The sequence below is a fragment of the Parasteatoda tepidariorum genome, chromosome 10 (assembly GCF_982258835.1).
Source record: "Parasteatoda tepidariorum strain Cologne lab strain chromosome 10, Ptep-v5.0, whole genome shotgun sequence".
In the NCBI taxonomy this organism is placed as follows: Eukaryota; Metazoa; Arthropoda; class Arachnida; order Araneae; family Theridiidae; genus Parasteatoda; species Parasteatoda tepidariorum.
The window spans coordinates 21,725,983-21,798,071 of record NC_141764.1 but is presented as its reverse complement, the minus strand read 5'-3'; the positions used below and the strand labels follow the sequence as shown (position 1 = coordinate 21,798,071).

Sequence of the window (72,089 nt, the reverse complement as noted above, 5' to 3'; positions counted from 1 at the left end):
ATATAATATATTATTATGATGTATCTACTCATAATAAATTAAAGGGAAAACAACATACATACAAGTTACATAGAAATGAATCTACTCAGTATACATTTAAAATTAAGTAATAATGCTAACAAGGAAATCATACAAGAGCATGAAAATGTATTCAATAATAATCACTTAAATATTCCAAGCATTAAATGAACCTTGTCGCGTAATGACATTTGTAATGACGTCATCGTTCATAATCTGTAATATTTTATTCATTAGTTTAATACTTATACGAATTCGAATGGCAACAGTTTATCAGTTTATGTTTCATGGGGAATGTTAAGAATAGAAGTGGATCACTTTTTATAACTTGTAAATATTGTAATAAAGGTTTATAGAAAATTAGTAAGAGTTTTTCGATGCATCTGACAAACCTATTATCAATATACTGTATACATTTTAAATTAATTATAAATTTAGTTTCGTCTCATCACTTACATAAGACCATGGAAAGGAATGTTATCCATTCATAACACGGGCGAACAAATTTTTTTAGTGCATTTATAGAAATGCGTGATCTTGCCTAATACGAGTGTAAGGATTTCAAATCTGAAATCAATTTTTCTCGTAAAGCAAGAGATCTTTTTAAGGAAATTTATCTACTTTTTTGACGAAATGTTCGAGCCTAAAAATGTTACATAAATATTGCAACAAGCTTCTAAGAGAGGTAAGACTCTTTCAGAAATGCTGTCTACGAGTGCGTTCTTATTATGATTCTAGGAAAAAAAGGTACCGGAAGAAAAGGTACGGAAAAAGGTCTCGGAAACAAGGTCCCCGGAAAAAAAGGTCCCGGAAAAAAAGGTCCCCGGAAAAAAAGGTCCCGGTAAAAAAGGTCCCGGTAAAAAAGGTACCTGTGTTGGGAAAATTCTGTAGGGGAAAATATTTGAAATGAGAAGATTATTAGATTGAAGTGCTTTTTGCTGTTCCGTGTTTTTTTTTTTTTTTTTTTTTTTTTTTTCGTGTCGCGCGTTTTCAACTAATTAAAAAGGACCAATACTTTCACCTCCAATCACGAATAAACATCCAACACATAAATCCTCCCAACTTCCCCGATTGGCTACTTTAAGCCTCACATTAGCAACTTCTTCACAAAACATAATTTAAAATAGAAAATAATACATTTTTCACTTTAAAAAATTGCAAAAAAAAAAGTTAAACATTATTAAAAAATTTAAATAGTATCTTCCCGCTTTAAGAAAATAATCAAAGAAGAATAAATAAATGAAATAAAATTTTTAAAAGAAAGCGTAATACAACCAGCCCATAAGTCCCCCCCCCCTTACCCTTCTCCTTACCTCAATGATCTAATCTGAATTATTACAGATAAAAAGAATATTCATTGAAACAGCGAGAAGCATTCATGCTGCCCAGAAAGGGAGAGGGGAAATATCCCTACAGATTTTCCCTATGAAGGTACCTTTTTTACCGGGACCTTTTTTTCCAGGGACCGTACCCTTTTTTCCGTACCTTTTCTTCCAGGGACCTTTTGTTCCGTCTACCCCTATTATGACCTATTCAGAATGAAACAATTAATTATAGGGAAAGCATCCCTAGCGGTGTATGAGTTCATTTTCAGGCATTGGTTCTTTTGATCATGATGATGCGCCCTAACTCTCCAAAAAATTAGCTTATTATATATATATATATATATATATATATATATATATATATATATATATATATATATATATATATATATATATATATATATATATACAGTAGAGTCCCGATTATCCGAGCCCCGGTTATCCGAGTTTGCGCTTTAACCGAGCTATCAAATATTTCAAGGATTTTTTTTGTTCTAGTTTATTTTTAAAAAAACAGCTGAAAAATAAATCTGAATTTTATCTTCCAAACACTCAGAAAAACAAAATCCAACAACTTGGTCTGATGAAATTATCGTTAATATCGTCAATAATGATAATGAATCTAGCGAAGATGATGAAGACAGCGATTATTAAAATCAGCATACAAAAATCTCTCATACAGATGGACTAAAAGCTATCGAATGTACTATTGAATATATAGAACAACAAAAAGAGGCGACACCAGCCTTCCTCTTATCCCTGAAAAAGGCGAAACATTAACTACAGAAAAGTGCCAAAGTTACGTAGAACGAAAAACAATTAAGGACTTTTTTTAAGTAAAAACTGTTTAATTCTCGTAAAGTATGCTTTTTAAATGTTTTTAAGTAAGCTTTTTAATTATAATATGAATTGTATGTGGTATACTCGTATACATTTTGTATTTCTTAAATATATTACATTTATACCTTCTCTTTTTCTTTCCGTTTTTATACTCTTCGCTTTAACCGAGTTTTTCAGTTATCCGAGTTTGTTGCGGTCCCCAATAACTAGGATAATCGGGACTGTATATATTATATATATATATATATATATATATATATATATATATATATATATATATATATATATATATATATATATATATATATATATATATATATATATATTACTAGAGGGCTCCGCCCCCTGCCGCTCGCCAACCCCTGATAATTGTTACGCAATTACATTTTTGTTTGCTTCGCGAACAAAATTAAAGACGTCTTCCTGGAGATTAGCTCGCAATTTTTCTGCACCTACATCACATAGAGAGAATATGATAGGATTGTAAAATGTCGGAAGTGCTTATTATCAGCATATATAAGGCAATTAACGTAACTTATATAAAGCAATTTTAATACTACAAACAATATTATAAACTTATATAAAGCGAGGAAGCAATATTATTTAACACATTATTATAGGACATTAGCCGGAGATTAATCTCCGTATCCGAAGCACGCGTGTTAGTGCCTAACTCAAATCATTGATGATCTTATAGGATGCCGGAAGCTCCCTATATGGTGACATCTAAGACATTTCTAAGAAAGATATTTCTATCCAAGACATTTATCTGAAATTCTACTCGACAATGCTGAATCACTGCCCTGGATATAAATTTGAGCAAATTTGTGATTTTGATTATTAGGAGGGATCAAGCTTGTTGTCACAGTAACATTGACATCACCTTTAAAAGTATGACAACTGATCCCTTTAAAAGAAATTTCATGAGATGGGCAAAAAGCTGACATCGCAAATGCAGAGTTGTACGATCGAACATTTTGTTTAAAGTTAATTGCATCAGAATGGCTGCCAAGTAAAAGATCTTTTAATACTTCTGGATATTCCAGATTGGCGAGCTCAACTTTGCCATGATGGCAGCAATTAAATTTCGTTCTGCCATGTTCTGCTGGAAACGAAAGAGCACCACAGTTTACACATTCATCACTGAATGTTCCAACGAAAAAAGGGGGTATAATGTCTGATAAAGAATTACCAAGGTATTCGTTTTCATTTAAACGTCTTGACTCTTCAACGTTTCTTCGCCGCGCATTCCGCCGTCGCGTGTTGATAGCACTACGATTATTTTCCAGCTGCTAAATTTTGCTCAGCCCTATGTCGCAGTTGATATCGCCCAAGATATTCACGGTGATCCATTTTTTATAAAAGATACGAGTTTTTTAAAATTAAATCTATTCAATATATTTTGATAATTTGGAATGTAAATAGTTTCTTTAGAGAAAGTTGATTCTGGCTTCCAACAACTCTACAAGATTTATCAAAGCTATTAAAATATATTGGAACTCTAAAATAAATAACTGCTTTCTATCAAAACAAACATTCTATTATAAACTTTTAGAACAACTATCTTTTTACATTGCCACTCAAAATTATCAATAAACACTGGATAATATTGCGTTAATGACACTTTTATCTAATGACGTCATAAACAATCGTTTGCATAAAGTTTAGTTCATAATAATCATATATAATCGCTTGCCTAAATAATCGTTCGGTCTTTTTATAGCTTTACGTAACAAGTGAGAGAATTTTTTTTTTTTTTTCTGAATGGCGATGTTATAATTTTGTTGTTGAGTTAATAAATCTTCCTTTTTATAAACGTAATTGGGTATAATATGAAAAAAGCACAACTACTTCCACTTACTAGGAATAACATTTACCTTTTAGTTTAATTAATAAACTGAGTTTTAAATATGCTTACTAAATTCATAAACTTCGGTAAAACAACAATATAAATTATTTCCAAAGGAACTAGACTAATACAATTCCAACCTGGCGAGTAGCGACTTATAACAAGGCACTTCGTTTGATGCTTTTACTTGTTGCTAGAAATCAGGTTCTCAGAAATGCTGTTTACTAGTTAAATTTAGTAGGAATAACACGATCTGTGGCGTAGGCTATAGTATACCCAATAGTAGAGTTTTCTTAATTATTTGATTCGAAGTCCTCTGAGTTTTATTTGAGGTCAGTTTGTATTTTGTATTTTTTGACAGCATTATTAAAAATTATCACCTTTTCACACACATGCGTTCTCAATTTTGATTGGCTGTATTGTGCGTTACTAACCAGAACTCTTCTGTGATTGGCTATGTGTTATCATTCCACTCTCTTCATATATATATATATATATATATATATATATATATATATATATATATATATATATATATATATATATATATATATATATATATATACGTTAAAAAATGCAATATAGTTTTCTAAGTTACATGATCATGATAAAATAACCAGTTTCTGACAAAGAAAATTTTCCGTGATTATATTAGCCACCATAAAAACAATTTCACAATTTTAAATACATTCATTATTGAGTGAATGATTCAGTTTTTTAAATTCATAATTACTTTACACAGTTATGTAAAAAAAATTATTCAAAATTTTAAATAATTAATTTAACAATTATTAAGAAAGACTACTTTTCTTACAAAATGCCGCAGAGTTGCTCATGAGAATGCATGAATACTTCCCACCGAATCCAGCTCAGTATTCGAACCCACAAGTATTTCATAAAAACGAATGGCGCTTTCATACGCTACAGACCAATGGTTTGTCGCAACTTATTCGCTCACGTTATTGTCCGTCACGAACCTTTTCTCATTTCTCTGACAACATACTGTCAGAGACCAAGCATTCATATATTGAAGTCAAATATTCTACATTGGATTAGAATATTATTACGCCATGATCAAAAATTTTGATTTTTTTTCCTTCTTTTTTCCATAGGAATACTATTATTTATTATACAATTATGTCTTATACTACTATATCTTATTCTATTATACATATTATACTATTATGTATTATACTATTATGCATGCTACACTATTATACATTATACTATTATATATTAGGAATATTATACAATAGCATAACAATTAAAAATTTATAGAGTAATAAAAACACCTACCAGTCAACTTCAAATTAAACATTGTATACCGATTATTTTTTTAAACTTCTTTAATTACATTCGAATAAATTTTTTATTGCATTATACTCGGGTTCAAGGTCTCGAATCGAATCGATCGTTAACTTAAAATAATAGTCAATAAGATGATTTTTTCCGGTGTTTCTTTTTTTTTTCTCTCCCTAATTTGCGTCTGCTAATGCGATTTTTGAAGTATGTTATAAAAATAATTAAAACAATTCATTTAAGCTTTTCTTGGATTAATAAGAAATAAAAGTCTGCTTTGCAATACGTTCACAAGTTTTTCTTTTGGTTAGCAGAAAAATTTTTACCTGCAGTCATTTAATAAGAAATATTGTATAAGTAAGTGTACGTCACTAAAAATGTTTAGAAAATTTATCATACTATTGTTTATAATTACATAATTCCATATGAAATATTTGTCCCGCAGAGGACTGATCGTTAAGACACGGTTCCCAGCAGATCACCGAAGTCAAGCATCACTGGCTATGGTCAGTGTGCGGGTCTGTGACCACTTGGATCAGTCTGCGTAGGGACCGAGGGTGTGAGGTATTGGTCCTCGTTAAGCTGTTCTACTGTAAAGTGCTCGACTTCGCGTGCAGATCGTCGGGCTACCGAAGCGGGGGTGCCATCCCCTCTTCAGAGGATCAGAATTGTGATGGCATGTTTTCGGATCATCCTCAGGGGTGTTTCTCAGACCGTCGCCAATAGCCCATAGAGCAGCTCTAGTGCGACGTAAATTAACTACAACAACAACTATATAAAATATTTACTTTACTTTTATATGTGTACATTACAATAGGAGCATTATGTTTAAAAAAATTTAATTTAATATTTGCACACCGGATAATATCCTACCAGTTTATCTGACTCTTTAAAGTTTCCAACAAATCCCATATTATTCCGGATAATCGAGAATCTACTCTATTTCAATAATGGGAAGAACAATGGGAATTTAAATGTGACGATCTCCCATTACTTCCCCCTCCCGTAGCTCATGGAATAAAAATATTCCACGTATTTTCCGAACATTATTTTTGTTCCGAGAAATTTATTTCCTACACACAAAACTCACTATTTAGAATATTTATTGTACCCCATAATAAACTCGAATAAAGAATGCTGCCCCTTATAAAATTCTCCACATTTTTCCAGTTCTTCCTTCGTAGGTACAGGAGAGGAAAAAAACGGGAGAAAAAACGTATTTATTTGAGTCCCATATTTCCTCAAATCTAAATACATTGTTTCAAAATAAGAGGTTGAAACAGCAATTTCGATAATTTACGAGACTATCCCTTCTGGCTCCTTAGATTTTAGAAACGAGCCGACCATTTATAAGAAAATTTATAGCCCAGCTCAGCCCCAGGCATATGTATTATGAAAAAACAAAATAATAACGGGAAAAAAATGAAGCCCCTTTTTTTTCCCTTCCATCTGTGCGCCCCAGTGTGAGGGCGGGCAAGAAGAATGCGGCCTTCGTAATCCTAAATCACAAAAATATTGATAGGCTGGGCGAGAAAGGCGACAAGCAACACGATGCTAGGCTACATCAAAAGCACCGCCTAATCCACTATAAATAAAAGGCTCAAAGGGAAAGGGGGCTAAACTGCGTAACCGTAAAAATGTACCCCCCTCTTACTTTAGAACCAATGACTGTGCACAGAGCACTTTTATGGAGAGCCATAACTGCATATCATTCTTGAAAACGCCGCCGACAGCTTCCTGTCTTATTTGGCTATTTATCCCAAATATTGGCTACTAAATATTTTATTAGTGGCATGGTTGCAAACTATAAATGCTTCCCAGATACAATATAACATAATACATGTAATGTAATATAATATAACTCTCGTAGTTAACATGCTTTGATGCTTTAAAATAATTAATAATTACTATAAATAATGCAATAATGTTGCAATTTATTGAAAAAGGAATAATTATATAATACTTTTAATTACTATTTAAGTTTACAAACTCACGCACACACATTATGTATATATATATATATATAATATAGTACAATGTTTAATTTTTGACAGACAGGATTTAATATCACATAATAGGGAAAAAACGAAAAGAAAATAAAGGAAAAAGTAGAACTTAAAAAAATCAGTAAATAAAAAAAAATATTCTTAGAAAGTACAAAAAGTTAAAAATAATGCTAAAAAAGCAATAACCTACAAAATAACAGATATATACTTAAAAAAAGCAGTAAACTGTTGAAAAGAAAGTATTAAAAATTCATTTCAATTTAAAATAGGGTATGTTTAAAATTTATTAGGTAAGTAACAAATTTTGGAATTGATTATACTAATAAATATTGTTAATCGAGGAAAATATTTCTAGCTAATGTCAAAATTTCAAAAAAGTTAAATTTTTAGAAATACAAATTTTTTTGAAAAAGAATTTACGCAATTAGTTCAAAAATCATTGGTCTACCACTTTTTTGCACTTTAATAAAAGAAGAAATTTTAATTAGATAAAAAACAATGGGTTTCAAGTTGGGAAACAATGATTGAGAGTGACGGAAATTATGCAAGTAAAAGCAGTTGGCAAAAATAATAAACAAATGTCGAACTTAGTTCATCATGAATCACATAACCAAAGATTCAAATAATATTTATTGGATACTTGCAAGCGATATCATCCTTGGGAAAATCGTGGCATTTGTTTATACCACGATTAAGCAGCCAATCAAGTTTGACAAAAACGCGTGATGTCGCTTGTAAATATCCAATTAAATATGATCAAAAATTGTTTCAGCGTGATACTAAACCTAGTATATTGGTTGTAACGCAACACGCCAAGCACAACCACGTGATTAAATCCAACCATGTGATTACAGTGGTATTCTTCTAGAGAAGCAAATACGCAGTTGTAAAAAGAATTTAATGAACAAGTATAGTTTCCTTAACAATGAAAAAAAATTTAAAAAATGATTTTTAATAGCAGCAACATTGAATAGGTTTTTAAATGTTTTAAATAACAAGAGCATCTTTACGTTAGAATAGAAATATAATTTTAATAAAAGTTGTGTAGTATCTATTATTTTTTTATTTGTTAGTTCGTTTCATTTGAAGTTGTGCTGCATTAATTAATTTTTATTAGTTATTTTATTTGAAGTAGTGCTGTATCAATTAATTATTATTAGTATATTTCATTTGAATTTGTGCTCTATTAATTATGTTTTGTTCATTGGTTAGAATATTTCATTTGAAGAATATTTCATTTACAAAGTTTACTAATGTGGACGATATCTCATATCGAACATATAGATGATGCACCAGAAATATTCAAATCTGCTGAAAATTATTTACTTTATATTATTTAATTTTATTTTATCAAATACTAAAATAGCATTGATAGATATTGATATCTATCAATCTATCAATGCTAGATTGATAGATATATCAATCTATCATTGATAGATAGATGGATATATAGCATTGATAGATGATGCACCCGAAATATTCAAATTTGCTGAAAATTATTTACTTTATATTATTTAATTTTATTTTATTAATTACTAAACTACATTTAAGCTGCAAAAGTTGGTTAACCTTCTTTTTCAGATACTCTATAAAACTAACGTCCAATTATTAACGATGCTTCATTAAAAACAATCCATGAAAAAATTTATAATAAACATTTATGAATTCAATATTGATTTTAATAATGATTTCTATAAACAAATATGCTCTATCATCTCGTAAAGTTGTTTTTTCTGCCTCTCTTGATGGCGGTGTTTGGCGACAAAAACTCTACCAGAGAGATAGAGAATAGAGCAACCCTGTAAATTACGAGAGGCAATACTGTGGAGAGATTGGCGACAGTTTGTCTCCACTCTTTAACAGCGAAACTTGTTAAGAAAAAAAAAAGTGTTGAATGTCCCTTTCAAAATCTCTCTCCTTTCTGAAATGTCCTGATGTATGCAAGCAAAATTACTTTCCGAACTTCATGAATGTCCACATTCGCAGGTACTACATTCGATATTTTATGAGGGTAATTTGTCGAATGTTTTGGAATGAGATAATCCTGATAGATCTTGGAGACATTTTGAAAAATCATCTCATAAATTTCGAAGATCGAATTAAATTAATTGTTAGCAACATTACTTTTTTCGCGATCGGGAAATTTTTGTTATTTTAGGTTTTTAAAAAAGTAGAATTCTTTTAAGCAATAAAACTTACTGGGGGGGGGGGACTTGAAGAATTTATTTAAATCTTCTATTTTGTAATTTATATTTAAAATAAAATTTTTCGGAAAGTCATTCAAACTAGAGCGCAATTAACGGAAATGTGCTACACAATTATCGACAATAAAATCTAAATTTTCCAAAATTTGACTTTTTTGGGGGTTTTAATTTTTCAAAAACTGTTAACCGATTTCACCCAAATCTTAGATCTTGTCATTTAAAAACATATAGTTTAAGAAGTTGTCAAAATTGTTCTCTGCACAAAATAAATATAAATCGTTTCGAATTTTGATAAAACAATGTCGTCAGGTTCCATTTTATTTTATTTTATAACCAGCTTTGAACCTCTATCTGGATTTCCGATCATCATTGTTTAATGCCGTAGCATTGAATCCAACCCAGAAGACAGCGAACTCCTGTATCAAACATTGGAACAAACTAGCCTTAGTTGAAGGCTTTTTGATGGAACTAACACTCATTTACATTGTATGGAAAGGAGTTCTAACCCTTGATATGCCTATCACTGAAGATATTTTAAGTCAACACTGTGATCAGTGCGAGCTAGGAACAAAATTCATATCGCCCAACCATGGCTGAGATTCGAACCTGGGTCACCTCATTGGAATGCCAGATAGCGTTTTATTCCCTTAGCCCCCGAAGCTTTCATCAATGTTCTATCATCAAGTAAAAACTAATTCTAAAATAATCATGCTTGCTTTTTAAAAAAAAATTATAGAAAAAAAGGTTTAATAATTTCGTCCAAAAAAATTCGAATCATATTTGTTTTTGTCCCCCCCCCCAACTCCTTTTTTTCGAAGTCTGGCCTCTCCCGTAATTTAAAATTTGCAGCCTCAGTTGTGTATCCGTCCTCTCTGGAGTATCTTCTGCCTTCGTTAGGCATGCAAAATTAAATTGGCATAACACCCTTTTACTCAAAAACAGTTTTTTAAAAAAAAGCATACATTTTAAAATTCCTTAAAATTTCTCTTTATTTATGATAATTATTTAAATATTTATGCTGATATTTTACTCCAATGTTTTTAAATTATAAACTGTAATTATAATTTCTTTACTTTATTCATTTTTGTCAAAATAATTAAGGATTAATTATCGAAAAGCGTATCAGTCTTTTAAGAAGCTGTGGTTTAAAAAAAAGTAATAATTCCGAGGCAGCATCTTTTCGTAAGGAAGTTGAATTCAGATCATTATGTTTCACAAAACCGAAATTAATTCATTTAATTATTAAAACAAATTATAATTACTCAGAAACTATTATTTACTTCAGCAAAGGCAATGTTATGCACTTAAAATTTCTGCACATCAAACTTTGAGTTTGTTATTGTAATTTAACGTAATTTATATGTAAAGGAAAGGAATAAAAATAAATAAAAAAAAATTTTGTATCTGACTATAATTTAATAAGAAATTTGTATCTCACCGACTTCAAGGAGTTTTTTTTCTTCCTTTTTTCAGGTTTCATTTTAATATTATACGAATATTAAAATAAAATACCCTTTAATGTACCCATCCTTTACTGTAAATATTTTTTTCAATTATCAAATTATTTTTTTTTCAAAAATTTCCTCTCTTAAATATCAGTAGTCTGTGCCGTTCTAAACAAGGCTACGGAGTTGAACATTAGTAGTCGTGAACCTAAAAAATTAGAACGACTGTTCAACGACGGTTATAAAATAAAATAATAACGTTTAAAGTTAAGGTGTACTGTAGATAAAAATTGCGCTAAATAATTAGCTAATAAACATTTTTAATTAATTAGTGTACTTTAATCGAGTAATAGAAACGATTACAATATCAAAATTGTTAGTCACGGACAAAACACCGGAAGTGAATTGGTGTATTACTTCCGGGCATTCAAGACTGCTCAACTCCTTGTTTTAGCTTCCTAAAAAAAATTAAAAATAAAATCGAAACTTCAGAGGAAAAAAGAGTAATAATCACCCGCGGAAACAAAGAGGGTTTTTTTTTCGACAATAAATTCCCCCCACCCGTAAAAGTGCTTTAGTGAGAGGATTGATATGAAGTTATTTTTTGATCCAGAAGTCTGGCATAAGCTATGCCCCGACAGCTGATGTCTCTGACAAGAGATCTAAATGCGGTCTAATAGACCACAAATCTGTCACATAGCTTCTTAGAGAGGAAAGAATTTACGCTCACTTGTCCCATACTTCACTTCTGCCTAAAGGGTCAAAGGGATTCCGCTGAAAAGACGAGCTGCGTTTTTGTCCCTGCGTATTGTTTATGGGATGGTTTTTCCTCGCAACCCACACGTTTTCGGAATGGATTTGATTTTACGCTATCTCTTCTCCTCTACCACCCCCCTCTCTTTTCTTTTCTTTTATCGCTTAGAATTCACCAGAATATTAGTACTTGCTGTCTTCTAAAATAAAAATAAAAAACAAAGAGATATTTTTTTTAAAAAAATGTCTTTAACAATCATTTAAAATAATGTTTCAGTCTGCAGTTTTTTCCCCTTATGTTGAATGGATCGAAAAAAAATTTTTTTATTAATACAGTCGAACCTCGCTAACTCGAACCTCGATTTCACAAATTTTTCGATATCTCGAAGGAAAAAAAATTCCCTTCAAATTTCCTATACACTCAATGTTAAAAAAGCCTTGATTTCTCGAATTTTTTTTCTAATCCCTCGATAACTTGAATTTTTTTCCATAAATAGTGTAGATTTTTTTTCTCCTGAAAATAAAGAAATATTCCAAAAAAGATTTCAGGAATACAAAACTAATTCTCATAATCATCAATTCTCAAACAAGTATTTCTGCAGTGGACACTGTAAGGAGATTTATTGAGAGGCAGCCGAATGTTAAAAAAGCCTCGATTTCTCGAATTTTTTTTCTAATACCTCGATAACTTGAATTTTTTTCCATAAATAGTGTAGATTATTTTTCTGAAAATAAAAAAATATTCCAAAAAAAATTTCAGGAGTACAAAACTAATTCTCATAATCATAAACAATTCTCAAACAAGTATTTCTGCAGTGGACACTGTAAGGAGATTTATTGAGAGGCAGCCGAATATGTCAAAGGAAACATTTAAAGCTATAGTCCACTTAGAAAGTGTTACAGACAAACTTTCTTACACATCTCTAAAGCGAACAACAATTGAATCTTTTTTTAAATGAAAGTGTAAGAAGTGTTTTTAGAATAAATATGGAATAGTAAATAAGGTATGTAAAGAGCATTTTCCTTTATTCTACCATCAATAGCATGCGATTTTCGATAATTCGAATTTTCGGTATCTCGAATTTTTTCTGCTTTCCCTTCAAGTTCGAGATATCGAGGTTTGACTGTAATTTTAAATTACTTAAAACAATTTTTTTTTTTTTTGGTATACCGAAAAAACAATTTAAAATAAAATTGAAAAAATATTTTAAGGTCGAATACTGTTGCAAGGGGAATAAAGTTTAAGAATTTAAATTGAATTACAAAATTTTTTCTAAAATGTATCATCATTTTACTGATCGTATCTTCTGGCTGGCTGTTAAATTGTAAACGAACAGTTATGGATCATAAACAATTTTACTCGACTAATGTATTTAAAAAAACAATTTCTAAAATTAAACTAATTTGTTGCAGGATTAAAATCTAAAATTATTTATTTTTAGTATTAGTTATTAACTTTATCTCCGTAAAGCAAAATATATTTTCCGCATAGATAATAGCTTGAGTCTAAAATAATCTTAGGAAAATTCAGTCTTCTTTATTTAATTTTCATTTTTTAAAAATTTATTTATTTTAAAAATTCAATTCTTCATTGTAAAAGTTTTACATTTGTTTGTTTTCATTAACGAAATTTTTTTTATATTTTTTTACTTCATCTTTTTCGTGGATTCTGAATAATATGCAATTTAACCCCGATTTACCCAAATTTACAGTTAAGAATTAAAATAAAAAATTTGGAATAGCTTTATTTTATTTATTTTAGATTTTCATCCAATTGCTGTTAACTTTTTATCTCGAAATCTGAGTTTATTGTTCATTCAATCAAAAACCATAAGCATAAAGAAAAAAAAGTCCTTTGCGCTGAAGAACGTAAATATACAAAGTATCCCAAATTAGAAACGGATGGTTTTCAAAAATTTAAAACAAAAAATATGATTATGGTTAAAAAAAATTTCTGCAGCAATTTTATCTGACTGACAAGAATTTTTTCACCCATAGTTCTAAATTTTATTTCAAAACTTTTCGACAGATGTCGCTGCGGTGAATATCAAAGAAAAATGATTAAAAATCACAATGCAGCATCTTACATTGCGACATGTGATTGCTGATAACGGTTAATGTTTCGAAAATATTGCTATGGGATTATTGCTCTGTTTCAAGACACAACTTGAACACAAAAGTAGTTACTCTCATTTATCTAAGTTTAGTTTGAACTAATTTAATTCATTACCAAAATGCTTCACATAGGTGAAACTTCATTTAATTTACAACAATTATAATAATCATCAAAATAACTTTCATATAGTTTCATTTTGATATTTAATTTTCATTCTTATGCAGCTTGCAGTCGTAACATTTCATACCTAATTCAGTAAAAATTCTAAAATTAAAATAAAATTGAATAAGAGCGCCATTTAGTGTTTTTATAACTCACACGTTTTTTTGTCCTGTCATAGCTATCGTATCACTCTTAAAAATAAGAAAAAGCTACATGTTCAAACAAAAATAAATTGCGTGCTTCCGTTGTTAATGAAGTTAAAAAATAGTTTTAAAATATGCATAAAAATACAAGGGAGCTTTTGAGCTTTTTAGAACGTCCTTAAAAAGAGACACCAAGCTTTATTGGATTAATAATTATCCAAAGATAATCTTACTTAATTTGATTAATGGTTTATTCTTAACATGCGAAATACATTTGTAATTTATTGTAAAAAGTAACCCGTGAGTTTATGATGCCTTTTTTGAACGTCCCTAAAATGGGACTGCTTGCGTTAAGGGGTTCAAGATGGAAGGAGAACCTTACTTCTCTTAGTTACTGGCTTGCTATTAACATTGGCTATTGTTATCTTCACGTAATTTTTAATACTTCTTGAACTTAGGATATTTTTCAAAAACTCTGAAAGAAAAGGATGCTAATAATAATGTAAATAGTTAATCTAAATAATGTAATGTAAAGGAGATAATAATGTAAAGAGAACATTACGCTATAACTTATTAGTTTATTAATTTTTACTTATTAACTAATTAGCTATAAAAAAGTATCTCCGTAATACCCTTTCAGTTTGGACATCATCAGGCAAATAAGCAAAGAATGCGCTATTTCCATTAGTTACTCATTTGTTTTTTATAATTTTGTTATTTACTGAGTTCGACGCAAAAAATTCAAAATCCACGAGATTGAGTTGCCTTTTAAAGACATCCCTAAACAGTGACTTAAGGCATTAGTGGAATAGTTGTTATCCAAGAAATTATTTATTTTGGATATTTTCTTGCTCTCAGTTTTATCGTATTTACTCGTAAATAGTTGCAAAATGCAAAAATCATTTATACTTTATTAATCAAAACACATAGTTAACTAATTAAAGCAAAAAGAGCATTTATTAATTTCGTTATTCAATCGAATATCAGAAAAGCATTCAAATTGTTAATTAGTTTGTGTGAAAATTTTATTTGTACACAACCCCTCAAAGTCAGAAATCGTCCGCACAGAAACAGATTACCCTGTTTTGAGTTGCTTCCCATTTCTCACGCCGCTGTCTGTCATTTTTGACCATAGGTGACGCCCCAGGACGTCACTGCGGTTGTCAGGCGCTCGAGGGGGTCCTTTGTCCGCATCTCGGAAGGGGGCCCAGCCGCAAAGGGCCTTCAAAGCGATTGAGCCCCCAGCGTGACGTCCGACACATGGACAAGAGATTGACTTTCCTTCGAATGGGCGGACAGGTTCTTGTGATCAACGGGTTTTCTAGTAACAATGGTGGATGCCGTAAAACGTCTTTTGTGTACTAATGTACCTCATGCACTCATACAAATTGTGATTTTAAATCATTTAATGTAACTTTCACTTGACTTCATTAGAAAAGGGAAAATATTCTTGGCTACGATGACAAATTTAGAAATGTTTCTTCACCCCATTTTCAAAATTTATCTTTTTGTTTCTTCTGCCTCGCAAATTTCTTAGCTGATGAAAAATTAATCTAAAACTTCTTTTTTGTGACTTCTCTTCTGTGTATATTCTTTGATATTTCTTCTATATTTTCAAAATCATTATTTTATTTTTTCTGCCCCACATCTTACTATGGTTGCGCAAAATTATTATAAAACTTCTTTTTTGTGACAAAAATTTATTAGATGTTTCTTCTATACTTTCAAAATCATTATTTTATTTCTTCTGCAACGCATCTTACTACGGTTGTGCAAGATTAATATAAAACTTCTTGTCTGTGATATGTTTTTAGATAGTTCAAAATTAATATGCAACTTCTTGTAAGCGATAATATGTTTTTAGATGTTTCTTCCACATTTTTAAAATCCTTCGCTTGTTTCCTCTGTCCCACAAATTTCTAAGCTAATGCAAAATTAACAAAGCGGCAATTAGGATCTTATTTTAAAAACTCATTAATTACTACTCAAGATTTTGATGTAATAATTAACCCCTTATTTTGAGACTGAATTGTGAAATAATTACCATCTTATTTTTACAACATCTATTTCTTTTTTCACTTGAGACCGTCGTGGGTGTTATGAACTCATTAAAACTTTGCTCACTCTCACATTCGACCCGAAATGAGTTTACAAAAACAGGCATCTTCCAAACAAAACTCATTATTTTCTACTCACTGCACATTAGCGATTTTCCAAGCAACAGCACACCCTCCCTCCTCACCTGACTTGATACCGTGAAATGTCTGTCAGGGAAGGAGTGATGATCACCGCATGCTTTTTCCTCAACACAGATGTCGTCTTCTTATGGCATTGCTCACTGCATAACTTAAGGACTGTGTCTTCTGTGTGTCTCCTTCATACATATTTCATTAAGTGACGACCTGGTGGTTGACTCTAAGTGCCACTGCGACAGCTTCAGGTGGGTAGGTTGGCACAGTTGGCGACATTGCTTCGTAGTGAAAGCCCAGCGATTGTCACCGAAATTTTACAATTCGAGGTTGTTAACGAAACAGTGTGATAAATAACCATCTTACTGGTCTTCTCCAACACCCCTTCCTAACCTTTTTGACAATGGTCAAGTCGCAATAAATAAAAATTCTAAAATACACTAGCATAAGAATTTTAAAGACTAGGTTTTTCTCTTAGCCTCTTGACTCATATGACACCGGTCTCCCTTTATATATATATATATATATATATATATATATATATATATATATATATATATATATATATATATATATATATATATATATATACTGTTTATATATATATATATATATATATATATATACTGTTTATATATATATATATATATATATATATATATATATACTGTTTATATATATATATATATATATATATATATATATATATATATATACTGTTTATATATATATATATATATATATATATATATATATATATATATATATATATATATATATATATATATATACTGTTTGTTTAACTGTTTTGCGGATATAATCGTGTGGGCTGATGAAAAGATTATATCTTTCTTTTTCCGGTTTTTTCATCCTTTAAAATTTCATCCTTTTTCTTTTTTTTTTTTTTTTTTTTTAAGCTGTTGTTTGTTATAATTTTACTTATTATCCCCCCCCTTTTTTTCAAATGTCTATAATTTTTCTTTGTTTTATTCTACATTTTGAACTTATCTATTGAGTTCTGTTTACTTGCAGCTTAAGCGCAATAAATGAAACTTATTGTTTTTCTTAACTTTCTTCGAGTTTTCTTGTATTTATTTATTTATATATGTATATATATATATATACATATATATGTGTATGTATTATGGTGGTATTTTTTAATTACAAAAAATCAGTCAAAATACCTACTGAGATAAATCTATTGGACTATCAGAATTATATTTGTACTAAAACATCAAATATTAAAAAGGAAGTTCGAATTTCTTTTATTTTCATTCCTATTCATAACATTTATTAAAAAATTTATTTTGTAAATTAAAATGATTTCAATGATGAATAACTGTTTCTTTTAGATCTAAATGAATGGTAATAAATGAATAGTTTGGAAAATGAATGTTTGGAAGTATGCCGTATTTGGAAGATTTTACCTTTAACGCAGAAAAAGACAATGGTATTTTATGCTGTATTTTATGAATTATTAAAATGTTAAATATAATATTTTTCTTTTATTTTGACCTAAATTGAAACATAAAGAGTATGAAAAATATGTTTTATAAAATTTCTGCGACACAGGGTTATATGGTAAACAGGAAATGCTTTTGTTTTTGGCTGACATAAAACAAAATACTTAGGGCGCATCATTTTCGTATGAACTTCGATCACCTTCAAAAACTCTCACTACGAGTTTCAAAACTAGCAATAAATGTAACATTGGTATTTAATTTTATTGTCCTTAATCTACAGTGCACAGTGAGCAAAAAATAATAAAAATTAAAGCAAACACAGTAGTAACTTTTGATCTCGGATTTTCATGTGCCAGAATTCATGCTCAATGGTTTAAGGGCCTATACTGAGCGATTCCGGATAAAATTACAGAAAAAAGTACTCAGGGTAGCAGTACTTTTTATTCCAATAAACATTATTAACATAGGGTTTACAGAACAAAAAATTCTGATAAACCCAATTTTTACAGTAAAATCACTGAACTGCATTTGAAAAAATACAGTTCAGTGTATGTAAATAAATATTACTGTAAAAGTTACGGTATAAAATTTTGTGATGATTTTTTTGTTTTTTCACTTCTGCTGCACTCAGCACTTTTTACATTAATTTGCTTCAGGATTTTTTTTTTTTCCCCTGAGCTACCATGGCACGATTAAGAATTATTGAAGTTCAGTTTTATTTTTTCCTTTGCATTGTTTGTGAAGGTATTTACTCCTTTCGTCTACACAGGCATCATTAAATATACAATTAATTCAACTGTTTTCTTTCTGTCTTAATTTATTTATTTTGAATAAATAACGTAAAAAATAAAAAAAAAAATCTTGCTCCGGTGAATTGCATAAGTACCTTTATAGCATTACAAATGATTTCTAAGAGAAAATTTAAAAACAGACATTTTGTTTAGACGTTTCATTGTTTTTATAGTTATTTATTTTTCACTTAAAGGATCATTTACGTCGTCTAATATGATAAACTAGTATTGATTGTTGATGCGTTCGTGAGAAAAATTTTCAATATATATGTCACCGTTAAAGTATGAAATTCGTTATTTTGTAGAATACCTAGTTATTCCATGAAATAACTGATCGTGTCCGTTAAAGCGTGTAATATGTTATTAATTTGACACTTTAAATAGTTATTCTATGAAATAACTACCCTATAAATTAACTAATGAGAGACAGTTAAAGTGCAAAATAAACAATTTATCTAAAATGAAATAACTAGCTATTCTATAAATAAACTACTGATAGACAATTAAAATGAAAAAGAAGCAATTTATCAGATCGTGAATCTATGTAATAACTAGTTAAACCATGAAACACAAGAGAGTTTTACACTTTAACGGACACGATCAGTTATTTCATGGAATAACTAGGTATTCTACAAAATAACGGATTTCATACTTTAACGGTAACATATACACTGGAATGATGGATAGCAAAAGAAACGAGTATTCTCGCAGTGAAGAAACGGAAATAGAGACGGCGGAAGCGAGGGGGTTGTGTATCAAAATTACGAACCCAATCATCCGTAAGATATTTAAAAAAAAAAGTATCGCCAAGTGCTGACAGATTTGGCGACACTAAGTGATGTGTAAGAACAACCCTTGAAGATGGATCTGATGAGGAGGAAGGTGTCAGGAAAAAATATTTTTTTCATCTTTTATTCGTGGGGGTTGTTAGAGCTAAATGGAGTGTCTGTAGACGCCAAAAATCGGAAGATACTGTACCGCAAATTGTCATACCAGCTGCTACCCCTCTCTGCAGGAGTACCGCTTTTTTCTATCTCTTTCTCTATTTTTTTTTTTTCCAGTAAAAAAAGAGATGATTCTTTTTGTTAGATGCGCCAATACTAAAAGTGCTTTAGAGAGAGCGATATAAAATGAAGATGTGTAATGAGTAAAGAGCGGAATTGATTCTGAGAAATATTTGAACTTGTGTAGTTTATGAACGCAAGTAATGAAAACTTAACGCGTTTTGTTGAAGTATCGGAATTGAAGAGCATAATGGATGAAGGTTTTAAGTGACCCATTAGAAAAAAGATGGAAATTCTCAGAAAAGGGTTTTACTTAAATCTTATTTTACTATACCACTTTAATTAATTTGTGCACTTTAAATAATATAGCACTTTTAATAAGTCAAGAAATTTTGAAGATAGTATCAGTAGAATCAAGGTACTAAAAGTGTTTGGAGTGGAAGATGGCTCCAAATGAATTTTCGAGTAGCCTTATGAAATCTTGTCTTTTGACAGCAAATTAAAACGGCAAAATTGCAATTTTTTTGTCGCGAACATTTAAATGAGGGTTAAAGATTCATTAATTTCGCTAATCAAAAGCTTACAGCATAGTCATTTTTTCTTGCTGAAAATGTTGATATTATAAATTAAGTCATGCGTATTTCAGAGTTCCTCCTAGAAATAAAAAAGGGCAGGGCAATTCCACACAGAAAAAGGCACTTTTGAGCAAAGGCACTTGCTCAAAAGGCAAAATTTTTTAAATTAATTCCCTCTTATACTATTTTGTGTGTATATTTCAGAAAAGTAATTCTCACTCATTGCAAAAAATAAGAGAAAAATTTGTACATATTTTACAAAAAAATTATTAAAGACATCCTAAAAGACAATCACTATACACAATTTTCTTCAAAAAAAGTAAACTAAACTAAAAATTATTAATGAATAAAAGACCTGAAAGCCTTTTTTTTCTATAATTAAAACAGAAAATTATTAGAAAATGAACATTTAAAGGTGAATTTTTTTTTAAAAAAATGTATTTATGAAATGCATTCATTTAAAAAATATTTTTGAAATTTAAAATCATTCTAGAAATTAATTCATATACCACCCTCTCGAAAAAAGAGAAACTTAGAAAACGAAACTGGTTGAGAATAATCATAACAAAATAAATATTTGCAATAGTAAACAGAATCACACCTATAAACACAGATAATTTTACCACTGTGTAATTATTATTTAAACAGTGAAGAAGTTTTTTTAAAATGGAATATGAATGAGAAAAAAGTTTTTAAGATGGCGTTGATTCTTACAAAGAGGACAAAGAAGGCGCATCTAAGGGGGGAGGGCGCCATCCTAAAAACGTGTAGAGAACACTGCGTATTTTCTAAAATGTCTTAACTTTCATCAGCTCTGACCTTCAATTCCAAAAAAAGTGATATCTTTATTTCGATTTATGTATACAAAGTAATTTGTAAACACGGTAGCCCAGTGGTTAGAGCATCAGACCACTGTCCGAAGGAACCGGGATGCGATCCCCAAAGCCGATAAAGACCCAAAAAGTACGCGTGATACATGCGCTCGTAAAATCTGTGGAGTAGAATGCCCCGTGGTCTGTCGCTGAGCAGTACCGAAGGTACAGAGGTCTGGAGAAAATTTCCTTCCCCTTCAGATCTATGACCAAATAGTGTAAGTGATCTCACGAATGAGTGTTGCTGCAATTTATCGAGAGATTCTGAGCTAAGTTGCACTTTCACCCTAGCGGTGCTCTCTTGTCAAACAAAAGGTGTTCCTTCCAGACTTAATTCGCAAGGTCAATGACTGGCGAACTTGGCTTATCCAAGTGTCATTAGAAACAGCAACATAGTATTAAGTTCTATCAACTTGTGCCTGGATTACTTTAAAAGGATATTATAAAGGAAAAAAAAAAATATTAACTACATTCTTATACTCATCGATTGGGATGAATTTTTCTTTAATGAAAAAAACTTCCCATTCCCCCCCATTTTGGAGATTTTCGGTCAAAATTTGAAAGAGGCTTAATCGAGTATGGTATTTTTGATTAAATATTTGCATACCTGACTGGGCATGTAAAGATAAAAAATGCATGACGATTGGAATTTTTACATGCCCTGGGCATATAATTTTCAGACAATATAAATTTCGCGCCTGCTTATGTAGCATTCACAATGAAGATAAAAGTTCAAATTTGAATAAAAATAAATTATGTTTAAATTAAAACTTAGTGAAAATTTTTTAAAATTTATAGTAAGTTTATTTTACTTATTGTGTTTCAAAATTTCGCTCGAAGAGAACGCCTAATTTAACCCTTGTAGAAAATCGAGCCTTAACATGAGTGCCGCAAATAATCACTTCCTCCTTTAGAATAAATCAGGAAATCTTATTTCCTATGAGAAATAAAGTTGTCTCTACAATTCTTAATTTGACAGGGTGTTTGTGTTTTCGGCGATCTTTTTGAGTTCAACCATATCGAATGGACATCTGTTTGGAATACTCACATGCCTACTCAAATGATGAATGAAATCTTTAAAAATATGGATCACCGTACTTATGATTAGCCATGGGTAATTTTAAAATCAGCATGACTTTGTGGAGTTCGTGGGAAAGTGTCCATGTTTTCGTTATTCGGCTCTATCTGTTCTGTACTTTACGAGTTCAGTCTAAAAATTCATAATTCTTTCGACACATGGCACAATTTCAATTAAAATGTATTTATAGATTGTGCGGTTTTTTTAATTGATTAATTAATATTGTTTATTTTAATCAGGTATCAGAGGATTGTTGAAAAAATCATAATTTTTCAATCATAATTCTGTCTAAAAATTCATAATTCTTTCGACACATGGCACAATTTTAATTAAAATGTATTTATACATTGTGCCTGTTTTTTTAATCAGGTGATTAATTAATATTGTTTTTTTTAATCAGGTATCAGGGGATTGTTCATATTGTTGTCTTGTTTTCTCCTTAATAGTTTTCACCGTCTCAAAAATAGGTTTTCGCAATGTCAAAAGTAAATGTTTTTATTTAATGATTAACATAGTGTGATTAGTAACTAGTTAATCATTTACTCAATAAAAAATTCTATCGTAGGAATACTCTGTTTTTTGAAATTTCCCCTAATTTTAGATTTTATGGTTTTTTAAGCACGTTGCATTATGGTCCTAAATTTAAAAAATAACCAAATATTTTTGTCTTTTCCTCGAAAAAATATTTATACAAAAAAAATTTGTAATATTCAGATATTCAGAAATTAAAACTTGGTTAATAATAATTAAATTTAATTAGTAAATAATTAATAATTTGATTAATAACCAATAACTAAATTAATAATTTTATAATTAATAATTTGATTAATAAACAATAATTAAATTAATAATTAATAATGCAATTAATAATTAAAACTTAATTTTGAATTAATTAAAGAGGGGTAGACCTATAATTTCATGGCCCAGAACAATTATAAATGAAATGAAGACGATAAAAAAAATAGGGAAAAAGTGCTTGGTCACCAATAGGGTGAGACGGAGAGTCATGACAAAGGCCCTAAGTTACCTACGGAGAGAAGATTTATAAATAAGTTCAATGAGTAAAAAAGAAAAGAAAGAAAAGAAAAACTTTACTGAAATATTCCATAAAAATAAAAACAAAACTTTCTTTTACATTGCATTTCAAATCTAGCATTAAAGTTTTAGACTATAAATTTGTATATTCCATATTCTAATAATTTATGAAATTACTTTTGATTAATATATATTTAAAAATAAAAGCGACATAAATAAGTAAATATATGTCATTAAAAATTACTACAAAACGCAACAATCTGAATCGATATAAGAAGAAAGAAACTTCTACGTTTTAAAAAAACAACATAAATGTATGAAAAATTAGTGAAAAAATTAATAATTAGTATTAATAACACATAACGATATCGTATAGAAAAAAATCGACAAATTTAAGAACAGAAATTATCTAGATAGAACGTTCCGTACTTACACGTAATTATCAACATCCACCAACACGTACGAATGTAAATAGTTTAAAATATAAAGAAAAATTACAAATATTAGCATACATAAGATTATATAATTGAAAAGAACTTTCATGGCAAGAATCTTTGATGAAAAGTTCATATTTAAATTTCTCTATAATTATAAACTTGCTATTTTTTTCCATAAATATAGAAAAATTTATAATAATGTAGGAAAATAAAATTGTAAAGAGCTTTTATAACAATTTTTTTTTATTCTTTTAAGAAAAAAGGGGGGACATTAACTCCAAAATTTACAACTCTTATTAAATCGAATTTCTTTAATTAACAAAACTATAAAGAAAATTTCATTATAATGTAAAATTTCGTTTTAAAAAATAAGCAAAATTAACTTTTTTTAATGGATTGATTCTTTTTTTTTAATTTTACTCTTTTTATGATAAAGAATTTAGATATAAAATAAAATAATCATGTATTTTTTTTAAATTGCAAAAATACAAGAAATTTTTTTAAAAAAAAATTAAATTGAAAAGTACTTCTATCACAAAAATCTTAAGAAAACTGTTGAATATTTGATTCAAAATTCACTATTTTTATTTGATGGATTTTTTTTAACAATCGAGAAAATTGTAAAGAAAAATTGAATATAATGTGAGAAAATAAAATTAGGAAACTTTCATTACAAAAAGAATAATTTTTAAGGGATATATTCGCTTCTAATTTCAATAACGAATTTATTTATTCCTTTATCTTTTAAATTGCAAAAATATTAAAAAAAAATTTTTAAAAATTTTAAAAAATATACAAAAATAAAATTGAAGAGTACTTCTATCATAAAAATCTTAAGAAAAAAGGTGCCGGGTGAATATTGCTTCAGAATTCATCATCTCCATTTTAACTGAGTTACGTTTTTAGACGAAAAGATAGGACTTCCTGCTGATATTCTAAAGAACTACTCATAAAAGATCTTTAAATATGGAACTTAAATCCGAAATAAATGCCCAAATATCTCAGAAGATCTGATAAAAAATTTTCTTATATGGAGGGAGGCACGATAAAATCGGATTCTAAAAAGGAGTTTGACACGCGGAACAGATCAAACGATGAGGCCATTTGGTAAAAGGTTGACAGCAGATTATCTTATTTATGTCTCCGTTTTTTTGATCACGTTTCTTTGATAAGTTATGCCTTTCCTCTTTCATGGAAGCAGACAGGAATCAATTGTCAGCCTCTTAGCTTGGCGAAATTTGAAAATACAATGCCAAAAGGCAGCCTAAATGTGATGTAGTTTAAACTGGAATGTACATTAGAGACAAGTGTATATGAACCTTTAAGATTCTGGCTACCATTAGGGATGCACTGAAAAAAAGCCCCCCCCCCAAAAAAAAAAGCACAGAAAAGAAACATCGTAAAAAGTACCTTATTAACTATTATTTAAATTAAACATTCAGTTAGCTTCGGGCAGTTGAACCTGAATTCGATGTAGTTAAATATATACTTATTTAAACGTATATTCGATATTTTAAAAAAAAATTTTAAGATAAGGAGTTAAATAAAAATTGAACAAACCTTTTAATTTTGCATCATAAAAATTAGTTAGCTTTGAAAATGAGAAGAGGTTTGTTTCTTTGAGATGCTTTGTTTTCTCTGAAGTAACTTTTTTTTCTAATTGAACTTTCAACTCTTAAAATAATCTTAAAATAAACTTTAATCTACTTATTAATTTTGATAATAATTTTCGTTTTGATATTTTTTCGTGCTTTCTTACTTGACCTTTTCCGCATTTATTGCAGAGATTTGCCTGGTCGCTGGGAAAGGTTTTGATGGTTTTTCCCAAAGGTTTTCTTCATCACAAAGTCTATGTGAAAACTTACGTGCCTTTCAGAAGTGGTTACGGAGGTCACTACATAGAGGTGGTCTTTACTGGAGGTTTCACAGAATAATATAAATTTTTTTTTAAATGAATGAATTATATTTCCTACCAAATTGATTAATTTTTAAATTGCGATAGGAAATTATATACTCACCCATAATTTGCGCCGCCATCTTTTAATAATTTCAGAAAATATTCAAGGAAAACACAAAAGAAAGACTGTGATCCTAAATGAATGTAACAGTAAGAATAAGAAACATAAATGAATGTAACAGTAAAAATAAGCAACATAAATGAATGTAACAGTAAAAATTAGCAACATAAATTAATGTAACAGTAAGAATAAGCAACATAAATGAATTTAACAGTAAGAATAAGCAACAAATCAAGAAGAACCAACCCTGGGGAGCTATTTTCTCTTGTGCGTTGTACTTTCGTTCTTTTGATTGCATCAAATTTTTTTTTCTCTTTTTTTTTCTAGTTATAAAAACAGAATGTATAAATTCGGCAATTTATAAGCACAGAAGCTCAAGCTTAAGAGCATAACTTTACAGTAGGAAATATTTTTGAAATCTCATACACCTTCCCACCGAAAATAAATAAATAAAAATAATAAATTTTAAAAAAAAGATAAAGAAAAAAACATTTCCTGAAAAATCTGGTAGTAAGCTGAACGAATTTCTTTTAATAAATCAAGCTTAATCCCAAAAATATTTTAATGTAACATTAATTGAATAAATTACCATATAAAGGGTTAAAAACTTTTCTGTGGTTCTAATTGTGCTTAAAAAAATTTAAACATATAGGGGAGAGTTGGACAAAACGGGATACCATTATTGTTTTTATTTAGTACGGAATATCTGTTAAGGAAAACCATACATTATTTTTTTTGTAGCTACAGCATTTATTGAAGCACACAAAAAACATATTTTAAACTAATTTTAATGACTGTGAAATAGAAAAAAAAATTAATTTCCAAACTCTTACATATCCCGTTTTAGCATACCTGGGTTGGATAAAACGGGATAGGGTTTACAATGTTTAATTTTTTGCATAAAACTGAGGGAAAAGCATAATTAACTTTCAGAGAACTGCAAAGCAAAATTTCTATAAATTATATTCATGGTATTTTACTGTTCTAACACTTTTATATAGATTGTTGTTTTATAAGTAAGTACACAAAAAAATATGATGCTACATTTGTTTTTAAAGACTATGAGTTTTCAAACATGAAGGCTTATTTTCACATTTTTCGTTGTCGAGATGTGCCTTGTGCTCTTAGCAGCCTTTTCTTCAATTCTCTTGGTTCTTTTTTTTGTAGTTTAATAATCCTTTCCTTTTCTTCCATTTCTAATTCACTCCATTGATGTCGTAACATCCCTGAAAGACTCTTTAATAATCAAGCATTTAAATTCTTCAGTTACAAAGAGAAGAATTCGTTTTAGAATTGAATGCAGATTCAATTGAGCAATCCAGAAAATTAAGAAGTTTATATATAAAAAAGCTCAAGTCTTTATCAGAGAAATACATTACAATTAGTTCTAAAGAAAGGTGTGAAATCCTAGAGTCAAAAATAAAATGCTTAATAATGAACGTTAATAAACAAATTTTGCATTACTATATAAAGAGACTAAATTTTTCAAATATATATATAGCTAATATAAATAAGCTGTTCAAAAAGCCTATGCCTACATTAATATATGACTATTTTAAAATGTAATAATCCAACAAATAAATAGGTGGATAAAACGGGACATAAAAAACTCTATCCCGTTTTGTCCAACTCATAAGTGTCCCGTTTTGTCCGACTCCGACCCTTTTTGAAACAAACATGGCTGCTGCCTAAATGTGCAAAGAAAATTAGATAGACTGCACATAAAAGTATTGGTAAATAAATGGTTAATCAAATTTAATATTCACCGGAATTTTATTCCCATATATAGGGGCAGTACAATGTAAAAAACAACGTACGTAAATGTAGAAAATGGCAAGAAAATAGAATAAAAAAGTTCTGAGACCTACAACTTTCTATCGAATAGTGATCTCGAGACGGGACGCACCGAGAATAATATAATCACGGTCGAATAACACGTTTCTGTCGTTGTCCACTAGATAGTTGTAATAGTCTGGTCCCTAGGCGACGTATCCCGTTTTGTCCGACTATCCCGTTTTATCCGACTTTCCCCTAATTTGAAATTAACATTCAGCCACTAATGGTATTAATATTTTCTGGGATTTATTTAAATTTAAGAAAAAAGTGAAGAATTCGGAATCGAACATTCGATCAACAGATTCCTTCACTTTAGCATTAAAAAAATTACTTTTTTTATAAACTAATTCAACGTTGATACATTTTAACTTTACATATTCCGTAATGAATATTAACTGTACAAAATATTTTTTATAAACCGAAATTTAATTTTTATGAAACTTTACAGTTCTTTCAAATGTTTTACATTAACCCCGTTATTTTCAATATCTTTTATTAGACAACTGAACTTTCATTTATTCAACCTCTTCCAGATCCGTTACAAAGATCGCCAATTTTTTGAATTTGGCGATCGCCACATTTTTTAAAAGGCTCACAGGACAGTAACCCTACTTGAAAAGTCAAAAGCCCTGCAAGAAATATAACCCATTACGGCTTGCTCGCGAAGGATTAAAGGCTCATAATTTATTGTTTGCGTGTGCATATATCAGTTTGAAGACATGAATTAGACTAATTCTCCTAGATTTATATCTCGGATACCAAGATTTCATATTATACGAACGACAACGGGCAAATCCGAATCCACAGTTTTCACGGTACGAAAACTTGTTATTTGTGGCGTTCTTTCTCGGAAAAAGAGGAATTTTTTATATTTGCTTTTCATTTCTTTTATTCCTTTTTTAGAATGAATGGTGTTTAAACATGCTCTCTGCCACATTCGTGCAGTTAGTCGCCTGTCGCGGATAGTCATAACTTTAGTCTATGATATGAATTTGTTGTAAATTTGTCATCAATGACTATTCTCAGAATGTTGGGATTGAATTTTTTTTCGTACGTTTTAAGTTCATATTTGTCGCAAAAATTATAGTTTATGGAGTTACCATGAATTTATCTTTCTGGTTACAAAAAAAAAATATTCAACAGTTGTGAATATTGTGATGAGAAGCAAGAAAAATTTAGGGCAGAGATTCGAGAACAAATGGTTTCTTTGTGTGCATCAGAAAAATAAGTATTCTACACCGTTTTCATTTCTAAGAACATAGTATGATGAGATTACTGCATAGATCTGAAATTTACATAAGAAAAAAAAACCCAGCTGAAATTTTTTTTTATTTAAAAAGCAACGCAAGATTTCAAAAAAGAAAACTCTCAAAATCTAAAATTACGTATGATTTAAAGATTTTTTTCAATTGTATTCACTTAATAATTCTACAAAGCAAATAAATTAATTTACAAATAAAAATTATAAAAACTATACATTCGTTTTCTTTTTATCGAGAGTATACATATATTTTTTTGACTTAGTGTCAGGTTTTAAAATAAAATTAAGTCCACATTACCAAGTGAACACTTAATTCGTATTACGATTAAAAAATTAGAATTCTAGAATTTCTAAAAAATTGGCTTATATTAAGCATGAAAAAGTTTTTAGATATATTTATTCATGTTTACAAGAGCCAGTTTGCTATTCTAAAACATTTTTTTTCTCAAATTTGTTAATTTGATCTTCAACTTCTTATGCCCTTCTCGAAAGTGAATATTTTTGGAATTTGTTAATTTGATCTTCAACTTCTTGTGCCCTTCTGGAAAGTGAATATTTTTGGAATTTGTTAATTTGATCTTCAACTTCTTGTGCCCTTCTCGAAAGTGAATATTTTTGGAATTTGTTAATTTGATCTTCAACTTCTTGTGCCCTCCTCGAAAGTGAATATTTTTGGAATTTGTTGATTTGATCTTCAACTTCTTGTGCCCTTCTCGAAAGTGAATATTTTTGGAATTTGTTAATTTGATCTTCAACTTCTTGTGCCCTTCTCGAAAGTGAATATTTTTGCAATTTGTTAATTTGATCTTCAATTTCTTACGCCCTTCTCGAAAGTGAATATTTAATTTTGGAAATGCTAGGGATATTATTAAATACTTGCAATTTTGTGTTGTTGTTTAATGCTCTTTCATTTCCTCTAAGAAATTAAGTACATCGAAAATATGTTCCCCTTCTTTGAAGTAACATCAATCTGTCGATATTCACTGCCACGTGAAAATGCGACCAAAATGATAAATTATCAATTATTTGTAATTGCTTGCTTAATTATCAACGTTACGTGATTCCTAAGTACGTAATTCCTATTGAGTCACAGGAGCATTTTAAATTGTATCCATTTAAGGACCCGCGAGGATTTGTACCCAGCCATTTCGAAAAATTAGTTTTATTTCATTTTATAACCATCGTTGAACAGCCGACCCAATTTCAGGCTTACGATTACTAATGTTCAATTCCGTAGCCTTGTAATTTTGAACCCAATCCAGGAGACAAGGGAACTCCTGGATCAAGTATTTTGACAAATTTTGTCTTCGTGGAGGGCTTTTTGATGGAACTAACCCGCATTTGCGCTATATGGAGAGGAAACCGCGAGAACCTCCCACAGTTACCCATGTGGCAAGGGGACTCTAACCCATGATCCATCTACCACTGAGGATATTTTTACTTCAGCACTGTGGTCGGTGCGAGTAGGGTGCGGGATTCTGGTAAAATTAGTTGCGTTGGAACCCAGTTTCTTTACTAAACTATACGTAAAAAGTAGTTGCATTAATCACTACTGAAAAAAAAATTTTTTATCGCACTACTCGCTGCACTACTTTAAAAAAAAAAAAAAAAGCAGCACACTACACAACAAACTACGAAAAAACGTAGTGATTACAGTAGTTTCGCTGCATGTAGTGCCCTTCTTCAGACCACTTATCTGAAGCCAGCATATTCTAATTTTTTAATTAGAAAACAATGATTGGAATAATTGGATAACATTAACAATGATTGGATTAATTGGAAAACATTATCGAATGCTTTAGTTACGCCAAGAAAAATAGTTACAATTTTCTTATTTCTGTCAATACAGTTTATAAATTTTGAAAATTCCTAGATTTTTTTTTTCTTTTGTACACTTCCTTTAATAAATCTATACTGATTATCAGATTTAAAAAAAAATTGTATGTTTTAAATAATTGAAAATTTTATTAGTTCAAGATTTTCCTATTATTTTTTAAAATATCTGGCAATATTGAAATTGGTTTAAATTTTGATATGCAGTTTTTGTCACCAGATTTGATAATTGGAGTTATTGTTGCTCTTTCTAAAGAATTTGGAAATACAGATGCTTATGAAATCATTAATAAAATTGACTTTATTCTTGTTCTTGTTAATTTACGTTGCACTAGAGCTGCACAATGGGCTATTGGCGACGGTCTGGGAAACATCCCGGAGGATGATCCGAAGACATGCCATCACAATTTTGATCCTCTGCGGAGGGGATGGCACCCCCGCTTCAGTAGCCCGACGACCTGCGCGCGAAGTCGAGCGCTTTACGATAGCACAGTTTAACGAGGACCAATACCGCACACCCTCGGTCCCTAGGCAGACTGATCCAAGTGGTCACCCACCCGCACACTGACCGCAGCCAATGATGCTTGACTTCGGTGATCTGCTGGGAACCGTGTCTTAACGATCAGTCCACTGCGGGACAAAATTGACTTTAATAATAGCGAATTTTTTTTTTTTTCATTTTATGTTAAAATCGTAATAGTCATAGGAATTTATTATTAAAAAAATAATTTGATGTGTAATGTACATCGCAATCATTTAGTTTAAAGAAAACAGAAGAGATTTTATTGATTTAATGACATGCAATTCACAAAACTTGGCAAAATATAAATTCGAAAATTGCTAGAATTCAGTTTAGATTTCAGTCAGTTTGTATTTGCAAATATTTTATTAAATTGACATGAAGAATCGAAGTCGCCGCTTAAATTTTCAGGCACAGTAGGATTTTTTTTTTTTTGTCACCAATAATATAATTGACAAGATTCCATTTTTGATCATTTGAAATGCAATTTATGAATTCACCTTTAAAGAATTCTGATTTTATTGATTTAATGACATGCAATTCACAAATCGAGGCTTATATGCTGTTTTACAAATGTCCCACAGATAATTGATTTTTATTTTTGTCACCAATAATATAATTTTTCAAGATTCTATTTTTGATCATTTGAAATGAAATTCATGAATTCACCTTTAAAGAATTCTGATTTTATTGATTTAATGACATGCAATTCACAAATCGGGGCTTATACGCTGTTCTATAAATGTCCCACAGATAATTGATTTTTATTTTGTCAACAATAATATAATTTACAAGATTCCATTTTTGATCATTTGAAATGCAATTTATGAATTCGCCTTTAAAGAATTCTGATTTTATTGATTTAATGACATGCAATTCACAAATCGGGGCTTATATGCTGTTTTATAAATGTCCCATAGATAATTTCTAATTTTTTAAAAATGTTCTTTTCTACGAAAGCAAAAGGCTTTTATTTTAGATCTCTTTTTTAAATTTATTTAAATGTTTTAAAGTATTTTCCATGCTATTTAGTTTTAAAAACTTAGTTCTAATATTGCTGTGCAAGCGAATCTTGAAAATTCCAGTTAAAATTGCAATTGGACAAATAATCATAAAATTCATTATAATATATTGACATTGCATTTATAGTTTCGTTAGTTGTAATTTCTACACAATTGCATAGACTACAGAGAATTGGATAATAATTAGTAATGCTAATTATAAGTATTCTTGATTAAACTGAAAATTTGTTAGTTTTGATGAAATTATAATCAATGCAAGTTTGATAAAGAATTCACTCTTGTGAGCTTGTTAATATAATTTTAATTATATTAAAATTATATAATTTATAATTTTTATTGTTGTTGTTCATTTACGTCGCACTAGAGCTGCACAATGGGCTATTGGCGACGGTCTGGGAAGCATCCCTGAGGATGATCCGAAGACATACCATCACAATTTTGATCCTCTGCAGAGGTGATGGCTCCCCTGCTTTGGTAGACCGACGATCTACACTCGAAGTCGAGCACTTTACGGTAGAGCAGTTCAACGAGGATCAATACCGCACACCCTCTGTCCCTACGCAGACTAATCCAAGGCAGTCAGTGATGCTTGACTTCGGAGATCTGGTGGGAACCGTGTCTTAACGATCAGTCCACTGCGGGACTTATAATTTTTATACCCGATCACTACAACACTGGAATATTTGAAGTCAGAGATAAATACATTTAGTTCAGCATTAAAAAAAGGAATCAAAAGTAAAATCATGAGATCACTAACTAGAGAGAAATTATAAATTTGTTAAAATCCGAGTATACGTTACAAGCTTGGCGAGCTTTCATTTTATTTTATAAACGCTGTTGAACAGCCAAAACAATTCTCAGTTTAAGACTACCAGTGTTCAACTCCGTAACCTTGTAATTTTGAACCCAATCTAGAAGACAAGAAACTCGACGATCAAGAATAGGAGAAATTTGCCAGCTAGCCTGCATTTGCGTTACATGGAGAGAAAAAACACGAAAACCTTCCGTGGTTAGCATGACGGCAAAGGGACCCTAAACCATGATCTATCTACCATTATGTCAGCACTGTGGTCGATGCGAGCCGGGAGCAGAATTTGTACCAACAAAACACCGCTGGAATTCGAAGTTGGGTCACCTCATTGGTGGGTGAGTGCTCTATCCAACCACCACGGCTTCTATGAGCGATTATGAAAAAGGCCGCCAGGGCTGAAATGACGCGTTACACTTGTAGCCAAATTGTTGCCAAGGCTGAGATGACGTTTTTATGATTGTCACCCAGAATTTGGGTAGTCAAAAATATCGAACCTGAAAATGGCGAATACATACCGAGCCCCACTTTTAAAAAAAACATTGTAGGATGAACCGGAAAAATTTTTACCCGGCAGTGGCATAAAAAGTGTAAGGAACTCAACATATCGCAATATATAGACATAAAACTGTTTTTTTAACGAAGCTAAATAGACATTTGAAAATATACAATATTCACACTTTGAAGTTACTCACCTTTAAAACGTGTATCCTATTTCTTTTCTTCAAAAATACCTTGAAATTATACTAATCTCTAACTGTCGTTTTAGCAAACACGCAGAACAAAAAATTGACTCCACTCACAACACTTTTCGCACGTAACAAACCAACTTTTTGAAGCCTGTTCAACGTTTAACTCAAAATACACAAAATTCAATACTCAAGCCGAAGTTTAAAAATTAAATTTCCACAGAAGATGTTGAGAAGAAAAACAAAGCATTAATAAAATATTTATTGTATCAATACCCATCAGCGCAAATAAAAATCATCATCACAACCTCAAATATTCACTTCCAATATGATCTCCTAAGTTTGGGATATGTGCAATTACAAAACTGTCATAAACATCATCAACTGTCAATACGTTCAATTCTTATATAATTCATTTACAAACTCACCGAAACACAATTAAAAACTAAATCTACAATTAAGGCGGGTTGACACAATCAAAGTACTTGGATCAAAGTAAGCGAGCGCATTCAAATTTCATCATAAAAGTAAATAAAACAAAAATAGGAACCGCAAAATTTTAGGGAAAAGGGAAATTGCGAAGGGGAAAAAGAGTCACGCACTGTTGTTGAGAGTATGATATATCAAATGAATAATCTCGGCCTCTGTGTTTTTAAAATTCATCCGAATTTTAAAATTATTTAATGAAGTTCAAAAAATAAAATCATGTTTTATTAGACATTTATACAAGCAGTTCCACTCATTTTGGACGAAATTATTTACATCTGTAAATTTTAAATTTAAAATATAAATATTTATTTTCTGGTAGTTGCAATAGACAAACCTCAATTCCCTCATTGAACATTTTATTTGCTACTATGTAAGTTTTAATACAAAACTTTTTAAAGTGTTATATCTTAACAATTAGATATCTGTTTAGATTAGATATCTGTGCACTTTATTTTATACACAGGTGCCTATTAAAATTATTGTAGCCAGAATTTTTTAATATGCAATTAAATATTTTTAAAAATCTACTTATTATTTCAATTAGTAATTTAATACTTTTGTTTTGTACAAATTTATAAAAATATAACAGTAATATTTAATGTTCCTTCGCACATAAAAGAGTCCTATGTAAAATTTTGATAAAGTTGCGGTCGGCCATTTGACTGGCGTTTTTAATTGTCGCGCTCGGCCTCTTGTAAGTTGGAAACCAATGCGTTAGAAGGTATTCTTTCAAATTTCCAATAGTTGGGAAGTCCGGAACAGATTGAGAAGTTTCATCAGTTGAACGGAATATTCTTGAGATGTTCTGTTGTTTTTGCACGATAAATTTTGGATGATTCATCTTTTCGAATAAATATTTTCCTGCCTCGCACCTTAAAGAACCTTAAATACCTTTTCAATTTTAGTTTTTCGTGAGTGGAGAAACTAAGTTAAGTGCTCGTTGTGAAATAAATTGTTGTTGCTGTGAAACATGGATTAACTTCAGATGCTGTTAGCTTTCGTTTTTTTAGTTTCTCCAATAGCTCATCTCGCAATTTTTTGGATTTTATATGAACAACGATAGATTTTGGATTTTCTTTATTGAATTTATTATTTTTAACTCTTATATGACTTCACTGTTGAGTTTTAGTGAATGAGTCAGTTCACCGAATTTGTTACTTATGAGGTTTTTGTTTTAGCTGTAAAACATCATCTGAAATATCTGGATGAGGCCTGGAATTTAATTTACTGTGCTTCGGGGTACGATTGTACTACTTTCCTTTGATTTTGCACATGCTACAACATCCATTTTTTTAAAAAAGTTTTTAGAACGTTTTATTGGTAAATCCTCCGAATAAAAAATGGCAAAAAAGAATAACAATTACCTTTACACCTTATTTCATTTGTTTCTCCCAGTATAGGATCCACACATGCTTTGCATACAATTTTCAACGTATTCGATACTATTGAAGCAATATTACAGTAAATAATTTTACTTGTGCATTAGTTAGTTGTTTTTAAAATGTTGAGTTGTTAACTTTTTGGATAATTATCGGAAATAAATACAAAATTTTCCAGAGAAAAAAATAGCGTACACAACAGTATGTTTTTATTGTTATTAATTAATCAAATTCAGTTGAATATATGCCTAAATGCCGTGTGATCTGTGCCAAAAACCAAATAAATCGAAATATAGAAGGAGCTGGAAATGCACGCGCTTGCTACCTTCTGCTTAGGAAATCATAGAATTTATTGTAAATTTTTTTTAAGTATGTTATAATATTCTCCAGCAGATGGCGCTACGAAGTAGAAAAAAGCTAAAACCATGGTTTTCGAAATAGCAACCAGTTGCTGCAACAACTTGACTGAAAACAAAAATAATATACGTCATTGTACATATTTTCATTTAAAAGGGTTTACAAAGCAACAGAAAACATTTGTTTTTATTATGCTGATAGAGCCATCTGTGGACGAACTTAGTAACTAATTTAGAAACTTGGGGTAAATAAATTCTGGTACCCAAAGCAGAAGGCATAGTGCATTTCTTCAATCTTCTTCAAATTTTAATAACTCTTTGAACATTTACGGTACATGTATTATTTGTAGAGAAATCCACAACCTTGGAAATCTCCTGCCCCTTGAAGTTAAAGTATGGCTTGTTCTGGTCTAGAATAAGAAAAAGAAGAAAAAATCAGAGAATTTTTTGAGCAAGTTTATTTACATTAGAATTCCCAACATTTAATACAATTAAATGTATTTAAACGAAGCGAAGTCCTATAAAGTATGATTTATTTAAGAAAAAAAAACTAAAACAAGTCAAGAATTCCTTCTGTGCCCACCACTGTATTTAACTGCTACGAAAATAATAAAAATACTTGATGAAGCTAAATCCCTGACATATATTATGAAGCAATTTCAAAAAATCAAAGGACTCCATTGTCTCTTTCTCTTTGCTGATGCTTCATTAATATAAGTCGTTCTCTAGCGTCAGCACTTTACAGTCACAAAACATAGTAGTTCATTTTATCTAAACCTGGCAACTGCGCGGAGATAATGCGCAGAACCAGTCAAACGATGTAAATGGCGGCCATTAATTTTAAACAGCTGTCAGCTATTAAGAACACTGACACACCTCCGTGACACATAAAGGGACCGAAATGCTGAAAACACAAAGAAGTAATACATAAATTCTAGTGATGGAAGGTTTCTTTTTTACTTCTGTTTTATTCTTTTTCTAATGCCGGAGAATTTTTATTTATAACTTTAAATTGCCTAATTACAATAATTTTGGATATGTTGAAGTAAGGTTAAAAGATTCATTAAATAATTTAAACTAAAGAATGACTTTTGTATACAGAATATTTCATAATACATTAGGGAAGACATTTTAAGCCTTCGTTATTTTACTTTTTTGTCTAAGGACAAAATGTTGCGTCTAAAGACAAGAACATGCAAATTTAATTTTTTCAGAAATTCAACAATTGAACGAATCTGAATCAGGACTTATAATCTTCCGTTGCATGTAAGAAAGCTCAAATTTTTTAAAATAAGCTACATTTAATAATTGCCAGATACTGTTTTTAAGTTTATTGGTAATTTTAAGACTTTTACATGCCCTGCCGATGATACTACTCTTCAAGAAAAATGCCTGAACATCTTCTCGATTGTTCAATTTCGATATATAGTAACAGCCGAAGCTGAAATAATAGCCGTGTGTAAAGAGGTTTGCTCATTACCCAAATTCAATTTGATGAAACATCAGAACTCCAGTGATCCAGGTGGCGCTATCTACCTCAAAATTATCGTTTATATATTAAATGTTATAGTTGCGATGGCAACCATAGACTAAGAGAAATCATAGATTGGAATTAGGTTTTCTTTTCTTTTTTTTAATTGGTATTATAATATTGTAAAGAACATTGTGTTTACTGTTTGTTTGGGATGTTTTCTTCTGGTGAAGAAAAAGATATGCCGTATGTTTTGAACACACGATGTGCTAGGACATATGAAGATTAGATTATAAACATCAATAGCAGCTTCGTAATGGTAAACTTGATTTTGACGTAGTACTGTGCCCTTGAAAATATTCATAACAATTTAATTGTATTAAAGCAGCCATTATTAATCTGCCGAGAATAATATTATTAACAACATTGTATATGCATCTACACTTTCAAGTATTAAGCACTAACAAGCATTGATAGGGCAGATGCCAAGCATTCCTATTAACAAATAAGAAACATTTTAAGAATTAATAATTTATTAAGTCGAATCAATTCGCATGTGCATATTTTGGGACTGGTTTCCTTAAAATGATGCTATATGCTTGTATATTAATTATTCTAAGCATAGAGATTGAGGAAAGCTAGTTTTTGTAATAAACGTTTCTTTCTTTCTAATTCAAAAATAATTATTTGGGATCTCTAATGTATATTGCTTTTTACCTACATTTTTATTAAAGAACTAGGATATCCGGTAACCAACTTCCACGATTGCTTTGAATTCATGATTGTTTTTTTCTGTTTGTTTTTCAATTTGTTAATTGTTTGGTAATGTGTTTGTAATAATTGTTTATAGAATATAAATTTAAAAAATAAACATCTGGATTGTAAAAAAATATTTAAACTTAGGAATACTTCTAAGATTTCTAACTATTGACGGGGACAAATACCCATCATCATTCACGCCAACGAAGCACATGCATATTTCAAATCATTACTGACTGATAATGTTTGAAAATTTTTTTGTTCTTCTTCAATATAATAAATTGCAATTACTAATGGACGTTTTTTTATTTGATTTATTGCAAGAGTTCTGTAATTAAGGTGATCATAATGAAACACCTTGTACAATTTACTTACATAAAAAGAAAGCCTATACATTTTTGGTCATTAACATGTGACCCGCCGAATCTCGTCATTCCGTTTAAAGTAAGTGGATAAAAATGTGAGAAGATAAAAATATCCCTAAAGAAAATATCCTTAGATTAGCGAATTATAGTCTATTTATTGTTGTATTATATTAACACATATAATAGACTGATTCGAGCTGAGAACGCAAAATCAGAAATTAAACGTTTGACAGTGCTGTATTTGGAGAAAACTTTAAAAATACCAACTTACTTCGCATGATATTATTGTTTTAATTAAGAAGAAATAATGTCAAACCACACATTAAGTTTAAAATGATTATCCTCACTTTTTTTCCCCTTTATAATAAGTTTATCCTAGTATTATCATATTTTATAAAATAACAAAAGTCAGTGAAATAATCTGATTTTATTTTAATATCATTTCAAGTGTTTACAAAGTACGAACATGCTAAAAATCAAAAAATTTAACCACCTAGTAAATTTAATAGCCCACTAAAATCCAAACTCTTCAATGCTCATTATAATTAGTAATCTGTGATTAAAAATAGGAGCATGACAAAATACGAGTACTAATTTGATTAGTTCGCTTAACTAATTATTTGATTTGAATTATATAATCATTAATTAAATTAGTTCGGTTTAAAGTGCTTCCTAAGCACTTGTTTTTACCTATTTATACATTAATTTACTGGGCTCTGAAATAGCCTCGTAAACAAGCGTATCCAGCAAAGGTGCTATTTTCGTTTGGAAGTTACACAAAAATGTGGACTTCCATTATCCTGTCCCTTTATGTAACTCCGTGTCTAAACTGACGATTTGCCACCGTTGCTGTGGTTTCGAGTTTGGCGACGAAATGAGCGTCGTTGACAAATCACCAGCGACAATGACAGTCGCCATTTACTGCGACTTGGGTGAAGATAGTTGACGGCTGGTGATTTGTAAATGCCTCTCCTATTATTTTTGTTTTCCCTTTTGAGCTTAGTGTTACAATAATTTGCAATGTTTTGGCATGCTTTAAGAGTTCCATGGCGTTCAATGCTTACATTTTTATCGATTTGGCGACCGTTAATAATTTTCATAAATTCAACAAGGATGAGCCATTTATACTTCAGATATTTTTGAAAGATTGTATGAAACACACACATCGTATATTTGTATAATAATATTTATTTTCAAATTGTTTTTCTCTAAGTAATGATACGTTGAAACATAATAGAAAGTTTTATTTTTATTTACCAAGTCTTATATCGCTTCTGCCGAAGCTGAACTTCATAGTAGCCGGAGGCTTGCTCATTGCCCAAATTTAATTGGATGAAACAAATCTCTTGACTACATTTTATTTATTTTTTTTTATAACCGTCGTCGAACAATCTAAACCATAGCAGATAGCTTCAACCATTATTTGGCATATATTGTATTTGACAACCGCGAAAGCAACATTTCTCTGTGTGGCAGATCATTTTACTCTATTTTGAGATAACATCACTTTACAGGTAATAACAGTTAAGTTACTGTATAGCTAAGTGCCTTTAAATTTTTAAGGGTAACAGTGCAATATATCTAATAACGGATGAACATTTTCGCCAAAGCCACGTGACTTAAAACCACATTTCCCCTGTATCCTAAAAAAAAAATCAAACCGTATGTCTTGCAGTCCTCCGATGACGACATAGAATTGGGTGCTTGTATCTCGAAAAAAAGTAAAGTGAAATTATTGTGCTTTACCATGGGATTTAAATCAGATTTAATTGTATGCCTCTAAGTGAAATCCCACGTGTGAGTCTAGCCTGATTGATTCACTACCACTTCAATTATTAAACATCAATTCGCTAGTAGGTAAGTACTTTATTTACGTCACACTAAAGCTGCACAATGGGCTATTTTATTTTATTTTATTTTAAAACCGTCGTTGAACAGCCGACCCTATTGTTGGGCTTACGACTACTAATGTTCAACTCTGTAGTCTTGTAATTTTGAACCCAATCCAGAACACAATAGAACTCCTGGATCAAATATTGGGAGAAATTTGCCTTCGTGGAGGACTTTTTGATGGAACTAACCCGCATTTGCGTTAACCGGTGAGGAAGATCACGAGAACCTCCCACGATTAACCTGACGGCAAGGGGACTCTAACCCATGATCCGTCTACCACTGAGGTTATTTTACGTCAACACTGCGGTCGGTGCAAGTCGGATGCGGAATTCGTATCGAGCAGCTACCGCCGCGATCGAACTCCAGTTCACCTCACTGGAAGACGAACGCTCTATCCCCTGAGCCATCGCGGCTCACAGTGGACTATTGGCGACGGCCTGGGAAACATCACTGAGAGTGATCCAAAGACCTGCCATCGCAATTTTTGATCCTCTCCATAGGGGATAGCTCCCCTTCTCGGGTAGCCCGACGACCTGCGCACGAGATCGAGCACTTTACGATGAAACAGTTTAACGAGGACCGCTACAGCCCACACTCGGTTCCTATGCAGGTTTGCGACTTTACACATTGTCGACTCCCGGGCACTTCTTTGGCACCGTATTTTGAAATTCGCCAATGTTACATTCGCCAAGTCGGATTTCAAATTTTCTCGCGAAAATCTTCGAATATTAATTCGCGCATGTTTCACTTGCGACATACGATTTAAAAAACACATGAGTGAACATGAGGTGTGAATAAATTTAGCTGCTTTAAAAGTTTTTGTGTATTATCATTCTCTTTTTATTCGGACTTCCTGAAACACATATTTATTTCTTACTTTTTTATATCCTTTTTAGGATAAAGTTTTGTTGTGGGTGTAGGATATATGAGTAAAATATAGCTTTATAATTATTTTTATAAATTTATTGCAAATAATTTATGGTGTCTTTATCAAGCATATATTCAATAATGCAGCAGGGTTTTGTACCTTATTGTTTAGTTTTTAAAACCTTTAATTTAAGTAACTACACAATTTATGAGTTTTAAGCATTTTCATTTTATATACGTGTAATGATGAGGAGATTGTTGCTGTCAGCTTTATACATGAATTTATTCTTTTTTACTTTTCTGACATTGATATCTATGATTAAATTTGATGTAATGATTCCCATTTGCAGTGCGAATAATATTTGCTTTCAAACAATTGTACTTAGATTTGATACTTTTTTGTAAATGTTATGTCCCAAACGATAAATTCTTTCATACATATTAGCCAACTCCACAGCTTTGGTAGCCAGGACATAAAAATTTGTAGCAGTTAAAGTATATTTATGAGGGGAACACAATTTTGATTAAAGAAAACTTTTTATGATTTGTAAAATAAAAATATAATGTAAACAGTAAGCATCAACTTTGACATTCTCATATCATAACTCATATCATATAAGGACAATCTGTTTATTTATTTCTGATTCATTAAAGACAAGATATTGAGTCAAATAAGAGAATCTTAACAATTTTTAAATTCAATAATTTACTTTAAATAAAGAAAGTAGTTTTAAAGCAATATGGTTGAAAGGCTGAGACTTGAGACTTACACTTTTCTCAAAAAAATTTATCGATGTTATGATAATAAAACAAAACTCTTGCGATCTCAGCAAAAGTAAGATTTTTATTACCAAATAAGAAACAATTATTACCATTCTGCAAGGAACAAATAAAATAAAATAGGTCATACAGTTTTCAGACACACAGACTGCATGACAATCTAAGAATAAATGTTTGAACTTTTAAAGCAAATTGCATACAATAAAAGCTATTGTGCGAAAAAAAATTAAAAAACAAGTTGTTACAAATGAGACTATTATATGATTACAGCAACTTAAAAATTCTTTTGGAATTTTAAAGACTAATGAATACTATTAAATAATAACAGAAAAGTTTTCTGTGTCTCTTTTGTCTCATTTTTGAAGCAGAATATAAATTAAAATACACATTTCACTTTTACTGATCCTGCTTTTCTCTGAATCGTTCTTATTAAAATAGATGAATCGTGTTAAATTACGTTGCATTAAGTTAGTAAATGTGTTTTCGCACTTAGGAGGAAAAAAAGGCCTAATTTTAGATTGACAATAAATGTAATAATTTTCATAGTTTTTTTTCCATATCTTATTTAGAAGCCCAAAAATTGAATAAAGAAATTATAAAATATATAGACCAATTGTTGAGTTATAGAATCTAATAAGCTAAAGTTGTTATAAAATTATGAATAAAAAGTTACAAGATGGATAAGTTATGAAATTAATGAAGCATAGAATGAAAGGATAAATATATATAGCAAAATATATGATAAAATTAATTAGGAAACAATTAAAACGAAGGTGAGTAATTTCAGATATGTATAAATAATAGTGATAGCAAGAAAAATGGAAAATATCGGAATTTTCCCTGACAAACTTAAGAAACATTAGAAAAAGTTGAGCAGCCACAACTTTAAGTTTTGATAAATATGATTTGATGTTATAAAAAATAAATTAACTATACTAAAATAGTAGTGAATATGTCATAGATTTGTTTCTTTATGTCATGGCTTTACTAAAAATATTTTTTCTCCTTGTTTTCATAATAGCACGCATTTTACAGAAAATATTTGAACAAATTTAATGAAAATATTGTCAATCAAAAGTTGTTCAGTATAAAATATATGCAATTTTTTTAAGATATTGTAAGCATTTTGAAGAATACATATTTTTTCCAAAATAAAAACAATTGAAAAAACCTGGTAAAAATGAAAGAAATAAAAATAATTATTTTTCAAACTGCGTACATTTTTTTTAATACTTTTATCTTCAAAAATATGTACACTTAATAATGTGATGATTTATATTGGGGATTATTTTTTTAAACTTTGTTTATTAATTAAGATATTCAAAAGAAATTGATTATTCTGAAGATATAAATGTTTTATTACTCCAGATTCTTATTTAATTTACAAGAATAGTTTCTATTTGAAAATTTTTTTAACCGAAATATGTATGTAATTAACTGAAATAATTGTGTGTATGTAACTTTTTCTTTATAGAAGGACGAAGTATTTTGATCTCGTTATTTGAATTTTTCTAGTCTTAAACGAGGATAAAATTTTAACTTAATTCAACAAGCAACTTTTAAAAATATCCATGAGCGCGAAGATTCGTTTATGACTTTTGCGAGTGCTGTATTGCGGCGAGCGTAGGGTTGCCTCTGAGTGAGGGTTACTAGATAAGGCGGTGAAACAGTTGACAAATAAAACCGCGGCGAGTGGAGGTGCCCGGGAGTCGACAATGTGTAAAGTCGCTGCAGGTTTATCAAAGTGGTCACCTACCCGTTTACTGACCGCAGCCAGTGATGCCTACCGTGTTCTACTTGGAACCATGTTTTAAGGATCAGTCCACTGCGGGACCAAGTCACTAGTATATAAGACATGCTAATGCAATTCAATATTGGGGTACCTTTTGATAGATGAAAGTTGACAGTTTCGATAAAACCATTTCCCCACAGAACTATAATTCGGCGGATATTTGCTATTAACATAATAAAGTGCGAACCATGTTTTTGTTCAAGTTAAAGAATAATATTTATCATGAAAACAAGTTTAGAGAATATAAAATATAGTTCAATGTGGCAGTAAATTTTAGCGATGTTGTGGATGAACACGTTCTGCTTTAACAGAAAATATTAAAAAAGAAAAAAACAAAGAGGTAAATCAGGCAGTGCCTCTCTGCTACTACATCATTGGCTGTCATAGATAAAAATCATAGTAATTTTTTTTAAAGAAATAGGTTATGTTATTGTGATAGATATTTTGAAAGTCATGAAATTGCAGCATGGGAATTCTATTCGAAACAATAGATTTCTATTTCTACTAATCACGGATCTGATTACGGTAGTGAATTCAAAAAATTTCGCATAGATAAATATCTACGCGAAAAACACAATCTCTTTTCATGACCACTTGGTTTATTTCTTTGGCAACTGCTGCCGGTATCAATTTTTTCACGTTCTTTTTTGCTGACAGGCACACGTAGGGAGTACAGTCACATCAGTTGACATTTCACGATTTCTCCACCACAAACAACCATTTCTTCTCAGCACAACTCCGTCATCCCTTCCAGCTGATGACGCTGGATGATAGTACAAAGAAGCAAAGATACCAAAAAAGAAGAAAAAAAAGTGAAGCAAGATACAATCACCGAGAAAAATAACGAAAGACTTCTGTCCCTAAACAGAAGCCCGATTTTTTTTTTGTGTTTAGGTTGAAAAAGCAAAATGGCGTTTGGGAGAGTTTAGATGTAACTGACGGGCTCTGGAGCTATTCACAGCCACGGAGACAGTATCTCTTTCTTAATGACTGATGCCCCACCTGGCAACACTTCGTTTCTGTTTCATGCGAAATGAGGCGAAGATGGTTAGATAGGTAGAGTGCCAAAGATAGATCCTCGCTTTTAGCTCTCTTTTTTCTGTCACCATTCAGAGTGAGTTGTGGCCTGGGTGATATTGTTTCAAATCCCCACAACTATCGGGTAATTTATCATTTTGTGGTGGCATCAAAAAGTGGCTGCATGTTAATTTTAAGACTGCTTAATTAGAATCAATTCTCCATGCTGAGTAGTCTGTGGCGTTCTACATAAATCTTTGCCAGAAATAAACTTAAATTTTATTCCATTTGATACTTAAACCTAACTTCATTTGCATCAATTGTCAGTGGTGAATAATACTTGATGTCCTAGATAAATCTTATCTCCGCCAGGAATAAACTAATGATGATTTTAACCTTGCCCAAAGCAATGTGATAGAAATAGTTGTTCACTCGTAATCTAAATGAAAAGAATTTTTTGTAACTATGTTTAATTTGTGACCGAAAAGCAATTAGCATCAATTGAATCTGTACTCAGGCCCATCTTGTTTTTCACAAAACAGTTGAAAGCTTGCTACGTTGTTAATAGCGTTCGTCAAGGTCTTAACTATATCGCTTGGCTGTTTGTCTCTTGGCAGTGTCAAATTACTATCAAGTATGATTCGATTTTCCGCTCTCGTTTGTTACTTACTTGTTCGAACCGTTTTAAAGTTCAAATTCGTTTAGATTAGATGTTTCAGTTCCTTCTTTTTTTCTTTATTTGCATTGTTTATCCTCTCATACGTAGTGTCGGGAATACCTGCATAATATTTCATTTTTTACGAACGTTCAAAGTAAAAATTATTGTCATATGAATTTTTCAAGGCCGGGATAGCCTGGTTGGGCCCATGTCCAAGGGTTCAATCCCCGTGCCGTAAATGGTGACTGATGCACGTTAAATCTGTCAAGTTGAAAAGTCCTCCATGTTCCCGTAACAAATCAGTACCTCTGGTATAGGTCCCCAAAATCGTTAACCCAAAATTGGGCCGGTTGTTCACCGACGGGTTAAAATAAAATATAAAATGACTTTTTTAACTTATGCGATCAGGGGTCATATTTTTTAACTGACGTGCAAATCATATGACACTTTTCTATACTGGAAAAAGCTATTCTATTGGGAGAGTTTGCGATGCGTCTTGAAAGTTTGAGAACTCAGTTCTTATTACCCTCTCTGCACCTGCAAGTACAGCATTCTGATATCTGACTCCCTCCTCCAATAATGTATTTACACGAACAGGTTTTTGAAGTTAAAATTCTAATGCGACTTCCAACAAGGTTGTGTTAAACGTTTAACGCTACCATGGCAACGAGAGGCCTGTGATCCTTGCAGGAGATATTAATGTGAATTTCTCGTTACCTGAAGCATTATTAACATTCCTTAAGGACAAATTTGGATTGGAAATGATAAATGGTAGGAATGATCCAACAACCAAATTGAGAACTACCATTGATGCAGTTTTTGCAAGAAATATTGAAAAAATAGAACTCAAACATTTCGTATCTTACTTTAGTTATCATAATCCCATTGTAAATGTTATAGATTTGAATATTTCTCCACTCGAAAATGATAATTAAAAGATGTGATCAATTGTGAATTGTAAGCAATGTTAAGAAAGTTTGTCTTAAAGAAACAATATGATTTCACTAAAAATCAATTTCTACCCCTTCCTATTTTCATTTCCACATTACAAAGTTTCACTTCTTCCGCGCGGAGAGATTCTACGCACTATTTTTTTTTTTTTTTCTCGTTGCTTATGTGTAAAAAATCAAAATGTAGAATCAAATTCGATGTAATAGTGAACGGATACAACTTCCCAGCAACGTACCGGCATTGCAAACTGGTCTCTAAAAAGTACAATTGCATCTACCATTTTGAAACCTTTAAATTATTTTTTATTTAAATTTTAATTAATGTTTTATTTCCCAATAAATGTTTAGCTCTATAAATGAACACGGTTATTTTAAAAAAATAAGTATCAACGTTGCAGAACAGCTATGCAATTATTGAGCCAGAATTTAAATATCCAAAGTGATGTAAAATGCTTAGATTAGGATGGAGTATACAATAAAATCAAAAAGGATAGTAGACTATCTAAGTTTTAGGACCTCTGCTACTATGGCTTTCTATCATTCAACTTTAGATAGAAAGTATCTTTCATCGTGTAATGTACCAGAAAAGTACATCTGTAGAAAGCCATAGTAGCTTTCTTTTTCCTCTTTCATGTGAAATATATGTAATACTTTAAAAGCATTTCAATTACGTGAAAAGATGAATTAGTCTAAAGGATAACACGACAAGACTAACTAGTTATATTCGAAACTCTGTGATGTTTAATTCTAGACTCTCATGTACATTTTATTTTAACCGTATATGTTTACGATAAATACTGAATTATTAGCAAATAGTATTGGCACTCAAGATTGAAGGCAAACTTAACTTTAAATTTTGAGAATTTTTTTCACAGTGAAAAAAATTATTCATAGTAGAGATTAAAAGGTTTACCAAGTTTTTTTTTTAAATTTTTCTTAACTTCATACATTCTTATGAAATAAAATGAATAAATAATTCCCATTCAAATTAATGACACCAGCAAATTCAAAACAGTAAAGCAATTAATTCAATGAGCCGTACTTGATGCGCGGTACGTAACAATAAATAACTTCTGATCGGATTGTCACAAACAAGCATGCAATTAATGGTTCAACAGGAATATTAATCACACAATACTTTAAACTGTGAAATCAATCACAAAATGTGCTTCCTCTTTCTAAATATTAACATTTTGTTTGATGGTAACGAATTTTTGACATTCAAAATTCGCCAAATGGAAGTAGACAAACTGTAAAATATCGTCTACACTGTAAAAAGCTCAAGATCAAATTACGGTATATAGTAGCTGCACTTAGGTGCATTATCCGTAAAATATATTTTGTAAAATATATTAATTAGTAATTTTTAAGTAGTATTTATTTCATGAGTCATTCAATGACTTTAAGGTAATTATTACTGTAAAAATTACAGTACATCAGTTTTTTTTCCCCGTAGCATGTTCCGGAAGCGATGGATTTTACGGTAAGTACCGATACTTTTTATCGTAATTTGTTAACTATGAAATAGTTATTTAGGAGAGCAGTTGATTCGCCATATCTTTGGAACTAATTGAGGGAATTGGCAAAAATTTTCTTCTTACACATTTATAAACTCGTTTGTCCAAATATAGTTCCACGTGGAAAGAAAAATAATAATTTGTATGATAATCAATATTTGTGTAGAATTATCAAATATCAGTCTATGAGAGAAATCAACCACGACCTTAATTGCTATAGTCTTAAAAAATTATTAAATCTGCATTGAAATGTTCTGATAGAAAATGCTTACCTTCATTACGATAAATTGATTCAAAATTCACGTTAAAAGCTAATTTTCATGACACTGAAGTCAAGTCCGTTGCACTTAATATAGAAAACTCTCAGAGCAAATCTTCTCTGCAATGGATAAAGCTAAGCTTCAATTTATAGTTGCAAAAAAATTAAATCTACACGTAAACATATTGATACAATATCCTAATCTTGAATTCATTTACAAATGTAAATTTACAGACAAACCCTTATCTTCATTGCAAAGAATTAATAAAATATCTAATACTCGTTACAATAAATTGATAAGAAACGTTTATCTTCATTGCAAATAAGTTATAGAAAGCTCTAATCTTCATTATAATATATTCAAACATCTTGCCTTTTTTTTTTTTTTTTTTTTTTTGTGAGGGGAAAAAAAAAAGAAGAGGCCGTACCTTTAGAACTCATAGAAATAAAACTTATTGAGGGATTTTAATTGTTTCTTTCCTGGAATTATCAGACACAATCAGTACGGTATTTTATTTACGTCACACTTGAGCTGCACAACTGGTGACGATCTGGGAAATATCCCCGAGGATGATCCGAATACAATCAGACTCATCGTTATTAAGAACTGGTATATTTAAACTTTACCCAAATATAAATGTCTTAGTAAAGAAATTAAATAAAAAAACACATACTTTTGAAATAAAACATTTAATTTTTTTAATAAAATCTCTATAATTTAAACAATTTTAAGCACAAGAAAAAAAAAATAATGAGTGAAAGACGACAATGAGGCGAAGAGGTTTTGAAAACATGTTTGCTAGTCCAATTTCATTCTCTATGATTGTCTCATAAATATTGCACAATTACAGTGAACGATGGCAACATAAATTAAATATTAATCAAATTAACTATTACAGCTGTATGTTTCTTCAACAGCAATTTCGTTGAAATTATGATTTAATTAAATATCATTTGTTCAACATAAATTTAAAAAGCTCGACAACTGTATTAGAATAATACATAGCATTGAGAAAAAGTAAAACTTAATGATCATATGTCAAACCACTACATCATGTTCATGGTTTTGTTTGGCTTATATCTTATACAACAGACAACAACTCCATAGTAAAATCGATTTTGAAAATATTAGTAAGTGTATAAAATGCATGTTATATGAAAGAAAGAAAAAAACATAAGTGTTGTTTGAATTACGCTGAAGTGTAAATAATAATTACATACGTAATTAAATACTTTAACAAGATACCACTCTACGAAAATAGGATGTTTCTTTTAATCAATAAACTGTATTATTAAAATAATAATTTAACAAATTAATTAATTAAAAAAAGTTCAAGCAAACAAGCTTTTAAAATAAATTTCTGTTAAAAAAATTTTTTTCAATACATTTTTGTTATTCCAATTTTTCAGAGATAATTTTTATAATTAATTTCCTAAAAAAATATACGTCTTGGGGACTATTCATACTGTTGATTTAGTTCTGTTCAATACAATTAAAAAAGTGTAAGTTATTCTTAACCGTAACTAATTTAAGACTTCAAAATCAGGCCTAATACCAGATTATTGGCAGAATCATTACTAATTACATCTCGTGATATAACTTTTACATCTGCCATTGTAAATACTCGTAAAAATGCAAATTGATAAAAAAAAATTAGATTAAAATAGAAAAAAAGAAATATAGAATGCCATCGTATCACTACATAAATATGAAACAAAAGCAAACATGGTATCATCTGGATGGGAAACATCAATAAAAATACACTCATTATTACACACACTTGGCATCTGATTTGGCGACATTTCAGAATAAATAGGAGAATTTCCAAGATGTTTTATCTCTTTATGTACAATTTTCAAGAAACATCCATGGCAAAAAATGAACGATAAATTAATCCAGACTATTTAAGAAATTAAATCTAAACAAAGTTTTAATTCAAGCTCAAAAGCTCAGTCGGTAAAATGAAAACGTGTGCACATGAAAAGCTAATAAATCACTTTCTTGTTGCCACAACGCCGAGAAATGTGTCGTAAAATATACATATGTACAAATATTATTTACAATTTTCTTCTCTAACTTAATATCTTACTCCAACACAAACAACATCTTTAAAATTATTCTATTATCCTGATCAAAATTTTCAAATTGCTATTAAAATAAGCTGCTATAACGAAAACATAACATTTCAACAACTTAGTTAGTTAACAAGTTATCTAAGTTATGAATGTAATCCATATAGTTATAATGTTTCAAATTTCAGCCTTTTATAAATATTCTTAATTATTTGATAATTTTCAAGCCATTTACCGTAAAGGAAAAGTTTTTTAAATCGCTAATACAACAACAATTTAAGCAATGCTGTTTAAGATGTTTAGCAATTTTAAGAAATATTTTTTGTTATGTGTGAAATTTAGAGAACTAGTATGACTATGTGTTTTAATTTTAATCCCCTCAAAAATTTGATACGCCCACGACTCACCCATCTCTTAAACACTAATAAGTGCTCTAGATTTCTTTGGAATAGACAAACAAAAAAGTCAAGCATTTAAAATTGTTTTATAAACCATGAAAATTTAATTCCGATTAGCTAAATTGCTATTATTCATTAGAACAACGTATTTTGAGTTCGAAATAATGAAGTTCTATGCATTATCATATTAGCCATTTGAATATAATCCAATCAATTTCAAAGGGAGTTAAAATTTAAATTGATGAATATAACAGAAAATTTAATTACTTATAAAAAATAAAAAAAACTGGAAAAAATAAGAATAAATAGTTTTCAGCATTTTGAATTCTAAAAAGCAGTGAGATATTACAAATAAGAATGAATTGGCATAAATTACAACCTTTGTGACATCAGCATAAGCAACACTTCTACATAACAATCATTTAAACCATAAACAATGAACACATGCATACTACAATTATAATACAATCTCACTTATTATCATCACATATGTAGATAGTATGGTCTTTGGCTGGTTATTAAGGACAAATGTTATAATGTGCAGTTTATTATCAAAAACTGTTGTAATAATGCCACTAACACTTTGATATAAATATAATAATAAGAAGGATTTTAGTGCATAACCCTTTATCAATAAAACAATTTAAGTCTGTTAACCTTAATTTAAAATTATGCCATTTATGCAGCTTTTAAAATTATAATATTCCAAATTCCAACCTTATTATTTCGTTTTTGAAAAATTTCTTTTTCAATTGATAAATTTAACAGTAAATGATTTATAAATAGTAAAAGATAAAGCAAAAGCCTTAAAAAAAATAATAACTATCTGGTATTTTTTATAGTCATTGAAGGAAAATAAAATTTTAAAAAAAATCAAATCATTTGTAAATTTAGATTGTAATATTTTCAGTTTAAAAATGACATAACTTTTAAAAAAGTTAATTTTACTTTTAATTTCACAATTTAAATGCTTAATTAGAAAAAAAAAAACTAGAAATATTTTAATTGATTAATAGTTTATTAATAATTTAATTATTTTTAAACAGAAAAAATTTTGACACAATTTTGAACAACAATGTTGGAAATTAAAACCATATGGATTCACACACTAATAAATAATTATGTATCTAAATGATAAATAAAAATATCTCTCTTAGAGTATGCATTCATGAGGTGTTAAGATAAGATATGAAAACATGCAGTTATCATTACAAATGATATTCAAATTTGATTTATCAGCACATTTTCATGCTAAGTCGAAAAGAAGATTAATAATGTATAAAAATAAACGTATTATAATTTAAAAAGTTTTAAAAGTCAACAATCAATTTTAAGTCTTTGAAATAAATGATTTTAAAATTTAAAAAAGAAATGAGGCCGTAATTTTATTTTGACATTTCAGTAGTAAAATTAAAGCCAAAATTTTTTTTCTGTAAGTTAATGAATTGCAACGATATTTAAAGTGTATCACAATATAAATGTACAGAATTTCGACCAATAATTACATTTGCTTTGTCAGAATTCTTTAGTAACTTAGTCTATTATATATACACTTAAATTATGTCATTGCTTTGGTCATAGAAACTATTAAAGTAATAAAGCATTTTGAAGATAATTTAGAATTTTCTGAATATCAATGAAAAACCTATACAAATATAGATTGTTTATGAGCGAGCTAAGGATGTACTGGTGGTCCAAGTCTCTGCCCATACAGACTGTAAGGATAGTATACACCTAAACCTGGATGTCCTAATTGAGGAATTGGTGCTCCGGGTAAACCTGATAAGGTAGGCTTATACGGATGATATCGATTTGCAGCAGAGAGTGAACTAACAGGGCTTAAACTAGTTGGATATGTCCTTCTTAGACCAGCTGGAGAAGTTAAAGTGGTAGGTGAGCTAAAATGCATATGGCACGCAGCATTCAAGTTCGATGACGCCAGGCTAAATGCTGGAGACAGCAGTGATAATGATGGCTCAGAAGTTGGTAAGTTCGTGTGAGTCCTAAGATGCTGCAGCAACTCCTCAGAAGTACTGAATCTTTTGCCACAATACGTATCACCAACAACCCAGCTACAAACATTTGGCCTGGACATCAACGAAGGAGGATATAAACCAGACATGCTGGCAGCTGCAGCCATGGCAGCTACTGAGCTATTCAAACCAGGAACTAGTCCTTGTCCCAATCCTGGAACAGATCCTAATCGGTCATGCGTGCACTGCGTACACCCACTAGGACAGGGAGAAAGTTGAGCACCTTGCATACTATATTGACAGTTCGTGCATGACGGATCCCTACAGACTGGTACTATAGCATGACCACCACTAGCAGTTCTTAGCCTCGCATATCCAAGATAAGGTGATAGTCCTGGTGTCAAACCAAAACCATTTGCTTTAAGCAAACCACTTTGAGCAACTCCTTGAAAAGCATGAGCATCCATGCCATGTCCTGGAATCGGACCACAACCATTACAATTTGCTAAGGGATTCAAACCTAAGCCCTTGTAAGCACTAAGTCCAAGTGGAGGATAACCGTCCTTGCCATCATTACGCGTCAAGTCCAAGCCAGAAGATGAACCATACCCTAGTCCGCTCAGGGTATTTTGAGAAGAACTCAAAGTTGAAGGAGAGGTATCAGAGGTAGTTGAAGGCGCGTGAGATACAGTTGATTCCGATTGTTTGTGAGAACTGCTTCTGCCATTTTCAGATGCATCTGGCGAGCTTTTCCCACAAGAACCAGTGCTTATTGCTGGAGATATGTGATTAACAGATGACGGTGTACTAGTCTTTGAATTGGGCGTCTTTTTGCCGTTGAAGTCAGATTCCTCTTTCTTGATGACAGATTCATACGGTTTGAAAGATGGTTTGCTGTTACTATGATCATCACTGATAATAACAGGTGACTTGTCTTTCTTTGAGTCGCTACTGTCTTTGGTCTTTTCAAGTCCAGATATGACGTGTTTGTTGTTTGGGTTGTCACTCCCAATATTAGCACCAATGCTGTTACATGTTTGAGCAAGAAGAGCCAACGGGCTTTTTTTGGTATCCAACTAAAATAAAAAGAAATAATATGTTTATTAACAACTTGAATAGAGAGACATAAAATAAAAATAAAAAAGAAATGCTTATGATCTAAACTCATAAAATAAATACACCAAAAAGAAAATTGAGTTTACGCTTTCCAAAGAATTTTAAGTTCTTCAAATAGTGAAATAATTTCGTACTTCATTTCTTACTACATCAATAATTTTTTTTAAAAAAATATTATCACTACCTTAACTTACATATGATGTAGTATGTACTTTTAAAAAAAAAAAAATTTACTTTTATTTACGTCGCACTAGAGATGCACAAGACTATTGGCGACGATCTGAGATATATCCATGAGGATGATCCGAAGACATGCCATCGCAATTTTGCTCCTCTGTAGAGGGGATGACTCCCCTGCTTTGATAGTCCGACGACCTGAGAGCGAAGTCGAGCACTGATGTAGTATACATGGAAAATTATTCGATTATAAATATCATACTTTTAATGTTTAAAATTAATCATCTAACTTTTTCAATGAAGATTTTTCGCAGTAAAATTTATATTATAAATACATATATTCCCACACAATCATAGTTATAAGAAATTAAATACGGAAAACGTCGTTTAAAAGCGTTAACTTGAATAAACAAATACAATAACTAAAAACAAATAACTTTCTAAACAAATGATCTTACAAATTCTTGTACCAGATGAAAAATTAGAGAAATAAAATATTTAGAAGGAAAAAAAAGTTACAGAGTTAAATTTTTAACTAATTAGAAATAATTTATTTTTTCCTATTGAAAATTAAGAAAAAGAAGATAAAAGAGAAAATTAAAATCGCTAGCTATTGTAATGAATTTAGTATTTTTCAGTACAAAACAATTTTCCGAACAATATTCACGGTAAAAAACAAACCAAAATTTTATTTTTATTTTAAGTAATGTGAAGGTTAAAGCATATTTTTAACAATACCGATTATTCTTAACTCCATAACAAAAGACTTAACTTAAATTTCGCATTTAATAAATTATAACGATATAATGCTAAAAAAATAATAATGCTTCACAAGTATTTAAAAAAAAGACATTTTTCTATAAGCAAGGTTATTTAAAAAGCAATCTTATGATTATCAATTCTGTACAAGTTCATAGATGCCTAAGTTGCCATCTCAAACAAGAGGCTTAACAAAAGTTCAAAGCAATTTCTTAATTTTAATATTATTGTCGTGGGTATAAAAACAAATCATTTAAATAATATAAATAATTTAAATAATATAAATCATTTAAACTGAATGACGCTTTTAGGAAAGAAAAGAAAAAAATGCTCCAATTCATCAAATGCATTATTTTTGACAAGGTCAAAATAGCAGTGCAAACAAAGCATGGCGTAGAGCCAATATTAAATTTATGCTCCTCTTGTTGAAAAATTTGTTTGGCTTGCGGCAACTTAGCAAGAGGAATTTTGTTTCAAAAAATACTACAATTGCTTTTAGAGTATGTCAATTATTATGTCATCATGTGATTAAGACGTCTAGAGCAGCTTTGAAATATAAACAAATAATAAAAATAAAATAAAAACATTTCCGCGACAACCCGCGGAGGGTCAGAGAAGTAAAGGCTCCACGATTTCGCGACCAACGGATTGATTCTAGCAATTAGGTATTGCGCACAGGCCGCCTTTACTTCCCAAACAAGCTGGTACCTATCAAATGGAAACTGCCTGGGCTTCTAGCTGCTAGTGGAGATCGAACCTCAGTAATTCAGACTGTTTGTTCAATGCCTTAACCTTTCTACCATCACAGGTCAAATAAAAAAATAATGTGAAAAAATTTGTGCTAATTGTATTTTATTTTATTTATTTAAAGACTAATTTAATCAAAATTCTTTATTAAAAACACCCATTTTTTTTTTCGGAAAAGAACTAATTAAATCAATAAGGCTTTCTTCAAGTTAGGATATATCTCATAAACCTTGAACTACGATTTCAGAGATATTTAATTAAATTAAACCAAGTTACTCATTACAACTGTAATTTAAAACACGTAAAATAAAACCTAAGATGACAAATAATTTTAGATTAGGAATGAAACTACCATCCCCCATGATGCTTTGAAGCAAATCAAGAACTCCCTTGTTACCTTACCCAAATGTAAATAATTTTAGTTAAATTATAAATAAAATGTCTCTTAGATACGTTAAGAAGAAAAAACATTTTTAAGTAATATGAGAATTAAACTAATTAGAAGTTGAGACACGATATTTTTTTTTACACTATTGAGCTGGCACGAACCGCATTCCAGCGAAATTCTGCCGACATAGATAGGAAAAATTCCAATAGATTTTACGAAATAATATAAATTCCATGATAATTGTTGCATAATGTACTAGATATTCAACATACAGGGAATGTTAGGGTTTCTCATTGACATCAAAATAGAAAAACTTCAATATTTTTCAATATAGCATTGAATAAATGTTGTGAATTATGTTTACTAATTATTTTGAATAGTAATATGCATTCAATTCATAAGAAATAATGAAGATTTTTTAAATAATTTTGAATGGGAATTCTGATTAATAAAATGAACATTTCAGAACAATTTTTTTAAATTGATTTCTATTAACGAGGCTCGGTTCATTATAGATTAATAATACTTATTTAAATATTCAAGCAAGCAAGCAATAATCTGTGCAGAAATTTTATTTTAATGGGGACCTATTTAGGAAACTTTCCAATTTTAGGGAATTTTCTAAAATGTTCAAACACCAGACGAATTCTTATTAAACCAATAGACCAAGAGAAATCGGCCAAACCCCGTAGTCTACTGAAAAATGCAGTAGAGCTGACAGCTATATGTTTAGGAAAGATGCTGAATTATAAAATATACGTAAGGATAAACTGAGTCATATAGTAGAATAAAGTAATCTATTATCGATTATTCATGCATATTATTGTCAAAGGAATTCCATGTCCTTCCATGTGAAAAATATCAAGCACACATGCCCTGCCCATACGCATGTGTGTGGGCCAACACTGAAAATTAATGATGACATGCCTGAAGGCTGAACATAGAAATCTCCTGGGTGGCATGCTGTACACTATAGTCAACCAATAATTTGGTGTAAAGTATTCTAAACAGGTAGGAGGAGATTTGCTGTAGTTAACACTACCTTATAATAGAAATTGATGGAACAGGAAAAAGGCCCATGACACATGAAGTTAATTTTCCTTCAAGTTTTCAAGAATAAGACTAATGGATAAGGCCAAACACTAACTGAATGTCCAAAAGGTGTTCTGCACTCAAATACTGAACTGATAAACAGAAATTCCAACAATGTGGTACCCTTCAATCAATAAACACTGCTGTTGTTTGCAAAAGAACTCTCTCCTGGTTGTCAGCTGGTAGGTTTGGAATGTGATGAGTCAATACACAAGAATGATATGCGAAATGAATAGCACCCTTTATGTGTGGTCAAATAATGCTAGACACCTTTAGGTCAATGAAATTAATATTTTACCCAGACGCGCTTTTGATTTCAATTCTTATATTAAAAATGAATAAAAGAGTTCTTTTCAGAGTCAAGCAACAGTCCCATGAATGATATGCGCATAGTTATTCTAATCGATGAACGTCAGAGAAAAATATTAATTTAATATCTTTCGAAATAGTTGTGATTTACTTCAAATGTTTTCACCGTTATTTGATGTTATTATACATGACTTTAAACTAAAAAGCATATATGGCAACGTTACTTTTGAAAAGTAACGAGTAAAAGTACAAGTATTTTTAAAAAAAGCAATGAGTAAAAACTTCTTATTTTAAAAAGCAACGAGTAAAAAGTACAAGTAAAAGTACAAAACAAAAAAAGTAACGATTTAAAAATACAAGTAAAAGTACAAGTACAAAACAAAAAAAGTAACGATTAAAAAGTACATATCTAGGAAATCGAAAATTCAAAGTAACCTAAAATTTTATTGAATAATATTCTTATGTTCTTTAATGTTTTTGAAAAATTGTTGTTATTTATTTAATTATTTTTAATTTTGAAAGTTATGGATATTAATTTATTTTTAAATTCGGAAGAATATTATAATATAATTTTATAATACAATCGTAGAATATAATCTTAATATCAAACTTTTTATGGATTTGCACGAAAAAGAAATTTTATCTATCGATTTTAATTTTTAGTTTATTATTTTTATTTATTTAAATTACCGTTGATTTAAAATTGTTTTACTCTTTAGAAACACGTTTTAAAAGCACAAACATAAATAAAGCAAACACGGGGTTTCAGATAGCTTTGTGATTTTTGAGCTAGTAAAAAATAATTGAATGTGCAGTATAGGTTGAAACAGAAGGTATTTAAACACGAAGTTAGCTGTGAATGCATGTATATTGCACATTAATTTTATAAATTAAAAAAACATAAGCATTTTTTTTTCTAATGTAACTTTTTTTTAGTTTTTTCTTTTTAGAAAGCTTACTGAGTTTTAGAAAAAAGTAACGATTTCATTCGATATTTCCGTTACAAATACTTGCACTTTTTCCCTAAAAAGTAACGAAAGCACTAGTAAAAGTACTAAATTTAAAAAGTAACGAAGTACAAGTAAAAGTTCGTACTTTTTACTTGTACCGGCGGTTCAAGTAACGAAAGTAAAAGTACTGCCATACAGGCTAAAACGTCAGTGGTCTAGAGAGGTTTTATAAGCTAAAGCTTATTAAATACTAGAAAAAAAAGCCTTTAGGACTTGTATATACGGAAAATAATTTAACGATATTTTGTTGATTTACGTGTTACTAAGCACTTACTTTAAGTATTTCCGTGGGATATACTCTATTAATCTTTCACTTTCTTTAAGGTGTTTTTATATTTCGAGTTCTTTGTTCAAAAGTAGCAAACAGCGTCCCCAAAAATGTTTTATATTTATCATTGGTTATTTTTTAATAATCATATTATCAATTTAAACGAATCTAGATTTCTTTTTTTAAAGTAAAAAACCGTTATACTTAAATTAGAAAAATTCATCAATGAATTTTAAAAAAAAATTTTTTTTCAGTGAATGCGTAGAAGATTTAGAACTGAAAATATATTTTCTATTGATATAAGTATTAGGAATACAGTCTGATATCCTAAATCTTCTATACAGAATTCTGATACTAGTATGTATTTGACACACATTAGAAACATTAACAGAATAAAGAATAAATTCGAAAATTTAATTCATTTGAAAATTAATGCAATTATCCATATTATAAAAATGGCTAAGCATTATACACGACATGGAATTCAAAAAATATTAAATGGTTATATAAATGTCACAAAAGCGTATAATTTTTTTGGGGGAAAAAAAACATCATAATAACTATTCAACAAAATATTTATATAGTCACAACGAAAGCAGCGAGCAATAGTGAATTAAATCTTAACTACAACGATCTATTTCATATTAAAATAACGAATTTAAGCTTACAGCAATTTTAAAAACCTGGTTGAGATCAGCTTTCTACGCCTTTTTCATCAAGCCTAACTATGTGTACCTCTATGTTTCAGGTTATGGTGAAACTACAAGGGAGTAAAACCATCCTGTATTTTCGCACTTGGACACGAAATAAAAATTAGGAGACGATTAAAAATACTAATGTCATTCAATTTGTTACAATTTATGCACCACTTTTAATCATAACTCAAGAGATGCGAGTTTTCAAGAGATGCGAGAAAAGTTTTCGTCACTTAGATGCAACACCATTCAATAATCAAACGTAAAGCATTTATCATCCAGAAAATCAAAATTTATTAATTTTTATATATAAAGGCGGGCTCTACTCTATCTTTCCTAATCAACTTCGAATTTGATGACTCTGTTAAAAATTCTCTTAACGTCATTCTAACGCCTTAGAAGCAATATATTTACGAATTTGTCTTATAGATTAACAGATTACAAAGTTTATTTTAATTGATTTACAATTTACTCTTATGAACGATTTAACTTTATTAACATGTAAAAGAAGTAAATTTTAAACGAATTACTTAATGATTGACAAAATTGAAATAAAACAATTCTAGTATATTATGATTCCACATCATACTGCATATAAATGGATGGCAACTTATAATGTATCTTTATAAAGTGGACGATTTTATAAATTAACGAATATTACAGATATCCATATATTTAAAAAAGTGAAATTCTTGAATTTTACCTTTTTTTTTCTTTCATAAGAGGGGAAAAAAACTTATAAGCTTATTATTGAAGGCCCAGTGTTGAATACTCTTTTAGAAAATAAAAGTGTTTTCAAAGAAGATACTTATGTTTTTGAGCACCAAATTTTAGCATATTGCTCGAAAGAAATGTTCTGAAGCTCTAAAGTTTAAAAAGTTTATTTATTTAAAATATAAATCATATTAATTATATATTAATATATTTAATTATACATCAACATATTTAATTATATATTAACTAGTTATTAGTAAATAAAAGTTTCTAAAGAAGATATGTCTTTCAGCACTGGCTAAGACAGGTCTAAACATAGTCCGTTTGTAATGCTTCATGAAATAATTAATCATACGACGGGACATGCTCCGTTCATAAAGTTATATTGACGGAAGGGTCTGAAGACGGTTGAAATTAAAGGCGTTCATAAATGCTTAGCTGAAGCATTGTGTTAAGATAGTTTTTTCATTAAAAACAAACTTAAATCTACGCTTGAGTATGCCTGCAAAACAATCTAAACCAGCATCCATCATAAAATTTTTTTGCTTTTTCATGTTGACAAATATTAGTCAAATATCTTTTATTCGGAGAAGAAAAAAAACAATAATAGTGGTCTTCATTATTCACTAACTTTCTACAACTATGTTTGAATCATGTTAACAAGAAAAAGTACATTATCACTGATATTTAGCAGTTTTCTCTGAAAAGGTATTTCTTCCATTATGAAGGAAACAAAACAAGAAAGAAAGGAATTTTATCAGTTACCACGATATTAGTTTATTAGTTACCACGATAAGGAGGATATTTTTAAACAGTTACTCTGAAAAGCCACCACTTTAAGACCAAGTAATGGCAGATCATCGGCATAAGGCCAAGAGTCACGTAAGAACATTAGCAAAAGCAACACACGTCGTCTGACGAACTTAGTTTACACAGTACAAGGAATCCATCCTGCTATAAAATGTACTTAGCTTTTAAAGGATACAAATAATATTATACACTACATATTAAACACAACGGAATTCCTTTTTTTTAAACGGTATTATAAGTAGTGAGAAAAAAGTTTGTTAAATTAAAAAATTCAAAAGCAAATCATCGGCATAAGGCCAAGAGGCAAAAGCAACACTCGTCATCTGACGAACTTAGTTTACACAGTAAGAGGAATCCATCCTGCTATAAAATGACATACTTAGCTTTTAAAGGATACAACTAATATTATACACTACATATTAAACACAACGGAATTCTTTTTTTTTTTAACGGTATTATAAGTAGTGAGAAAAAAGTTTGTTAAATTAAAAAGTTCAATAGCAGATCATCGGCATAAGGCCAAGAGTCACGTAAGAACATTAGGAAAAGCAACACACGTCGTCTGACAAACTTAGTTTACACAGTAAAAGGAATCCATCCTGCTATAAAATGACATACTTAGCTTTTAAAGGATACAAATAATATTATACACTACATATTAAACACAACGGAATTCCTTATTGTTAAACGGTATTATAAGTAGTGAGAAAAAAGTTTGTTAAATTAAAAAATTCAAAAGCAAATCATCGGCATAAGGCCAAGAGTCACGTAAGAACATTTGCAAAAGCAACACACGTCATCTGACGAACTTAGTTTACACAGTAAGAGGAATCCATCCTGCTATAAAATGACATACTTAGCTTTTAAAGAATACAACTAATATTATACACTACATATTAAACACAACGGAAAAAGTTTTTTAATGTAATCACAAGTAGTGAAAAAAAATGTTTTGTTAAATTAAAAAATTCAATAAGCCAAATTACTGAGTACCAGAAGTAGAATGAATTTGATATTTATCATCTTACTGCCATATAACAATTTTCGTTAATTACTTCAAATAAAAGGAAAGTAAAATCAATTCTTTAAAAAAAAATTTTTTTTTTGTTTGTAAACAAAATATTGTTTCGTAACATAGGAAAATAAAAATAAGAGAAAGAAGTTTACTTACAGTTGTGGACAAGGGGGATAAATATTCAGGTCTCAAATATTGGTTTCCGTTCAACATAATATCAATAATCACACATACTGCAGAAGCACAAAAAAATTCACTTAAAAAACGGTTGAAAATCCTATAATATCAAAGCACTGATGTTTATCAATATCATATCAACATGTGATCGTAGCACGCTCGAAAATTAAACTGCAACCACGCCACTATCAACAACACTTCGCAATGGTAGACGAAAAGTGTGAGGGAGATTTCCAAATCCGAGACATGCTCTCATAGGGTTGCCATATGTTTACAGAGGCGATATCGCCAAATGATAGGGAAAAAGTATTGTTTTGATTTCAAGCCATAGCCAATACAACAATCTTTATACAGTATGAATTGAACAGCATTCTTTATGATTGTAATGTTTGTTAGTCTCCATTTTCTTTTTTTTTTAGAAAAGGGTAATAGGTTATGGTGGCATTTAAAATGCTTTATTTATTTTTTTCTTCGTCTCAATTTAGTATTTATATTAGTTGCAGAACCATAAACGGAATTTTTAGCAAATTTCAGTATATTGCTTGAATAAAAAAGAAACTTTAAGCTCTAAAATTTAAAAAGTTCGCTCATTTAAAAAGTGAATCACAGAAAGCATATTCATTAATAAATTAATTATTCTTGAAAAATTCATTATTAATAAACTAGCTTTCAAGATGCGCGCAACTCTGTTGCTGGACAAATATTCTCACAGAAGAATTTATTGCGTACATGGGGGCAGAGTGAGAGAAAGCCCACTTTTTGCTTTAAGAAAACTGTTCTTTTATTTTAAACATTATGAATATATGCATATCTATTTTTTTCTATGTTTATCTATTTATATATAAATGTATGTATTAAACTTAAAATAAACGAGCAGTTTTCTAAAAACAAAAAAAATTGCCTAACCCCCATCACTCCACGCCTATAACCTGATTTGCTTTTTTGTAATCTTAAATAATATTTTAATTGAAAAAAACATTGGATGGATTGGAAAATAATGTTATTTATAATCGTTTTTTTTTTCTTAATTTTTTTTAAATTTTAAACTTTTGCTAATGAAATAAAATGTGTCTTCCAACTGTAACATGGTCGTCGTTCGGTGTTATATATTACTTCAATGATTAGAAATCTCTAAGAGTACCCCGCAAAACAAGGAAGAACGAAAAATAAAACGACAAATAAACGAAATTTTCCTGAATCATTACAGATTTAAATTTAGCTAAAGTTTAAAAATTTTTTAAAAAAAGGTGATACAGATAAAAATAATGAATCCTTTTGCAGATAAAAGAATTTTCTTTTTTTTCCATTTTAAGAAACTATAGTGACTATTATTTTGATTTTATCACTAAAACTTAAATTTCTAAAACCACGTGATTTGTCAGATAAAAACTTATTCGCACAATTCTATTGAAAAATAATACTTTATGGTGGAGAAAAATAATCGTTTGAGCGAACGATTATGAAAATGACAACGTCTCTAACCATTTTTTAACTTTCAGTTTGATATATTTGCTTCAAAATTAAAAATGTGACATCGTATTTTTTAATAATTTGCGTCACTAATCAAAAATATTATCTTAAATAAAATGAAAAAAAAAAAAGAAACTCTTTAAAAAACGATGTTACAAACGAACAAATTTTAATAATCGCTTTCTAGTTTTCAATATTAACCTTTTGTTGTGGAACAAAATAGAGATAATAAATAGACAAATGTATACCCTCTAAAGGCATTTTTATATATTTCATTAAATAAAAAATGATAGGATGCTTAAAATAAAACACATTTTATTGAAAAAACTATTTTATTTTATAACTGACATTTTTTTCGGAATCGTTTTCTGTTCTCTAATTTTCGATTTTCGTTTTGGAATAAAATAAGACATGCTGAGAAACTTTTTGAGAAACATACATCATATTTAGCAAATTTTTACTGTATCAGATATAACAATATATTCTACAGTATCAGATTTAACATAATTATTCTTATATTAGATTTTAGAAATTAATCTGAAGTCTAGAAATTAGTCAGCATTAAATGCAACGAATTAATTTCAAAACAATAATTTGCTGTAACAATTTTTTTAAGTAGAGAAAATTCTAAACTCAGAATTTTAATATTTATAATCGAAATTCAAATTGTGAATATCGTGTTTTCCATAATAACGATAACTGCAACCGTGCTCTTTTCGTTTCCTCCTAAGTAGCCAAAAGTAGCGATAAATGCTTTGGCTGTTAATCGGAAAAATGTGTCTGAATTCTTTTGTGATAGTGTTTTCAGTTATGCTCCAATGCGGTGTCGATGTGGGAGGGTCTTTTCGAAAGACGATTGGGCTATGACGTGTTGACGATTAACTAAAAAGGTGGGCCGAAGTTTGAGAGGCGGCAACTAATGAGTTGGCAACCAGCCAAATGTCAAGCTTACGTAACCATTCATCAAATCGTTGACAGGGGTGCCAATCACATTTGATTTATGTCAGCTTTTCATGTCAAGAGAGATGCAAGGGGGTGATCGCAAATTGAGAATATTCTCTACTAAGATCGTCCATTAATTCTGAACATCATTATGTTAAAAAAATAACTCTAAATTTTGTTGGTTTCTTATGTAGTTAATTTAACAATAAATTCTACATAGAAAACAAAACAATATTTATTGATAATGTAAGTGCACTCGTAAGTTGTTACATTCACATACATTTCATATCAACGTTCTACAAATTTTTCCATCACAAAGCAAACTTAATATAACCACTGTTGCCATTCTTAATTTACAATATATATGCGCTTACATTCGAACTAAATATAATCGCTGTCGCCATTCTTAATTTACAATATATGCGCTTACAATATACTCTTATCGATATTGGTATTTTTCTATTATAAAAATTGTTTTCTGTCTATTATGATAACTTATATAAAATAATTTAAATTTACTTTTGTTCCTTCATTCCGGTATGGAATAAAATTTACAGGCAACAGTTCAGTTTTGTTTGACTTAATTTACTAGGCTTAATTTTTTTTTCTTTTATTAAAAATTTCTCATGATACAGCGCAAGTAAGGATTACGGAGCGTGCTGAATCTTATTATTGCACACTGTATTCCTAAAATGGTGTTAGATTAATGTATTAAATGGGGGCATATGAACCGTATTAAGGCATTAGTAAATTTGCATAAAACATCAACAATGAAAAAGAAATGAAATATTATGTACTTTTCAATGATTTCTGTGGATAGCTTTTGCTAATGAGTTTTACTGTTTTTGGTTTGTAAATATTATTCATTTTGTTGCATATAAAGATGTGCGTAGATCTGAAACGAATCAAAATTTTGAAAAATAATGAAAAAATACGCATCAATCTTTGCACGAGTAGAATTGCGTCTTAGCCATTACCTGTAATTAATTTTCCTTTTTAGGTATGAGATAGATTTGTGTCTTTTGCTTTTAATGTCACTGGGAAAGCGGCTCTTCTCGGAGTTACCTTTTTCTTTGTAGTTTCAGCTCTTAATTGTCAACAACAATTTTTTTTAATCAATCATTTAAATTTTTTTTTTATTTATTTATTTATTTATTTTTTTTTTTTATTTTGTAATTTTTTGTCTATTGCCAAAGATAAAAGTAGAATTCTTATATTTAAGAAATTAGTTTAAAAGTAAAACTAAATAAAAGAAAAAGGGTAAAAAAGTTTTGTGTAATTATGACTCGAACAAAACAATTTTAGTAGGACAAACGTTCAGATTTATAAGGACAATCTTTTGGGAGCTGATCATATCAAAAAATTTATAAATAAATAGTAAATAAATAATAAACAGCTTTTGGTTTTCTTGAAATTACATTAAGGCAATTGTTATTTTTAATTATATCTGAAAATAATTAAGTTGTCAGTAGTATGGTATAAGTTTCTAATGTGCAGACAATTATGCTAGATAAATAAAAATTCCAGCATGATATTCAAATATGCTTTTCAGTTTCTGAAGACAGTGGCCAACGGTTTGGCCAATTGCTGAATCAGAAAAATATTTTTTTTTTATCCCAGATTTTTAAGTTTGAAAAAGAAGAAGAAAAAAAACAGGCTAAATTTAACTAAAATGTTAGGTTTTCTGCAGCAATTTTCGTGAATACTGTGGCAAACGGGGATTGCTATATTGTAGTGAATTTGATTAAAACAAGAATCCATCAGATGAAAATCTGTAATTAGATGGACAGTCTCTGAGATTCCGTTGGCACAACGTAAAAGACACGATCTTCTTTAAAATGCGATTGACATTTAAAACATTCGCATGCATTACATTTTTACAAAAACACAATTCTGTATTTGCCACTGTAACTCCTCTGGAATTTTGAATCTTCGTAAAATCATTTTAACTTATCATTTTACACATTAATTACAAATAATTTTTAAAAAAAGTGCTATTTAGTTAAAAATTTTGGGAAATTTGGGAAGAAAATTTTGATATCAGACTTGTCATTAAAAATCGGACTTATTTTTAAATATCAGACTTGTCATATCTTACTGTCTCTAATAACTACAGAACGAATGTACAAAAAAGAAAAGAATATTTGCAATTTTACAATATTGACAAATTTTATTCTATACTCTCATTAGTAGCCCTATTTTGTAATAAAACAAAAAGTAATTGGTACTTGCATGGATAATTTCTAAATTGCTGGGCAAAATTGAAAATTGAGACTGCCTTTTAATATGTAATTTATATCTTAGTGCTGCCATCTAGTTTTAATGCTTAGAAATAATATCTCATCCGAGATGTTGTGATGCACTCAACCTCTTTACGTGTTGATTTTACCTAAGCTATAATGTTATTTTTACCTATTAATAAAGTTTCATTCATTTGCTTGTCATAAAAAAAACTGTAATTCAGTATTTAAGATGAATAAAAATACATTTTCATTCCGAAGTTCTACGTTAGGTAAGTGCGTAATTCTATAATACGTAAATATGAAAGTAAAATTTATATTATTCACTATTTTTATGGCTCTTATATATATATATATATATATATATTATTCACTATTTTTATGGCTCATATATATATATATATATATATATTTTGCTTACTTGAAACAGTTTTATTTGATATATCACATTTATTTATTTTTTCAATGTTTAGAAAATCATTATTAATATTTTAAGTTATTCAATCGCAAATTTACTCTTTCTCTAAAACGCTGAGTTCTCCATTTACTAATTCACTTAATGTTGATTCGCCAATTCACTGATATACTATTTTTAGTAATTCTTTTCTGCCTTTAATCACTCCCTGTGTCAAATAATGACTGCGACCAATTTTGACCAAAATGATTACGACCCATTTTAAATTTATAAACCAGTAATAATTTATTCAACAAAATAAAATAAACTATATATAATTTTAAATTTACCCAATTCAGAAAACAAAGAGACTTCTAGATTAAGTAGTGAGAGAAATTTTGTCTTCGTGGAGGACTTTTTGACGGAACTCACCCGCATTTGCGTTACATGAAGAGGAAAACCTCGAAAACCAAAGGTTATTCTGTCGGAAAGCGAACTCTAACCCATGATCTGTCAACCAATGATGATATTTTACGTCAGCACTGTAGTCGGTGCAAGCCGGATGCGGTATTCGTATTGAACCCGGTTCTATTCATTGGAAGGCGAACGCTTTATCCACTGAGCCACCATGACTCCATAATTTAAAATTTTATTTTATCTTATACCCGTAGTGTTAAATAGTCGACATAGTTTTTGGTTTTAAAACTACTGATATTCAACTCCGTAGCCTTGTAATTTTGAACTAACCCAGAAGACAAGAAATATAATTGGGAATAATTTTAAATTTGTATTCTTCTGTGTCTTGACAGCACTTTTCTTAATGTTTTATGAAGTAATTTTAATTTTGTAACGAAATCGTTATAACTTAAATCGCCGTAATTCGAACGATTATTTGAAAATATCGAAATAACCGAATATATTCTCAACGTGGGAAAAGAATTTCAGAAAACAGAATTAGAATTTTTAAAAACATCCGTGAGAATATCCTTTGGCGGTCACTGAAAAGAAAATCGCGATGAAAACTCAAAATGATGAATTAGTTTAAACTTTTCTAATCTAAGATTATCTGGAATTGACACTCGCTCTTTACTCGAAGTTTTCGCCGCTCAAAGGCTTTTTTTGAAGCACTTTTATTAATTTTAAAGCTAGATTAACACGAAGATTAGCAACAAAACGTTTGGAAGACGAGTGAGAAATAGTGGTCGAGATGTTTGGATTACATTTTGTAAAGTGAAAAAAAAAAAAAAAAAGACGATTATGAGTTTTGGTATCAAAAAAGGATTATTTGTCTATTCTTGTCTTGTGAATAAAAAGAGGCTTCCAACTGCCAAACTAATGAGATTAAATTAAAAATCAGTGCAAGGAGGACTACTGGAAACAGGTGTTAATAAATTTTACAAAAATTGTTAAGATCTAGCTATACATACATTCAACTTAAAATTCTGATGTATAAATCGATAATTCGACCTATTGTGTTATATGATTTTGAGATATGGACATGAATTAAAAAATTTTATTTTATTTTTATTTTATAACCGTCGTTGAACAGCCCACCCAACAGCCATTTGCGTTACATGAAGAAGAAAACCACGAATTCCACGTTTAGTCTGATGACAAGGGGACTCTAATCTATAATCAATCTACTACTGAGGATATTTTACGTCGGCCCTGTGGTCAGTGAAAGCCGTGTGGGGAATTCATTTCGACTAGCCATCGCTGGAATTCGAACCCGGTTTACCTCATTGGCAGGCAAGTGCTCTATCCCCTGAGCAACCACGGCCCATAGGAGGTTTGTAATTTGCTTAATTTTGTTGACTAGGATAAATAGAAAGAGTACAAAAGTTACGAAATATTTCTTAATAAAGTCCTCTTAAGTGATACAGAAAAAAATGCAATTATCTGTCACACGATTATGCGACACATTCGGGTCATTTAGCTCATCTTCACTCTTTTGGGTCAGAGGGACATTTTTGCGCCTAGATGAAAATTATCAAAATCACTGACTTATTCTCAGTTTTTGCAAATTTTTATGAGTCCAGGTGATGCTGCATTTGAGTAAGTTTTCAAATAATTAAAAATTAAATCACTACCACTTTTTATTTTAAAAAAACTGTGACTTTTTTCCATATTCATGTTTTGTATAGACAGCGGTTACTTTAGGTTAAACTTGATATAACAGTAGCAGTAACTCACAGCACTTTTAAAAATTGCATATTATTTGCAAAAAGGCATAATTTCACATGACAACGGAGCCTTCGAAAAACCGCCTTAAATAATCCTTCATGCACTATTGATTACATTATATCATTTTATATTATACATTATGTTATACAGGGTGCGTAGCGTTTTTAAAAAGTGCTTAAAGGTGCTTAATTTTGATTTACGTTTTTCAAAAGCCCTTAAAGGTGCTTTTTTTATTCGGTGTTTGTAAAAAGTGCTTAATTTTCTATCTTTTAATAAGAGATTTTTTTCTTTGTCGTATCGCTTGTTGTTCCAAATTACAAAAAAAATTTATTATTTTCACTATTTTCTCTGCAATATTTATCAGATATATTTATCAGGTTATACCATCATGATTATGTCAAGTTTTTGAAAATTTTATTGAATTTCATTGATTTTATGTTTATAAATTAAGTACTTTAAACGATAGAAAAAAATAATTTTTATTACTGCACAGATCCTAATTCTGATTCCTTTTTTTTTTTTGAGGTGATTAAAAATATTTTCTGTGTGCTTGAAAAGTACTTAAAAGGTGCTTATTTTTTGATTGAAAAACTGGCTACGCACCCAGTTATATGATCTACATAACTCTACAATTTTCTTCTTCAATTATTGTTGCAAAATATTATTCAACGAGTCATCGAGACACGTATTGAAGACCTCTAACATGTATAATATGCTTGCAATTTTAATTCAGAATTTTTTATTATTATATGGTGATTTGCAGTAACTTACAATAAATGGCTGTGTGTGATTTGTATAGCATCATGTTTAGAACTGTTTCATGATTAGTAAAGGTTTCTAATAAAGTGTTTATTTATTTTTATTCCCTCTGAAAGAAATGTACTGTTCATTAATTCATAGAAATGTATACTTTTTTAAGGTGTTTTTCGAAGTTTTTTTTACCAAGAAAAATAAAAACCACTGTGTAAGGTTCTTAAAATCGAGGCAAGCAATAATTTTTATCTATATATATTTCATCTCGCTGTTAAGAATTATCTGGGTAAAGAACTAAATTATAGAAGAACTATGGAATTAGGTTAACTTTATGGAAAAAATTGTATACAATTGTGTATTTACAATGTGGATTAAAGGTATATTTTTCCCACTTTTGTTACTGATATTCTGCTTTGAATTTTGAATACTTTAAATACTTTTTATAACATTTTATATTTTTATAATACCTTAATACTTTTAGTAATAATTATAAATATTACTTTACCTTGAATTATACTTTTAACTTGATTGTTTTAAGTACCAATAATATCGAGTTACAAATTCGCGATGTTACTGCGTTATTAAAATTACTAATTTTACAATGAATCTCGATTAATTTGTTCATTTTTCATACATACTTTTTTTCATTTATTCTTCAGTTTGCATTAGTCCCCCTTAAAAAGCAAGAATTTCTCTTGATTAATATTTTTAAATAAGTGTCCATTCTTCACGTAATATGATTAGCATATTACGTGATCCTAATGCAAAATATGATGAGTGAATTTGAATATACTATTTAAAAAAAAGGTACCAAAAAATAAATTCCTTGTAAAAAAAAAAAAAAAAAAACAGTGCCAGTTTTGAGAAAATTGTGTAGAGAAATATATTTGAAATCCCCTGTTTTATTCAAAGTCGTTCCCCTGTTTTATTCAAAGTATTTTCCCTGTTTTATTCAAAGTCGAGTTTCTGTTTTCGCATTGATTCAATGTATAATTTTTTACTAATTTTATATTTCTTACTTATGACATTTATTAATTACGAATTTATTACTGTTTAATGTGAAAAAATATTTGTAAAAGGTGCATTTTAAATTAAAATTAAACTAATTTTTATCATTTAAATTTATTTTTTAAAAATTTAAAAATAATATATCTATTATAAAAAAAAACCCTTCCCTTTCCTGTACCTCAGTTAGTTTATGTAAATATCTACTCCGTCTACCAAAAAAATATTTAGAATGTAGAATAACAAGCCTTCAACTTAAAAAGAAGTACGTCCCATTAAAAGTCCCTTTCTGTAAAAATTTTTCCCCATTGAGATTCTTTTTTTTTTCAGGGATTTTTTTTCCAGGAACCATTTTTACCGATATCTTTTTTCAGTGTCATTTTTTGCCGTCTACCAGCGAATTGGCATTGTTTTCATAGAATCTGTTAGCAACGCATCATCACATTCTATTCTCATGTCGCATATTTGAATGCCCTCCTAATCTAAAACAGTCTTCTGCAATGGGCATGCTTGTATATATCTCTTAATCTTAATGTGTAGCAGCAAATGAAAAGACAAGATCTTTTCTTCAAACGAAATCAGCAGATTTAGTTGATGAGAGACCCATCATTTCAAAAAGAGAGAGGCCACCGTGGTTGTGATAGATAAGGATAACACTGTCTGCGATCTGTCATTACCAATCCAATAGCCCAGCAGTACAAGAGAGCGGCACCTGTGTTCTCTTAAAAGTGTGCAACTGAGTCGAAGTTGATGCGATTTGACAAAATGTCATGACCGGTGGCGAAAGCTGAAAGGAGTTGATTTGAATGCAACCCGGTAATCGGGTTGAATGGTTTTGAAAGCTGCAGCGGCATAGTCTGAAGATTGAATCGCCTTTAAGAGTTTTGATATGGATTGAGATTTTATATTTTATTCTATGAACAGCCGATCCAATTTTTTTAGGTTTACACGTACTAATGTTCAACTCCGTTAACCTTGTAATTTTCAACCAATTCAGAAGACAAGGAAACTCCTAGATCTAGTATTGGGAAGAAATTTGCTTTGGTGGAGGACTTTTAAATGCAACTAATCCGCGTTTGGGTTATACGAAGAGGAAAAATACTAAAACCTCCGAAGGTTAGCCTGTTGACAAGGAGACTCTAACCCATGATCGGTCTACCACTGAGGCTATTTTACACCAGCACTGTGGTCGGTGTAAGCCGGGTGCGGAATTCGTATCTACTAGTCATCGCTAGGA

The 72,089-nt window shown here is 30.0% G+C and overlaps 1 protein-coding gene across 1 annotated transcript; it reads right to left on the bottom strand.

Annotated features, from left to right (window-relative positions):
* Positions 1-49,530: 49,530 nt before the first annotated feature.
* On the bottom strand, positions 49,531-62,087 carry noc (zinc finger protein no ocelli). Its single transcript, XM_016050084.4, has 2 exons — positions 61,844-62,087; positions 49,531-53,663 (listed from the first exon to the last, which is right to left on the bottom strand). The coding sequence occupies exons 1-2, from the start codon at positions 61,898-61,900 to the stop codon at positions 52,290-52,292; spliced, it is 1,431 nt and encodes a 476-aa protein (XP_015905570.1). The 5' UTR covers positions 61,901-62,087; the 3' UTR covers positions 49,531-52,289.
* Positions 62,088-72,089: the final 10,002 nt, after the last annotated feature.

Excerpts from the sequence above, each read along its gene's own strand:
- noc (XM_016050084.4), bottom strand. The coding sequence starts at position 61,900 with ATGTTGAACGGAAACCAATATTTGAGACCTGAATATTTATCCCCCTTG. Across the intron at positions 53,664-61,843 it reads TATCCCCCTTGTCCACAACT|TTGGATACCAAAAAAAGCCC; the intron begins GTAAGTAAACTT and ends TTTTTATTTTAG.